Source organism: Nannobrachium achirus (genome assembly GCF_963921795.1).
Source record: "Nannobrachium achirus genome assembly, chromosome: 4".
NCBI lineage: Eukaryota > Metazoa > Chordata > Actinopteri > Myctophiformes > Myctophidae > Nannobrachium > Nannobrachium achirus.
The window spans coordinates 51,977,322-52,049,410 of NC_137813.1; the positions used below are offsets into that span (position 1 = coordinate 51,977,322).

The 72,089-nt window shown below is 42.3% G+C and overlaps 2 protein-coding genes across 3 annotated transcripts; both read left to right on the plus strand.

The window, feature by feature from the left end:
* Positions 1–10,909: 10,909 nt before the first annotated feature.
* Positions 10,910–39,773, plus strand: kpnb1 (karyopherin (importin) beta 1). 2 transcript variants are annotated; one of them, XM_080724314.1, is made up of 22 exons: positions 10,910–11,453; positions 13,275–13,333; positions 16,247–16,429; positions 16,713–16,913; positions 17,340–17,492; positions 17,667–17,726; positions 19,366–19,455; positions 19,611–19,727; positions 22,006–22,107; positions 23,077–23,301; positions 25,749–25,940; positions 27,863–27,993; positions 29,928–30,075; positions 31,117–31,188; positions 32,571–32,715; positions 33,099–33,181; positions 33,885–33,992; positions 34,437–34,580; positions 35,223–35,328; positions 37,315–37,429; positions 37,917–38,078; positions 39,310–39,773. In XM_080724314.1, coding segments are annotated over exons 1-22 (2,637 nt in total). In that variant the 5' UTR covers positions 10,910–11,413; the 3' UTR covers positions 39,311–39,773. The 2 variants fall into 2 exon arrangements, with proteins under 2 accessions (XP_080580440.1, XP_080580441.1); XM_080724315.1 differs by having other exon boundaries at positions 19,611–19,721.
* Positions 39,774–49,597: 9,824 nt separating this feature from the next.
* LOC308284436 (uncharacterized protein) lies at positions 49,598–69,300 on the plus strand. The gene is made up of 9 exons (XM_080725053.1): positions 49,598–52,023; positions 53,661–53,722; positions 57,909–58,046; positions 58,822–58,970; positions 62,995–63,163; positions 64,131–64,259; positions 64,937–65,072; positions 67,453–67,589; positions 68,063–69,300. Exons 1-8 carry the CDS (start codon positions 50,135–50,137, stop codon positions 67,565–67,567), a joined length of 2,787 nt encoding a protein of 928 aa, XP_080581179.1. The 5' UTR covers positions 49,598–50,134; the 3' UTR covers positions 67,568–67,589; positions 68,063–69,300.
* The last annotated feature ends 2,789 nt before the right edge of the window (positions 69,301–72,089 follow it).

The following is a 72,089-nucleotide window of genomic DNA, read 5'->3' on the forward strand; positions in this document are numbered from 1 at the left end:
AAACTGAGCCTCAATGTCTTCAACGTTCGCCTCAATCATGGATCCCTGCCTCCTTTTCGCTCTTGTTTTCTTTCATTTGAATGTGCCCCAGTCCCCACACACCATAAAATCCCTCCATCACATCATCTTCTGTGACCTCTGAAGCCTAATTTATGCGCCATGCGTATGTCGTGCAATGGCACGTGAATTAAACTTTACATATCGTTGTCCATTTGTCATTGTGTTTGCCCCCTCTTCACAGCCAACCCACATTGGCTCTGAAAGCAGCAATTACAATGTTTCATTTCCATCCACGTGTAGGGATATGATTTGTCATGTTTTCTCAGGTGTATACTTTTTTTTTCTTACCACAGCACTCTTGATTAATGTAATTTCTTTTTTGTTTTTGTAATCACAATTGTGCCATTTATTATGGCAATGACATTCATTTCTGATGGAAACATTCCTGTCTTTACTGTTTTCCACACTGCCTCATTATTAATGGTTTATTTACCTTTGTGTGTGAGGGGGGATACAACAACTCCCATTCTGTATTCTCATGTTTACTTCTCTCTCATTACCTCCTGTGTCTTTTTTTTTTCTTTTTAAGAAATGCTCTGATCATGTTCTTGAACATTGCAAAGTTCCATGAATCTGTTTTCTGTCTTACAGTTGGGCGGAAAGGTCAGGTTGACCTTATCCTGGGTTGTGTGGATTGATTACTGTAAAGAAACAATGATATGGAACAGTCTTAACTTGTCAAGTATATATTCAGAAAGTTGAGAATCAGTGCTGACAACTGATTTCGGCATCGTTGCAACTTGTATTTGTTTACAAAGCCTTGGATTGTGTCTGAATGAGAAATTTGAGCATTAATATCATGTAAACAAGGCCACAGATAAAGTGGCACATGGTGAGGCAAGAAATAAAATATTTCAGGGTAGAGCTGGCAATACAAACAAAGCAGGCCTATATAATGTCTTCAGTCACTACTCAATGCTGGTTCTGACTCTTGTGTTTCATTTCATTGTTTGAAGCCTAACTTATACTTCGTTCTATCACTGTGCCACTCGTCAAAAAGGTTTAGTTGAATATCAATTATCTGTGAGCAACAAGTTCAAGTATAAATTACTTTACACAGTATTTGTCAAAGTAGCAAAATATGTGAATTAATGGCCTATCATAGAAGGCAGTGGCACTGATTGGGGTATCAAAAGGGATTGTTCTTCTACTTTAAAATGTACATCACCAGGACAAATCGTGAAATGGCCAAATGAGGGATAGAGACATTTGTCTTCGTAGAACTATAGCTAGAAGGGCCTACCCGTGCCACATAGTGTGTGGCACGGTTCCATTGTACCCAACCTGTTCCATGTTAGCTAGTGGAGATTGGACACCCACTCAAGGCCATTTAGAAGAAAATAATTTGTTGTCAAATTGCCATGACGCTTTGCTGCTTGTCTTATCGGCCCTGCCATATCAAATGTACTGTGATGTTTTAGGGCTGGCAGACAGATAGGCCAGCCACGCTCATCATGCCCAATGTGGCAGAAATTTGCTTTGTGCCATAGACACCAGATCAATGTTTCAATGTGTGAAACTGTTCAAAGTCTGAATGGGTTATTCTTTTTTCTATTGTTTTTGTCTTTACATTTATTTTTCTTTCCTGTTAACTGTGATTGTAACGTGGGCTTTGATGCCCTGAGCCAAGCATATTGATGCAAATCAACAGTGATAACTGTCAACCGTGTTATCATAGAATCAAGTCACTGTTTGTCTGATGAGATCAAATATGATTGGAAGATTATCCTAGAATCCCAAAAGCTCATATCCAATCAGGAACCGGGACGTAACACATGTCACACCCCTCATCGCCCAGTCTCACATGTATCTTAGTAAAGTTGACCAAGAACTCAACAGCCACACTTGCATATCGTTATCAACATTACACCTTAAAGATGCACTGGATATTCATCATCATTGTCATCGCCATTACCTTTTGCCAAAATTCCTGTTTTCTTTGTGAAAAGGGGCATTTTATCACATTCTTTATTTTTTTGTTTTCTATGTTTGTTTTTACTTTTTTGGTCTGTTTTTTATACTTTGTTCATGGACTCCTCCATTGTGTTGATCAAAAATGAGGAAGAAGTTGGAACAATGAGAAGAGAAAAAAAAGAGACAGTGAAAGACCAACTCAAGGCAGCTACTTACGAGTGACTACTGTAAAATGACTAACTGAATAAAGACAATGGGGTTGTTTTTACAATCTTGTGTCTGCCTCTGCTACTTTTTCCAACTAAACTAAGAAACTTTTGGGAGACCGGTGTCCAAAAAATGACAACACATCAGTATTTCTCAACGAGTACAATAAGGGGGCTTGTAATGTTCCGACATGTTTGCAATCTGTAAACAGCTTTAATGGAGCAATACTAGGTTCTTGACTTCATCGTAAAATTTGGATCCCAGTGCAAGACCAGTTGAAACCCATTCACACAGATGACAGGGACAATAAAAGGGCACTGGGAAAATAAAATTATTGTTTTCTAGGTAATATATTGACCTTTGTGTCCCAAACAATTACAGTGCAACAGTAGAGAGAGCTTCAATTCATAGATTGTCATTAATGTATGGTGGAAAAGGTACTCACATTTGTTAATTAAAAGTATCAATAGGCTACTGCAATGCAGAAATACAAGTAAAAGAAATACAAGTAAAAGTCTGGAATTCAAAATGTACTTTAGTATAAGTACAAAAGCATTGGTATCAGAATGTATACTTAGAGTACCAAAAGTAGAAAGTAAGTGGCCGAAATGTATAGGGTTGAATGAGGAGGTTCCCAAATATTTATTATAGTCAGCGGAATAAAACACAACGTTTCGGCCTGTGTTGGCCTTCTTCAGGTGTACACCTGTTTTACACCTGAAGAAGGCCAACACAGGCCGAAACGTTGTGTTTTATTCCGCTGACTATAATAAATATTTGGGGAGCTTCGAGACGGTGTGCGGTCCTTCACTTCTTTTTTGCTGTACTTATTTTTTGGTCCAGCACCCGTCGTAGTCTCTTTGGATGTGCGTGTATCCACCGCCTCAGATTGAATGAGGAGGTTAACATATGTTTTGTAATAATAATCAAAATCTTCAAAGTAACTAGTAACTAAAGTTTTCTAATAATTGTCGTGGAGTAAAAAGTACAATATTTGCCTGAGATGTCGTGGAGTAGAATAGAAGTAAAATCCTCAGGTAAAGTAAAAGAAATATCTCAACATTGTACTTAAAGGGGCACTCCACCACTTTTCAACCTATGTTCATATAATTGGTCCTCACTCAAATTCTTTTTTTTTTTTTTTTCTCAAAGGAGGGCTGTGGGCAGGTCAGAAACCCATCGTCTTGTGACATCATCGATTGCCAATCCAGCTTATAGAAACTGCAGGCTTTCTATTCCTGAAAAGTTGCAATGTTAAAGTGGAAGCCATTGTTCTCGCGATAATAAAAATCTAAATATTTTTTTCAAAAATATTGATTACATTCTTTTTGGGAAAATGATGATGTCACAAGACGATGGATTCTGAACTTCCCACAGCACTCCTAGGAGACTTGGACTGAGTAGAAAAAAATTGTGATATTTTATCATGAACATTAGTGAGGACCTATTATATTTATATGAAGACAGGTTGAAAAGTGGTGAACTACTCCTTTAAGTATAGTACTTGAGTAAATGTACTTAATTACTTTACACCACTGGCAATGTGTTGGTGTGAGTTTGATTTCTGAAATCCAAATGTGTCATTGTTGTGGGCTGAAACAATATACTATCTTTTAGCTGCACTAGATGGAAATGGGGCGACATTCACACAAAGATCATGAAAGGCATCCATATCTGAATGGGTAGAGAGAGAGCTGAGAGGCTGCCTGACTGGTGTTGTTTTTGACAGCAAATTTTGATTTAGTTTTAGTCATAGTCTTTTGAATAAAATCTCATTTAGTTTTAGTCATAATTTAGTCTCCTGAAAAGTTTTTGCTTTAGTCTAATTTTAGTCGACTAAATATCATGAGATTTTATTTGACTAAATCTACAGTTGATTTAGTCAACTAAAATGTATTTTGGCAGGCCTTGATGGCATCATAATGACTGATTTTACACTTGGTTGCATGCTGAAAATAGCCGCTGCGACGCGTTGTGAGCTTGTAGATCGGCTATTTTTAGCAAGCAACAACACCTGAGAGCAACCAAACATAAAATTACTTTCTCCTCCACTAGTCCCTCCCTAACATTTTAGTCTAGTTTTTATTTTGTTGACGAAATTCTCAATATATTTAGTCTTAGTTTTAGTCATCACAGCTTAGTTTTTATTTTGTTTTTATTTAGTTTTCGTCAGTGAAAAAAACCCAGTCGACACACATTTTTCGTCATAGTTTTAGTCGACGAAATCAACACTGCGCCTGACAAACAGAAGGTCCCAGGTCAGCACCCTGGTCCAGGTGTCCCTGAGCAAAACAAACCCCTAGTGCTCCATGGGTGCTGCCCCATAGCTCAGTGGTTCCCAAACCTTTCAGCTCGAGACAAGATCCAAAAGAAAGTTTTGATGTCTACCGGGGACCCTAGTAAAAATAGCAGATCTACAAGCTCAAAGCGTGTCACGTTGAGTGATTTATTTTTATTTGATTCATGACATTTTTCTGATAGTCTCCTGACATTTCTTTTTCATTTCTGACCTTAAACATGGGTCCGTGAGGACCACGACCTAAACATGGGTTTTTGGGAAACAGTGCCGCAGCGGGTTAAATGGAGAGGTCACACTTCACTGTATGTCTGGGCTGTATGGGCCTGTGCGCTAGCAACTTCAAATCAATATTGTGATTAGTCCCTCAATTATGATTAATGAACGATTATTTAAAAATGTGCAGATCTACAAGCTCATCTGCTTATTTTTTTGTTGCTTTTTTCATCTGCTATTTAGTAGATTATAAATTACTATTCCTTGACGTATAAAAACATCTGCATCCCACTTATTCAATTGACCTACATGAGCTTTGAATGAAATTGCGTTGCTATAGAGAACAGCTTTTTGGGTCCAAGTTTATTGACCCAATAACACTATACACAAAATAAATTTGTTAGAAACAGCTTATAACAGAGGACACTTGTGGGTAATTTTCCTTCATTCATTGTTGATGGTAGTGTGAGTGATTTGTATTTTTTTAGGAGAGGCTGGAGCTCTGTATTGTGGCAGTGATCATTTCTGTGTGGAGCGTTTGTTCAGTGTCCGGGTTTAGTGGACAGAGAGTATAGGGACCAGGCCTGGAATTTCATCATTTTAGGGGCAAGGCCACTTGGCCTTTGGTGTTGCATTCTTTGAGGGCACAAAGGCCAAATGCCAGGGCAGGAAGGCCATCAAATAAAAGAAGATTTTAGGCCATTGAAATAATTTGTAGAATTCAAGTGTTAAGGATGATAACCTAATCTGCAGTGAAATAGATAAATGATGGTATTTACAATCTGATCCATGCTCAGCCCTGCACCAACCAAAATCACTGGATTGGTTTAAAGATGGGGAAAAAAACAGTGGTGACTACATGACAAGAAAGAGACACGGTGTCTACTGTCTACATATTGACAAGAAAGAGACAAAGGAGAAAGTGGTGCAGTCAGCTGAGGCATTAAGGCCACTGTGGCCTCAGGTCATGCCATTGTTTTTAGGGGCACAAGGCCAAACTGAGGGGCAACGGCGGCCATGGCCTTCATGGCCTCCATGAAATTCCCTCCCTGATAGGGACCCAAGTTTATTTCCTGTCAGCCAGGCTACTGATATCAAACTAGGGATGGGACGTTATGAAAATGTCATATCACGATGATTGTGATAAAATAAATCGTGATTTACTATATTATCGCGATAATCAAAAGCCATTATCCTGAACAAAAAATGGCAGATCGGCTATTTTCTTGCAAAGACATTTGATAGAGTGAAAAAAAGACTTTATCAAGTACGTATATTATAAGTACTTTTTTGAGCGGTGGTCACACCATCTCCTATACTTGGCCGTGTGTGTGTGTGTATGCGTGTCTGTATGTAGCCTGTCTGTATGTAGCCTGCCTACCTTTAATGTCCACACATGTTAAGGGAGGGGCGCTGTTGTTCAGGCCAGGCACACACACACACACACACACACACACACACACACACACACACACACACACACACACGCATCCTCCACCGCTCAGTTCACACGGGTGTGATTTTACCAATTATAAAGGGTTTAAGTGGTACCGGATATGCAGCTTGACGGAGGACAATATCACGATAAATTAAATATCCACGATACGATTATCGTGAGTGTTTTTTATCACGATAAACGGTAATATCGCTTATCGTCCCATCCCTAATTCAAACACGGCAACAGGAATAAACGTTTGAATGTTTATGTTATCAATTTAAAAGGTCTATAAAGTTGGTCTACATGAGCTGCTATCAGCCTGCATAGGCCTACATGTGACCATTGGAGAATACCTTATGATTGATGATAACATAAATTTCAGGTCACGTACAGGCAGAGTCAGTTTGGGTCAACAACCACTGGGGATCAAATCTTCCTGCAACTAAACTGAGATAAGATATTACAGCAATCCAAAAATGAGAGCAAAAAAAACCAACTAATCTGACTATCAGATTGCGGGGAATGAATGAATGAATAAATGTTTTATTTATGTGCATTCTTTATATTGTAAAACGCATGAGTAGGCCTAGGTCTATCAGGTGCCATCTAGGTTTTGAACTTAAAAATGATCTATTTAGATAGATACCTTTATTATCCCAAGGGGCAAAATCAGTTTTCCAGAGGCAGCAGCCGCAGCACAGCATAAGGTTATTTACAAAGTTACAGAGAAGTATGAAAAAGATAAAAAGAAAAAACAAGAACAGAGTACAGTAAAGAGCAAGGTATATCAAGAAAGGGAACACACACACACACACACACACACACACACACACACACACACACACACACACACACACACACACACACACACACATATATATATATATTAGGGCTGGGATGCGATTACAAATTTTAATCTAATTAATTACAGGCTCTGTGATTAATTAATCGCATTTTAATCGCACATTGATATTTGACCTGAGAAGCATTTTTTTCAAGTAAAACACATTTTGTTGTACGAGGGAATCAACGAGTGAGTTTTTTAAATCTAAATTTCGCATCCACTGGGCCAAGCAAAGCTCTCTGATTGGCTACTTCTCCCTTTGAGTTTGTTGTCTCTTCTTGGTTGGTGCATCGCTATGATCCGTATGCCCGAAACTGAAGGTTCTGTGGTGCAAAAACTAAGTGCGATTAAAATGCCTTAATTTTTTTAATCGTGTTAATTTTCTGTAATTAATTAATCGCAATTAATCAGTTAAAGTCCCAGCCCTAATATATATATATATATATATATGGGTCAGTGACGTGACGCCCCAAAAAATGTGTTTTTAAAAAAACTTTAAATTGCAGGCATAAAAGTTATTTACTTTTGTTCTACTCACTCTCAACCTTATGGAAATACATTTTGTTTTTAGATATTTTATTGGAATCAGACTTTATTCAGCAGTTTGTTGTACTTGTGCCTAAAATCGTCATATGGTGTGACATGAAAATAATTGTTCATAAAATGAAAATGGAGTACATCTTTCTTAAGTTACTCACTTTATCAAAGTCCTTTATCATAACTAACCAGTGATCCACTATAGTTTTTTGAAAATTAATTATATCTGTATATTTTGTTCATAATCGACACTCTGTGTGAGGCCCATGTTCATGATCTTACAACATATTTTAAATGTATTCTGTCAAAACTTTCTCTAAAATTACACAAATATTTGTGACTCTTCCTGATAATATTCTCTATGTAATCCATAAACATTTTTTTTGGTTTAATCATTAATAAAGGTATGATTTTTCACTATTTGGAATTAGTGTCACACCGTATGATCATATCTTCATGTGTCAAAGCAAACTGTGTTTTAACCTACCTATTAGTGAGTACTGAACTTTACTGATTGATTAAACAATTACCCAGGATAACATGGCCTTAATATTTCTGAACAGGATATTATTGTAGGGCTTTAACATGGGATAAGAAAGAATTGTAGTAGTAGATGGATGATGAGGATGTGCACAGGAATGCTACGCACACCTAAGTCTTCTGCCGGCCCACGGCAGAAGGATCCTAAAGAGACAATAAGGCGCATAGCCACACTTGGAGCCAAGGCAACATTTTATTAACACCAATTAGTGGAAACAGAAATCAGCATTCAGGTAAATTGCTTTTTTCCGAAGTCTCCTGAACTTGAACACAGCATTTTGTGTTGAACAAATGTAATTAGGAATCATGACATTACACCACATCTCCACTAGCTAAAGAGTGCTGGGTTGCGCAACTCCGAAAATAGCTGATCTACAAGCTCTCGCAGCACAACGTGTTGAGAGCTTGTAGATCAGCTATTTTCGCTAGTTTTGTCTCGGGTCCTACCTTAACACTGTCCACTGTCCAGTCCAGTGAGTGAAAGTACAAAAGTATTAGATCAGATTAGATTATACATTTAGACTGTATTGTACATCAGCCAGTCGTATTTGGTGAGGGTAGCAAACCGGCTGCCTTGTTGCGGTTCTGCTATGCCACAGACACCCTCCTGCTCTTCGTAGAAAATGCAGTCTCGCACCTTTGGCTCCTCTCTCCTTGCTGGGTCATTGTTTAGTTTCTCCCTGTACTTTCTCGTTCTCTCAGCACTTGTCATTTTCCAGCTGACAAAAGAAAATGGAATGTATAGTTTAAGACAAAGAGAAAATATTGTTTAGATTGAAACAATATGTTAAGGTTTCTGTGAAGGGGTTTCTGCTCTGTCTGATGAATTTGAAGTATCACTGAATGAAGCTAAATTACATTTTATGTAAAAATGTTTAAAACAAATGTTTAAATGTACAAAAGAAACATGGAACTTTGTTATTTATTGTTATATCTGTAGTTAAATACAGTATAAATCATATGGTGTGACAATCAAGTCATATGGCGTGACAAGCAGACATGTCACACCATTATGATTAAGTGTCACACCATATTACTGTTTTCTGCATTTAGGTTTACCTTGAGGCTACTATGTACACATTAGCATGCTAACAGCATGCTAGCTATAACAAAGCAACCTAGATCTACATGGAAATATGACCAAAACTTCAAATAACTTAAGCTTTTTTTAATGAAAAGGTGTCACACCAACAGACATCCAAAGTGGTGAGTTTGTCAAAGTTTCAACAAGATGGCATTTCATGAAAATGTTAAAATCATAACTCACCTCAGACACCTGTCTTGCAGTTGTGCAGGGAGTGCTGAATAGCCTTACAGAAGAAGGACCTCTCTAGCCAATAGGTGTCCAAATAATTGCCTGTTTAATTTGTCCAAACTAGTGTCACACCAAATGATTTTGGTTTGGGGGACAAAATGTTTTTGATCAGAAATGACTGAAAACATTATGCTTTGACTTTGAAAAGATATAGGCTCACAAATAGAATTTTTTTTTTAGCCTAAATTCATTTTCAAATGATTTTTAGCAATTCTTTTTCTTAGTTTTATTCAAGTTCCCACTTTGAGAAACAAGGTCAGGACAGTCACACCATATGAGTTTTGCCATGTTTGGTTGAAAATTCTGAAGAAATGAGGAATGAAATGTTTTAATCTTGAGTAAGTTCACATAAAGCTTAATGTCCTGCACAATATTCAGAAGGTTTTTGACAAATATATTTTTTATTTATACATGTTTGACACCGAGGACAGCGAAAACGTTACGTCACGTCACCCACCCATATATACACACACACACACACACACACACACACACACACACACACACACACACACACACACACACACACACACACACACACACACACATAAACGATAAAGTGTCCTTAAGCACAACTATCAATATAGAACAGTGCCCAAATCAAAGTGACCATATTTAAAACCTAAAGAGAGAGAGAGAGAGAATTAAGAAAGAAAGAAAGAAAGAAAGAAAGAAAGAAAGAAAGAAAGAAAGAAAGACTCTCACTTGACCTCGGTCCTCAGCTGACGCACGTGCGCGCGCAGGAGCAACCAAACCAACGCGGTTGCGCGTGAACAGCAAAGAATGGTCATGTGACTGTGAGAGCCCCAGAGAGGACGGAAGTCCCGCCCTCCCCAAATCCTTAACCTAAAACAAACTGCACCAAACTAACTCATGCCTCTATTTAACCATAACCGCACTAACAGTAGCAGTAGGCTACAGTATCTAAACTGGATTAGGTTAATAAATCAACCTAAATTCCTATGTATCTCAATGCATAAAGTAAATCCCTATGTTGTAGGTCTGCTTTGTCTATTTGAAAATAGCAGAACTGACTACAAGGCAGCCCACAAGCTTTGTGAGTTTGTAAATGTTTTTCAAGAAATTGAAGATTTTTGGAGAAACTTTTATTTTTTATTTTTTTAAAGAAAAGCATTGCAGAATTTAGAAATGTTTAGGGGGGAAATGAGAGGGGTTTTGGTTTTGGGATGCCATTAAAATGTCATTTTAGAAAGAAAATAAAAATATTAGGAAAAATATTTGAAAAATGTTTGAAATGTTTTAGATGGGGTAAAAAATAGATAAAGATAGATTTTTTTTGGCGTGCTCGTCAGGGCAAAACAAAAATTATTATGGGTCCCATCCCACAAATGGGTCCCGACCCAGCGTTTGGGCAGCAGCCAGGTTAAAGACATGGCTAAAACTTAAAGCGGGACTTCCGTCCTTTTGCTGGGGTGCCTCCTCCTGTCTGTCTCTAGTAAACCAACGACCGCAGAGGAGGGGAGGAGAGCCATATCCTTCCGCCGGGGAGACAAGTGCGGCCCTTTTCCCTCCCTAGTCTGCCGAGCGATCACACACACAGGATGCGAACAGGCAGCCCCGCTGCTAAGAAAACACGCTATTTGCTCCGGCTCACATCTATCCCACATTCACAGCAGCACTAGAGCAACACAAAAAAAGCCCGTCAACTGAAGTCGGACGTGCCGGGGCGGGGGGACAGTGAGTGAGTGGACAGTGGACACGCCGTTATCGCCGGGTGTTTTTTTGTTTTCTTATTTTTTTTGGCCGACTTCTCAGTTCTCATCATCATCCACGTTTCCCCCCGTTCGGTTAGCAAGCAAGCGCCGAGCAGCAGCAGCATCGGGGCTGAAGGAAATCTAATCCGGTTTGAGTTGTTGCGCGGCAATCGAAACCGTGAAGCGGTTAGGTTAGCACCGTTAGCATAGCGACGACTTGACTTCACCCCAGCAGCACCGCCCGGGAGGAGGAGGAGCAGCAGCGAGCGAAGCTAGAAGAAGCCGAAGCAGAGCAGAGCGGAGCGGCCGACCGACCGACCGGGGAACAAGGATGGAGCTCATCACGATCCTCGAGAAAACCGTCTCTCCAGGTGACAACCACCGCACAACGCTTGTTTTGTGTCAAGATAACGCCGTGTGTGTGTTTAGTTGGACTGGAGCCCGGCTCAATGTGGCCGCGTTCCGCTGTCGCTGGAGGAGTGGTGAAAGTTGGAACCGGTGCAAGGGAAGGAGTGCTAAAGTTGTTAGCTTGTTAGCATACTTTATTTGTTGGGCCGGTGAGTGCGCGAGCGAAAAATAGCCGACCTACAAGTTCACAGCGCGTGGCTTTCCCCACGCGCGGTGAGCTTGTAGATCGGCTATTATTTTCGCTCGCGCGACGCCGGCGCGCAACTATGTTGCTGGCTAGCTTGCTAAAGTAGCAGGCGGACACACACGGCCTGCGGCTCCATTCCATTCATGCTAACACGCTAACCGTGGCTATATTGAACATGCGTTATGTTGGCGGAAGGAAGAAGGCTTTTGGGGGTTTTGACAACAAGAGTTTAACGGGACAACCTGCCGGCTCGTCTAAATCTTCGTCTATATAATGTCAATAATAATATGAACGGGGTCGTTGCGGCTTGACGTGACTAAGCGTGATTTCTGACAGCTGCATTGCATCGGTAGCAGCAGCAGCGAGCAGCGACCCTGCCCATGCTGGGTTAGCTTGGGGACTCCCTCTTTCCAGGTGTTTCGCCTTCATTGCGTCTAAACACAAACATTTAATTAAAATACAACTATATCTCTAACCTCACAAATGGGGCTGTCACGATTATGACATTTTACATGACGATTGATTGTCACTCAAATAATTGCGATTAACGATTTAATTGTGGATTTGTCGTTGACAATTACATTTCTGTTTGGCTATTAGGCTTTGAAGTTGCACATCATGGCAATTATGACATAAATATACAAGAAATTTAGAAATTAAACTTAAATAAGAAATTACTGACATTGTTGACAACAACTGACAAATAGAACATTGATAGTGGAAATAGCTGATCTACAAGCTCACAACGCTTGTAGATCGGCTATTTCCACTGCTTTTTGAAAGTGTTTGAAACTATATTAACATTTCTCAACATGTAAACGATTATGACGATTATACAAAATAATTGCGATTACCTCAAATAATTGCGATTAGACGTGACAGCCCTACACAAACACTAATGTCTAGCCCTAACCTTAAACCTCACAGAAATGAACAACCTCAAAACCCTGCCCGCCTGGGCGAAACACCTGCGGAAAGAAGAGGTTCGCCCGTGTTAGCTTGGTATAGTTAGCAGGTTAGCAGCCCAGCAGCCCGCTTTTGCGGGGCTGTTCATGTGCAAATGAGTCGGCCCTCCCTTGCCTCGCTAACTTCGAGCACCTCCGAAGTGATCCGAGGAATGCAACCCGAGATATGCGACCCCACCGACGCTGTGTTGTCCCTGTTGAAACGTTGACATTTCTGAACCAGTTTAAATCATGTTGATCATTGCCAAGACTTTTAAATCGGGTCAATGGTTTAAGTTTGGGATCTGTGTGAAAAGTTTTGGCCAAGCTAGCTGACGAGCTTTAGGTTTTTTGGGGGAAGCATCAAGCATGTTGTTGGCACCAGAACCGCCGCATCCACCCTGTCGTCTAAACGTCATGTAATCAATGTTAATGAATCCAAGCCATAGTGAATGGAAGTGACCACTTAAACACTATGTCCCGTCATGTCTCCCACGACCACCCCACATCTGACGGCTCGGGGACGGCTGTTCACTTTATAGTTTCGGTACTAATGTCAAGCAAGCATGCTTAGCTAGCATTTCAGCTAGCTAAATTAGCTAGCATTACAGTGAGTAAACCCCCCTCCCTCTCTCCCTCTCTCTCTCCCTCAGATCGAAATGAATTGGAAGCGGCACAGAAGTTTCTGGAGCAGGCAGCCATTGAGAACCTGGTCAGTACTCAGTACTGTGTTTATTACGTTTAAACTGCTGTGTGAATGATGTGAAAGTAGGTTAGCGCCACGCAAGTATGGTGGCCAGATTGAGGAGGACGCTAGCTAGTAGCAAGTGACCCGCCCGGCTTTTCCCTGGGCTGGGCCCTCCCTCCACACACCCCACCTACACACACGACGGCTGACTAGTAGCGGCACACGCGCGTCATACACGCGCACACACTCACTCACACACACACACACAGAGTCGGACATCAGTTTGAGCAGTGAATGAAGGGAGACAGCCCCAAGCTTGCTAGCGTTAGCATTCCATGGCAGATGCACCCCAATCCCACCAGGGAAGGGCCGGGGGCATGGGGGCTGCACCACGCAAATACCTCTTGTGTTAAAATAAATGTACCCAAGGAATATCTGTAATTCTGTATCATTAGTCTGGTTAGCCCATATACAAGTTTAACCGTATATAAATGTATACTGTGACATTTTGGATAGTCAGTCCTCTGCAGGTAATTTAGCTGTTAATTTACCTGGCACAGTAACCTCTGACATGGTTATAGATGAATTGTAGGGAAAATGGGTGGATGAAGGCTGTATGTGTCCAGGAAACGCAACTTAACGTTAGACATTGAGGAGAAAATGTAGCATATTTGATAAATTGCGTTGGATTTTTCATTATCTAATCAAAGATAAGATAATCCCCCACCCCCCACCTGAAATGTGGACACAGATCAAAACATGCATTTGGACATGGGCACCGAACATAACTAGTAAAATATTGTTTGGCAGTTTGTCTGCTCATTTAGCTACTCTGACAGGTGAACCACCTCCACACAGAGGTCATATACCGGTATCTAGTGTTAGCCACTGTCAATCTAGCCTCCCTATTTTGTGCATGTCATGGGTGAAAATGTTTTTTCAAAGTTCGCTGCTCTACATCGAAGTATAAAACGGGGTATAAGTTGTCAATAATATGGCTTTCTAGTGCAATGCCAAAAATTACGTGTAAGGTTTTGGGGTAATGATCCACTCCGGCTCCAAACCAAAAGGCCAGATTCGTGCCCAGTGATGGAAGTTTTCCTTATGGATGACTTCACTTGGAAAAGTGCACCGACAATGCTCCAGTCAGCAACAGTCGGAACCATTAGACAGGAGATGGAGGGGCGGCCGACTTGTAAGACAGACCAACGCAGCGTTTTCTGTGGCTTCTAGAGGCCTGGTTGGTAACACAGCCAAGAGGGTGGGTGGCCGATGGGATACATGTCTTTTTTAAAGGAAGAGCATGCTGCAGTCTGGAGAAAGAAATGTGACACTCATTCAGAAGTAACATACTGGGGAAACATAAAGGGTTGTGTTTTTATTAGTTTGCACTTTCTTGCACATAATCTGAAAGTATTTGGATTCTTGAAATAAACTCAACCAGGTTGCAGATGAGGGAAGAAGTAAATTGCACGAAAAAAGAGCTACTTTATTTGCATAGTCATCTAGGCCAAGTTGTCATATTTATCATTTTGTAGTCTGGGAAAAGCACAACACATTGTTTGCGTATAGCAAAGATTAGATGGTAAAAAACTAAAAAAATATGAGCATGTATGTAAAGCTTGGCATGATTGGCTATTCATGCTTAAGTATTATACAGTAGTTTCTATTCTGCAGTTAGCAATAATGTATTATGATGTAAGATGATTTCCAGCTTAAGCACATGAACCTAGTATCCCTATTCTGGCCATGTCATGGGTGAACATTTGGTAGAAATGGATCTTAAAGCTCACAATGTCATGTGAGTTTGTGGGAGTGTTTTCTGCTGGTGTTTCAGTCCGAGTGTGTCAAAGGGTGCGTTCGGAAATGCGCACCGGGTGTGTGCTCACTGCTCAGTGTAGTGAGTGCCTAAACCCAACCCTAACCTCAGTAAAACTACACCTAAACTCAACCCTAACCCTAACCTTAACCTCAGTAAAACTATGCCTAAACCTAACCGTAACCCCTAACCCTAACCACACCCGGTGTGCATTTCCGAACGCACCCTTTGATACACTCGGACTGAAACACCAGCAGAAAACACTCTCCCGTGAGTTTGTAGATTGGATATTTTTGAGAGAGATTTTGTGCACGGGGGAAAGTAGTGGGCCAAGTACAGACACCAGGGAGAATATAGGGGTTAAGTAGTTAACACTCTGAAAAGCAACTATCAGCTAGTGTGCATCTGGACAAACATAAGGGGGTCAGTAGCTACTTTGACATACGGTCTAAGTTTAATAAGACATCTTATATAATCATCAAAGGATTTAGTATCTTTGCTATAGACACTGAGTCACTGACCTCTGCATGTCATTGAGCCTCAGTGCCTTCACCCTTTCTTTCACCATAGAAAGAACCAACGCAGAGCAGCATAATACAAAATCTTGTTGCAGTGGTGCTAGAAGAGATATGTTTATGGCCTTAGTTTGTGAGGAGCCTACGTGAAGCAAGCAGTCAATTGCTGTGGGGGATTCAAGATGGGTGTAATGTTTGTCTATATACAATATATATGCAGTATGTAACAAGCTGGTGTTAATGCAGCTCACTGTCTGTACAACCAGCTGTACAATATGTATACATGAATATGTGTCACCTCCGCTTATCTGTCCCCTACCCAACCCTGATCTCTGCTCTGTTCATGCGGAGTCCATCTTATATTTGTCTGTTTGACCTCCTTTCACATCCTCTCCTTGACTCTCATATCAGTGCCCCCCCTTCTGCCTCTCCCCATCTAATGCTATCGCCCCATGCTTTCTACTCTTCACCTCCTCTCTTTAATGCCTTCTCTACATTTCTTTCTATCTTCCACTTTCTCCCTTTGCCCTCTACCCTCTGAGAGAAAAGCACTCTTATCCTCTTGTCTCTCTAACAATGTTGCCCTTCACCTCTCCCATCCAGCCAACCTTTCTGGTGGAGCTGTCCAAGGTCCTAGCCAACCCAGGGAACACCCAGGTGGCTCGCGTGGCAGCCGGCCTGCAGGTTAAGAACTCCCTGACCTCCAAAGACCCAGACGTCAAGACTGGGTACCAGCAGAGATGGCTGGCCATCGATGCCAACGCGCGCCGGGAGATCAAGAACTTTGTAAGGAATCATGATGTGTTTATGCGGTTTTTGATTTAGTTAATCTGTGTGGTGGCATACTACTTAATACAAGCAAAGCTATTAATGATGGTGTCTGGTCTATGATGATAAACTATGCACCACGCTGAATTTGTGATGTATAACTTAACCATTGTATCTGAGACCTAGACAAATAGTTTTTTGAGATATTTACACCAACCCTTAATGCTTGTGTGGAGCTACCTTCCTGTGAGTTCCCCAGGTGATGGGTGTATCTGATCGCTTTCTCCATCTATCAACACAGGTTCTTCAGACACTAGGTACAGAGACATACAGGCCCAGCTCTGCGTCTCAGTGTGTGGCGGGGATCGCCTGCGCCGAGATCACAGTCAGCCAGTGGCCTGAGCTCATCCCCCAGCTGGTGGCCAATGTAACAGACCCCTCCAGCACTGAACACATGAAGGAGTCTACATTGGAGGCCATCGGATACATTTGCCAGGACATAGTGAGTACAGCCCCACACAAACATACACAGGTCAGACGGTTATATACGAACAGAACTGACGTCTGTTCCTCTACCTGTTGTGAGTTCTACTGTGTGGATTTTATGATGTCACAGAGTGAAATGGGGTCTACTTCACCTAGGAGACTGAAGATAGCAGGGCTTGTCTAATGTAGTCCTTTTGGTTTTGCTGGACCCCACAAAATGGCATTTATTCTGAATTCTTAGACATCTACAGTATCTGTTACTATCACGAATACTATATCTTAATACCTTGTTGACGGAGGATAAACATCCTAACCCTAAACCATATTGGTTGGACTAATATAGTGATTTGGGCCACGCCTTTTCTGCGAGACAGGACATTTCCTGTTGATTTAGATGTTGCTACTCCACACACACTCGTCTAACATGCTGCTGTGTGTTCAGGACCCAGAACAGCTGCAGGACAATGCCAACCAGATCCTGACAGCCATCATCCAGGGAATGAGGAAGGAAGAACCCAGCAACAATGTCAAACTGGCCGCAACCAACGCCCTGCTCAACTCATTGGAGTTCACCAAAGCCAACTTTGACAAGGAGGTAAGGAGCCAGAGTTGTGTCTCAATCTTCCTGCTATCGTTTGTCCTTTACTGCCCGGAATAGGATGGTTAGAACGGGTTAGAGCTCACACTATAAGGAGGGTTCTTTGGTTAAACCACTACTTATAATTAAACCACTACTTGTAATACGGTTCTCTGTGTTTGTGTGTTGCAGACAGAAAGACACTTCATCATGCAGGTGGTGTGTGAAGCAACACAGTGTCCTGACAACAGAGTGAGTACTTTAATTTACTTTATTTGTTTATTTAGACGGGATATTAATGGACATTAAATAAATGTGATGTAAATACACCGGATTTAACAAACATGCACATTTTCATCCGCAGTCCCCACACGAAAACATAAAACAAAACTGGCAAACAAGGGCGTACCTTGCATTAGGAAACAAAACATGCATAAAAAAACGTACAAAAGTCTAAAGTGCGTCTATATAATTTAGCAGCATTGTTTTTAAGGGCAATACAAATTTGTAACTAGTGCAGTGCTGTATTGCTTTCATATAATGGAGGATTCAAGTAATAAGAGGATACACTGTCAAAGTGCACTAGACTATTTAACTACATGTTCACAGGTTTGGTAGCCATCTTTTTTAGATTGTACTTAAAGGATGGAAATGATGGACAATCTCTTATTGTCAGTGGTAGGTCATTCCAGATTGAACAGCCCTGAACTGAGAGGTTGTTTTTTTTTACCAAAAGTGGTTTGCTGGTGTGACACTTCACAGTCCCCTCCAAACAAGCTCTGTCTGTAAAAATGGAGTAACCAAACAAATGGAGGAAAGAATATAGATACATCACTGGGAGAACTTTAAACTGATTCAGTTTTGTGATTGGTGTTCAGTTAGACCTCATCCATCCAGTCTAATCCTTTCACACATTCAATCAAGAACTTTGTAAGGAAGCATGATGTGTTGCATGATAATATTTTTGATTTAGTCCACCTGTGCAGTGGCATACTACCTCATATGATTTGTAATAAAAAAGCAAAGCTATATCAGTGATGTTACTAGGTTTTCAATGTAATGGATCCCGGGACCCACAGGTGGTCATTCAAATGGGTCCCAGAAAAGTTTTATGAGTACTCGATACAATGTTTTCGAGTGCTGTGAGCTTGTAGATCGGCTATTTTAAAAAGGTTTGCCTATTTCTTATATTTATTTTACAATTTGGCTAATGTTTGAACTTAGAACTACTAGAACTACTAAAACATGTGCCCCTAATGAATTTGGGCGCGCAAAATGGCGTTGGACGTCGGTGGAATCAAAACATTGACGTTTCTATCGCCTGTCTAAGACTTTCTACGTGGATTTTATTTGTGTTAACGTAGGGTAAAGTAGGATGCTTTCACCCATGAACAATGGTGGTGTCTGTGGAATTTTAAAATGTTTTTCTTTTACCGCGACCCGGTAAATTATTTTAATATGGACTCCAATGGAGGCGCATCCCCGGGACCCCAGGACCATGACATGAATGAGTCCCTGGGCGACTTGAATGAGTTTTTGATGCGGGATGCGCACGTAATGACATCACTGCTATATGATGATGAGTTGTGTCTGGTCTATGATGATAAACCATGCACCACGCTGAAATTGTGATGTATAACTTAACCATTGTATCTGAGACCTACACACATACAGTAGCTTTTGAGATATTTACACCAACGCCTCAATGCTTGTGTGGAGGCCTTAGTGTCATCACTGGGAGAGCTTTAAACTGGTTCCATTTTGTGTTTGGTGTAAGGGTGTTGTCATCAGTTAGACCTCATCCATCCATCCAGTCAAATCGTTTCACACATTCAGTTAAGTTTTCTTTCTTGATGTTGTTCTTCGTTAACGGTCCTGTTTTGTCGTACAGGTGCGAGTGGCGGCCTTACAGAACTTGGTGAAGATCATGTCTCTGTATTACCAATACATGGAGACCTACATGGGCCCTGCTCTCTTTGCGGTGAGACACTCTGCATACATTAACCACTACAGTGCATGCTGCATAGAAAAAAATGCAAAAATGGTCTTAGGCAGTATCATGCTGTCGGGCTGCTATCGCCTGATGTCTTCCTCTACATCCATCTGTACTTAACCGTCTTCTCTCCTCCTTCCCAGATAACCATAGAAGCCATGAAGAGTGACATAGACGAGGTGGCCTTGCAGGGCATTGAGTTCTGGTCCAACGTCTGTGACGAGGAGATGGACCTGGCCATCGAAGCCTCTGAGGTGTGTGTGAGTTATGTTTTTATTTTTTAAAGATCTCTCTCAAGCTCATTTCCCCCCCCTCTTCTCTTCCTCCTACTGACGTCAGTTCCTCTGCCTGTTGTGAGTTCTACAGTGTGGATTTTATGATGTCACAGAGTAAAACGGGGTCTACTTCACCCAGGAGACGTAGACCGCAGGGTCTGTCTAAAGTAGTCTATCTGGTTTTGCTGGACCCCACAAATGGCAATTGTTCTGACATTGTGTCAACCTAGGGATGGGACAATATGAAAATGGCATGTCACGATTATTGTGGCAAAAATAATTGCGATAATAAAAATATGATCAACTTAAATTGCCATTTTAATTAAACACTTGACAACACGTGAGCTAGTAGATGTGCCATTTCTGGCGAGCATACCAAATGCACTCTATACAGGTCTGTTTTATCGTGCATAGGGGGTTTAAGTGGTGCTGAATTTGCAGCTCAACAAAAACAAATTCCTCCTAGTGTATGAGGACAATTTCACAATAAATTAAAATCTTTGTTATACGATTATTGTGAGCAGTTTCTTATAACGATTAGCATCCCATCCCTATGACATCCATCCGTTACTATCACTTTCTTATTATCATTTTGACAGGATGATAAATCATGCACCATGCCTTAAATGTGATGTGTAACTCTTACCAATGTATTTAGGGACTTGCATACACTTTCTTGCTTGTTGGAAATGTTTATTATGATTAACTTTGCAAGCGGTGTGTATTATTTACTTTTGAGGCTATTGAAAGCTGTAGCAAATGTATTTGGTGCTTTTCAGAAGTGGGTAACATAAAAGTATTTTGTCCATTTATTTACTTGTGCTATAGAAGTTACTTGGATCCTGTCCTATTGACTTAAGTATTTGAATTGAAAACTGACCTAGATGAGTTGTTCCCAACCTTGCTCTTCTGGGACCCCTAGTACTGCTGGATTTCTAAATGGGAGAATCTGCAGTAAGGGGTTTCTGTGGATCAGCAGTGGGTGACAGCTAGGGCTGACCCAAAAAAATCGAATATTCGAAGCTTCGTTCGAAGGCAAGGTATTCGATTTTGAAAAAGATATTCGAATAATCGGCCGCGACCGTTTTGTCCTTTGGGGGGGGGGGGGGGGGGCGCGTGCCTTAGCTTGCGCCTCGCTTCACTCCAGCTTGATAGCGTCACCTCCTCCTCGCACACGTGTTAACATTAATAACAAGCCGACAACAACAACAAAAGCAAGCATGAAGCCATCAGAATGGTCGCCGATGAAAAGTAAGATAAAGCCCCAGACACCAATGTCTGAGTAACATCACCCAATGCAACTATTGCGACGCAGTCACACATTTCTGTGTCAAACCAATGTCATGCATGCGGTCGGTTGCTGTCTTCCACACGGCACATTCTGACGGAGACACAAGCGTGTTCTTCATCAGGAAACAAACAGCGAATATTGGATTTTACAAAACAGACCCCGTCACCATCAATCCCGTTTTAAAGAGGAAAAAAGAGCTTAAAACCAACTTGCTAGGCTTACGTTGTGGTGTTGATGATGACAGGTTTATATCGGATCTGCAAGCTCAAAACTGTCGTGCCCGCATAGTTGTCTGAGCCTGACTTTCGGTTGATGAGTGGAACGTTAAATCAGGCACACTGCAGTGCATTTATTTACTATAATATACTATTACATTTGCGTGTACATACAGTACACATTGGGACTTGGGAGTTAATCTGTTATATAGGGCTCTTGAATCGCACTGCTGCTGTTGGCTGTTGCAGCCGCGATGTTACATTATTTACAGTCATGATCATGATGTGATGTGATTATGTCAATCCTACTGTACTGCAAAAAACACTTTCTTTAATATAGAAAACATTTGTATCATAGCCAATTCTTCTTCCTCATTGTATTGTTGTTTTTAATGTAATGAAACAAAATAGGGAGCTTTATTATGAGGAAAAACAGGTGGGTTTTCCCTTTTAAAATTGGGTAAAATCGCGCATTTTTAAACACATTTCCTTAACGGTTATCGCTTATGTAGCCGATAAACTTTTGCTCCCGACATACACCGTCGCCGTCACCGAAGCTTTGAAGTTCGCTGGATTTTGGCAAACTAGCTTCGATTTTAATAATTGCAATCGAAGGTCAGCCCTAGTGACAGCATCTGTCTTGGTCAACTTGCTCACTCAAAAGCTGACTACCTCTCCAGCAGTGTTTACAGTGCTATTGGTTAAAACCACCCCTTTCATTTTAACTTTGGTCTGTTCCTTTCCTTCCTTACCCCAGGCTTCGGAGCAGGGCCGCCCCCCGGAGCATACCAGTAAATTCTATGCCAAAGGGGCCTTGCAGTACCTGGTCCCCATCCTCACACAGACACTCACCAAACAGGTAGGAACCATATGTTTGTTAATGCTTTGTCTCTGTCTGTTTGTCCAGGATTCTGTCTTTGCCAAATATTTTGCAGAAACGGACCAGTTAATATCTTCAGAAGATGTGATCTGTTCTTTTGCAACCTTTTCAATCAAACTCTTTTTTTTTTTTTTGTTCATTCATCCTGTTACTCAAGTAATCTCTCACTCCCCTGCAGTATTTCTGATTTATCCCACCCTACTCTCCTCTTACTGTCAATACCTCACCCCTCTCTCTCTTCCACTCTTATCACATGTCCCCTTTCTCTTGTTTCATTCAAAGTGTATTTTACTGACATGGTGCAGTGATCGCATACACACACAAAGAAAGTGAACTACCTGTAATGACAGTCAAGAGCACTTGTGTGTAAAATAAGTTAAGTAATCAAAGCAAAGCTAGTAAAGATGGTGAGTTGTCTGGTCTATGATGATAAATCATGCACCAAATGCTGAAAGTGTTGATGCATAACTTAACAATTGTATCTGAGACCAACGTACAGCATTTGACATACACACAGTTTTTGAGATCACACAAACGCTTCAATTAAATTGTGTGATTTGTCTTAAGGTTACATCAGTGTATTAAAATACCTTTAAAGTTCTACTTCTATGTAGTGGAAGTTTGGAGTCATACATCATATATGACTTAACGGCTGGCCATACTGAGATCCTCATTGGAGCAATATCGTTCCCATATGCATTGTGAGATCCATATGATAAAATGTAACGTTTTGATCTTTACAGTGCATGCAGTATTTCTGCCTCGTCCCACCTTACTCTTCTCTTACTGGCTCAACCTGCTGTGCATATAGCCTCTTTGTCTTCTGTTTCATTCAAATTCAAATTGTACTTTGCTGACATCGTCCCATCCACATCCAAAGAAAGTGCATGACCTGTAATGACACTCAAAAGCACTTATGTGTAAAATGACTCCTCCCACCCTCCGCAGGACGAGAATGACGACGACGACGATTGGAACCCGTGCAAAGCGGCCGGCGTGTGTCTGATGCTGCTGGCCACCTGCTGTGAGGACGATGTGGTTCCCCACGTCCTGCCCTTCATCAAAGAGCACATCAAGCACCCCGATTGGCGTTACCGCGACGCCTCGGTCATGGCCTTCGGTTCCATCCTGGAAGGACCTGAACTCAACCAGCTGAAACCCCTCGTCATACAGGTGACCCTGATTCACTGGGAACTTGGAACTTTATTCTATTTTTAAATGGACAACAAAGTTGGGGCAGGGGCAAGCACTGCATTACTGTGGTTATAAAACGCATACTGCAGAGTTGAGCTCACTATCACATTTGTTATTTAGTTTTTATAAATCTTTTGCTGGTGAAAAGTTACAGAAGTGCATATGTTTAAGCTTAGAAATTCCACGAAGACACTGATCAGTTTAGTTGTCGTCATGTTAAATTCTTCAGCTTCACAAATAGGGAGGAGCTATGATAATTTATTGAAGCAGACTGAAGCATAAAACAGTTGGAGTCGGTGCAAGTCCTACTTCTCTGTGTGGTAAAGCTAGCCTAGCTGACCTATTTTCTAACCCAAATGTTAAAGCTATACTGTGTAAGTTGCTCAACTAGTGGTCAGTAGCGTCCGCGTCTTTCGGCCGTTTTTCGCCGCGGACCGGGCCTCACACCCCCGCGTCACCCCCGCATCTGCCTCCATCTCGCCTCCATCTATCTTTGGAGGGGTCCCTGGTTCCTGTGCGTTCAGGCATTCCGTAGAAACGGAGTGTTTCACCCGAGTATAGATAGAGACACACGGGCGCCCACAAATATGGCCGCCCTATTGTGATGGCTAGCGACCCCACTTCAAGATGCGCTGTGATTGGCCGGCAGTGTATAACCCTCGCTGTGATTGGCCGGTAGTGTATGATGACGTCATTTTGCCGGGAAATCCCACCCCTGTCACTGCTAGAAGAAAATATATAAAGAGAAGGCTTCAGAAGCTGAAAATAACGGAGTGGGTGTTCTAAAACTTTAGCGATTTAAGAGTTAGGACAATTTTAAGATTTGTTTTATAAAAAAAGTTACATGGTATAACTTTAAGTCTCATAACTTGGCACATTCTGGATTTGAGTCGGGTGTTGTGGTGCATCAGGCTCATTTGGAACGAGGCATTGTGAAAATGGAAATTCTATACAGTCAAAGCCCTTATTTGCAACATGCATTTATGCACAAAGACCAGATGGGCTAGAGGCTCCTTTTAAGATAGGAATAATACATGCTCAAACATAAATCTAGATATTAAATGAACATAAAATATTAGGTAAGGGAACAATGTTTATTCGCTTATGGTTTGATGCCTTTTTAAGAAATATAACAATTTTGTTGCATTCTCAATTCAGATTGTAGATGGTTTAACCGAACTGATTGTCCAAATGAGGTTTTGCATAATGCAGTGCGATTGTTATAATTTATTGAGGGCCAATGTTTTGCCGGTGTCTTGAATTGGAATATCTTATGAAGCTGAATCATTGGTTGGTTTGTTCAATTTCTATTTTCTGCATAGTGGTATGATGGGGATGGCTAATTGGTACGACCAAATGTGAGGTTATTGATGCATCTGAAGCAGTAGAGATTTTATTTAATGGCTTTGCAGATTCACTTTATCAAAATGTATTTAAGAAGATTCCGTACTTGACCTTCTTTTGTTGGCTGTGTTCAGTTCACAGCAGGAGATATATGGTATCTGTCTGTAAACACTTTAACGTCATTGCTCACTGTCTCTCTCGTTCTCTTGTAATCTATCAATTCCACAAATCTCTGCGTGCGAGTGTCTGTCCTCCGTGTATCTTGAGAACCGCTGAACGAATCGCTTTCACTTTCTGTGTCTACTGCTGACACCCTAAGGGAGATGGGTGTTGAGTGTGAAGTCAGTTGGCTCAGCGGTTCTCCATATTTGGTATGCGCCACGATTCAATGCGACGACCTGGGTTTGAGCCTGCACTAGTATTACTATTTAATTTCCCCTAAATTAAGTAGCAGGACTGTCTAGCAGTCTGTGTATCCATCTGACCGATCAGCCAACTTAGTTTCTACTTTTTTCACGTGATGTATATTTTTAGAATATCCAACTATTAACTTTATAATCCTCCCAAATTTGGAGTCAAAATGTTGCACAGGGACATTTTACTTTTCTGCCCTTAATAACAAACCTTCCATACGTCACAGCCCTATTATAAACAACAAGGTGCTCAGTTCCTCATAAGTTGAGTAATAAAAGAAAAGCTAGTAATGATGGTGAGTTATGTCTGGTCTGTGATGATAAATCATGCACCAAATGCTGAAAGTGTTGATGCATATCTTAATCATTGTATCTGAGACCAACACACAGTTTTTGACTAACACACATAGCTCTTTGAGATTTTTACACAAGCGCTTCAATTCTTGATTTGTCTTTAGGTTACATCAGTGTATTAAAATATCTTTAAAGTCCTATGTAATAAACGTTTGGAGTCATACTGTACATCCGACTAACGGCTGGTCATATATTCTGAGATCCTCATTCAAGCAATGAATGCATCCCGAGATCCCCATGATACATTTTAATTTTTTGATCTTTACGTTGCTCTAACTCAACTCTTGTCCGTGTTGGTCTCTCCTTGATCCCCAGGCGATGCCCACCCTGATAGAGCTAATGAAAGACCCCAGTGTGGTGGTGAGGGACACCACGGCCTGGACGGTAGGCAGGATCTGTGAGCTGCTGCCCGAGGCGGCCATCAACGAGGTCTACCTGGCCCCCTTGCTGCAGTGTCTGATAGAAGGGCTTGGAGCCGAACCCCGAGTTGCCTCAAATGTCTGCTGGGTAAGCAACGCACAATTGTACACTGAACAGGGCTGTCACGATGACACGTTTTAATTTGATGATTAATTGTCACACACATAATTTTGACCAATGTTACCGAAAGCCTTTCCTGTTCAACAGAAAAGCTAAAGCTAGGTAGGTAATAGTGCTGGGCGATCGAAAATGGATCTCGATTCAGACTCCTATGCAATCTCATTTCTAATATGATCGTATTACGGCGATTCTATGACATCATGACACTGTGGCAGGTAAATAAACGTAACCCTAACCTCAGTAAAACTATGCCTAAACCTAACCCTAACCTTAACCTCAGTAAAACTATGCCTAAACCTAACCCTAACCGAACGGGAGTTCGACCTATGGGGCAGTCCCCCTTCACTCTATATATTAAAAATAAAAACACCCGCAGAACTAGACTTTTGTTACATGTGCTGCAGTTCCTGCGACTGTCTGCCAGTCCGTCCGGCAGACGTTAACCTGGCGTTAACATGTGAAGGAAAAATGTAGTAGCAAGCAGCTACTAGCTAGCACTGTAGCCATCTAGATTCTTGTGGAGGAAAATCGAGATTCTCATTTTAGCAAGAATGGCCCGGCACTAGTAGGTAATCTGAATAAAAACTGCCGAGCACTTTACCTTTTTGCTGAGATAACAAACATTCCTACATCACAGAAAAGGTGGTCAGTACCTTGTAAGTTTTGTTATAAATGAAAAGCTAGTAATGATGGTGAGCTGTCTGGTCTATGATGATAAAAATCATGCACCAAATGCTGAAATTGTGATGTATAACTTAACGATTGTATCTGAGACCAAGACAGTTTTTAGATGTTTACACCAACGCTTCAATGCTTGTGTCAAATGCATTGTCTTAATACCTTGTTTAAGTGTGCAGGTTACCATCAGAGTATAAAAATATCTTTAAAGTTCTATGAAATGCACTATTCTGAGGTATTTTAACTTGGGAACACATGGAAGAAGGAAATCCCTCAATACAGCGCAGAAAGACTGAAGAAAAACTAAATGTCATTCCTTCTTAATCTCATGTCACAGGTACATGTTACTTGAGTGTGTTTAGTTGTAGACCCACATTCATGGCAAATGTGAAACTAGTGAATGTTCAATTGAATGCCAGCTAATTATAGAAGCGCATTGAAGACCAAAGTAGTAATCGCTAACTGGAAAATTACCTAGCAATCACAAGACTTGAATGACTTGAAGTGAGTTTGCAGATGCAAGGAATTTGAATCGGTTAGTTATGCAACCATAATACATTATTTAATGCATCGTGCATTACAGAATTGTTAAAGATTTACAGCAAAACAAACAACCGGTTTGAAATTTAAATGGGGGAAATGCAGGAGTAGGTCCCTTCTTGTACAGGGAGCACATGGTTCTGGTGAGAACAGAAGTGATTGCTCTGCACTGATAGGAGTATGCATGCTGAATTGTATTAGCTATACATCAGTGGTCTTCAATATTTTCAGTCCAAGGACCCCTTAGTTGAGAGAGAGATGAAGCAGGGACCCCCACAACCTTTTCATAGATTCCATATAGTTTCATTGTTTGACAGCATGATCATCAGTGTATTTTGGATATATGTTAATGTGTGTTTTCAGATATTTAACCACTTGAACCGTCAATACTTGTGACCTTTCACAAGTATTGTATTGCTCTTTTTCCCCTCCAAAGCTCTTTGCCGAAAATAGCCGATCTACAAGCTCACAACGCCTCATAGCGCGAACGCTAGGGTTCAAGTGGTTCAAGTGGTTAATATAAAAAAGGGGAAAAAAATAGTTTCTATCACACAAAGATTTGGAGGACCCCCTGTAGTAACTCTGAGGACCCCCTAGGAGTCCCGTACCCCCTGTTGAAGACCCTTGCTCTATACATAATATAAATGGAATGAATTGTTTTCCTCCTCCAGGCGTTCTCCAGTCTGGCGGAGGCAGCCTACGAGGCCACGGACGCAGCCGAGGACCAGGAGGAGCCCGCCACGTACTGCCTGTCTTCCTCCTTCGAAATCATCGTACAGAAACTGCTAGAGACCACAGACAGGTCAGACAGACGGGTCAGACAAACTCCCATACAAAAACAAACTTTTCTTTCCAGTTTTCTCATAGCCTGACACTCAGCCTGAATTGACATTTCGTTTCACTCCATTATTCAGTCTGAACTTGCTCTCGTCTAAGGCAATTTCAAGGATGGGCGTTGCCAAAGAGGCAACCTTCTGCGATTGGTTCATAGTGTTATGTGTGGCTGGCTAGTGGCTAGCCTGTTGCTTGCTAGTGCTACTTGCTAACCAAAGAAACAGGCAGAATAGGAGCACTACGAACTAGTAATCAAACACAACATAACATGCCTGCTACTGGTGTTTCATAGCGAGATCGATACGATCGCATTTTACCGCAATTTACTGCGACGCGATGCACGGTACGGCGGTGGCGCTGGTTTACTTGGAAACGCACATGAGTTCTGGGAAACCCCCACCCACGCTGATCACAAGACGCTGATTCACGACGCTGATTCGCCGTACGCATTTTCGAACGAGGAAGGCCTCTTCAATGAGAGCAATTCTAGACCCCTGAATCGCCAAAACAAAAATTTAAAGGGGTGTGGCTAGCGATTCAGGGTCTGGAACTAGGCTAGTTTTCTCAACCTTTTCCTGTTAACGTCATGCTTTAAAGGGGCAGGTCACCCAAAATACAAAAAATATTGGGGAAAAAACAAAACAACAAAACAAAAGTTCTCTGTCCTGGGGACGGATTTCTATCTTGAGTCCCTAGGGGCTATTTATGAGATAAGTGCAGATTCGCAAAAAAAGAAAAAAGTCGAGCCGTCGGCGCTAATACTTTATTTTTTATTTTTTGCAAAATAAATTTCTGTCTTGGGATTATTTTTTGCTGATTTACCTTGTAAAAGTGTCATACAGTGTCTGCAAATATACCCCCTCCAACCAATCCGTGCTTTGAGATGAATAGTTTTGTCGCAAAATTGATTTCACTCAAGGTGGTATTAAAAAGGTCTTAAATTAAAAGTACTGACGCCTGCAGATACCGAAACGAGAGCTTCTCTCTGTATTTCAATACCCTGTTGTCTCCTTCTCTCCATCCAACAATCATTATCTATAATAAATGTTCTTGTTTATTTCATTACAAACCAGACGGAGTAATACAGAGGAGACACTCTGTTTGGCAATAGTGTCTGCAAACAAACGTGTTTATTCAATTCATATCTACAGTTCTTTTCCAGAACGATTCAGCAAAAATAATAGATTGAATATGAAATGTAGATGTGTGTGTCTTAAATGGAGCATTCATAAAAATAAAATAAAAATGTTACATAAAATGATCACGCTGTAGTAATGCTAACAAACCGTGTAAGTGTCTGGTCTGTGATGATAAACCATGCACCACGCTGAAGGCTGATGTATAACTCTTACCATTGTATCTGAGACCTACACACTACGTTGTACAGCAAGCTTAGGGCATAAAATATGAAATTCGGCACACTTGATGAATGTAATTGACAGTGCGTTTGGTCGGCAAAGCACACGAGAAGTTGGCCTTCAAATTATTTGTGCTTGTTGAACCTGGCTTCTGTTGCAGGTGACGCGTCAACTATGAAGTTAACCAAACAAATTACGTTAGTGGTTTTTACTTTTCTTTTTTTGGTGGTGTTCTCAGTTGGCATTGTGACACAATATCTCTTTATTAAATCCATACAAAGAATGGAGGGGAAGAGCTCTCGTCTGTCTGAACCTCAAGAATCACAATGTTTGATTGTTGGGTTGTTAAGCATGCACCGATTTGCTCCTAAAAGTTCATATTACGATATTGGAGGTGCTCTAGCATGTCCTGCCCGTTGACAATGACTCGAGATGTACTTGATGACCCTAACCTACAAAGTTAAATTCTAATGCATGAAAATCCACGTCCTGGGGTTCTTGAACTGTAGTCAGTTGGCTTGACACTGATGTTTGTGTGTTGCAGGCCTGACGGCCACCAGAACAACCTGCGCTCGGCAGCCTATGAGGCTCTGATGGAGATTGTCAAGAACAGCGCCAAGGACTGTTACCCTGCCGTCCAGAAGACCACCCTGGTCATCATGGAGAGACTGCAGCAGGTCCTACAGATGGAGGTAAGAGAGGAGGGAAAGGTCTGGACAGATGGAAGTGGGAAGAGAGGTGGGGCTGGCAATATGGAAGAAACTGTAAAAAAAAAAAAAAAAGTTAGTATAATGATACAAACAAACCGCTCAAGTGTGTCTGGTCTGTGATGATAAACCATGTCTGATCCATTATGAGAGACCATAAAAATCATCCTCTATTAATCACTGTCTGAGACCTACGCACTTGAAACCTTTGTGATTGATGGATTTTAAATGTCATCTTTAATATGGAGAAATGTTTGTTTACCACTTTATCTGAGACCTATATTCACTTTTTCCCACGGCACTAGCCAGCAAGCTGTGCGGACTGTAATGCAAATTACAAAAAATTAATGATACTAGAGGTTCGCGGCGCTACACGCCGCTCACATCTACGCCCCCTCGCCTCGTTAACGTGATTTTGAAAAAAAATTTAAAAATTTAAAAAAAAAATTTAAAAAAAAAAATGTTTTGGGGGGGAACTATTGTGGCGGAACTATTGTGCCGCAGCACACGTTTCCGGTCGGACATATTTGACGGCCGGACGCATTTCCGGTGAAGAACTCACGTTACGTTGCTGTAATGGGATGTACATACATGAAGATTATGTTAATGTGATCGGGACTCGTGCCTAAGTGATGGAATGTACTGGAATGTGGACAGTAGTGCTATTGACTATGCAAACGTGAGTACATCATTTGTTTAGCTAACTGTTAGCCTGGTGTTGACTCTACGTCAGCACGTATGGCGCTGGTGTGACGTGAGGACGTCGGCACGTGTTCCACGTGATCAGTCCTAGCCAATTGGAGTGCTGCATTTGGTCGTGTGGTGACAAATAAAAACCGCTGGCTGCAGTTTACAAATGTAATATAAGATATGCATGTCAAAGTCGGTGAACTGTGCCTTGAGTCGAATACACACATTTAAAAAAGTTGAATGGTAATGTTCCTGTAAGAAAGGCACAACTCTGTAAGAACATTTCTGTAAGAAAGGTATAACTCTGTGTCTCTCTCTCTGTCTCTGTCTCTCCAGTCCCACATTCAGAGCACCTCAGACAGAATCCAGTTCAACGATCTGCAGTCGTTACTGTGCGCTACTCTACAGGTCAGAATACACACACTACTGTCCTCTCCCCTTCTCTAGTGTTGCAACGTGCAAATATTACACTTATGTTGGATCCAGTTGACTTGAAATTTGAATGGCCATTAATTGAGGTGCACAACTTCTTAGTTGGTTGGTTTGTGCCTTTTTTCTGTGAATGTTGATTTTCAACTCTACTAGAACCATGAAACACAAACTAGAATACCTGGGGCCACATGTATGAAAGTTTGCGCAGAATCCTGGGTTCCTTTCTGGGTTCCCGTGCCAACAGCTGTCATTGGCATCGTTACCAACGTCCAGGGATTTTCTTTGACGGACATATTGTCCCTTTCATTCGTAATTATCTGCACCAGCAAGGAAAGTGCATTGAACCTTGGAGAAATGTCTAATTCATGCAACTATAATTGGTGATAAAGTAATGAATTCATATTTGACCTTGAGTAGAAGACTCCAATTTAAAACGGATGAATGTTGCTATGCAGGCCAATTTTATTGGACCAAAACACACTGCCTAAAAGTCTGCATACACTACCTGCGGAGTATGTGGACAGACATCAGTAAATCAGACTACTATTTAATATTGTATATTTCGGTTTTACACAGTGAATGGTGCCTGTTTTTTAAGTATTAGTAAGAAGCAACACAATTCACCAGTTCTGAAATGTAACTATGCATGTCATGTGAAATAGACACTCATCAAAATATGACATAAAATGCTCATTTGAACACCAGTAAAATGATAGAAACCGTGTAAGTGTGTGTGGTCTATGATGATAAACCATGCACCACGCTGAAGCCTGATGTATAACCCCATAGTATACCACTATCTGAGACCTATACTCACTTTTTCCCACGGGCTCTGCAATCAAGCTGTGCAGAATGCAATGCATTCCCAAGTCAGCGAAATATGCCTCGAGTCGAATACACCAATATAAAAAGTGTGAACGTTAATGTTGCTATTACATTTTTATTGAACTCTGAACAAAGACTATTTACTTGTTCATGCGCCATCTGATGTAAAGTTTCCCTTTCTTACAAGGGTGATTTTTGTGTAGATAGTACCTCATAATCCTTATGCGTTTACCATTGACACATATGGCCCCTGGTGGAGTAATTCTTTTATCTGCCACATTGAAAAGGCAAATGGTGCCATCTGCTGTATTCAACTAATCAATTTAAATATGAAAGACTGCGTCAAATGTTGTCATGCGCCAGCTGTTTTGATTTATACATTGCATTGTGTTCATGGAAGTTTTAACGAGTTTTGAAAAGTGCGTTCTAAGCAGCTATTGTTCTTGGTTGGTATTACAAAACCAAAATCTTGCAATGTAATCTATCGGTGGTTTTGGACTGGTACATGAGCCCGCTGTGACGTTGCTTTGCAGAATGTGCTTCGTAAGGTACAGCACCAGGATGCCCTGCAGATCTCGGATGTGGTGATGGCCTCCCTGCTGAGAATGTTCCAGAGCACTGCAGGCTCTGGAGGGGTGCAGGAGGACGCTCTCATGGCCGTATCCACCCTGGTGGAAGGTACACTGGCCCACAAATATCATACATACATATTATTTACATTTGTCACACGGTAAATGATTGTCATTGGTTTCTGTTGAACTCGAGTGAAAAGGTTCAACATATGAACAATGGATTTTCTAAAAATGGTGCCAAACATTGTCACTTGATAAACCCTGTGAAAGTTGTGTATGGTCTGTGATGATAAACCATGTCTGATCCATTATGAGAGCTAAAAATAATTCTTTATACGTCACTGTCTGAGACCTACACACTTGAAACCTTTGCGATTGATGGATTTTAAATGAACATCTGGAGAAATGTTCGTTTGATCTAAAAAATGTTTGATTCTAGTACGGCTACTATTTATGCTCTAATAACTGGTGGTGTTTCTCATTTTTCAGTGCTCGGTAGTGACTTCCAGAAATATATGGATGCCTTTAAGCCTTTCTTGGGTATTGGACTCAAGAACTATGCTGAATATCAGGTGGAGAAACTTCTGAAACTCACTTTCTTTCTCTCACATCTTATATTATGTCTGTCAGTTCCTCTGCCTGTTGTGAGTTCTACAGTGTGGATTTTATGATGTCAGAGTGAACCAGGGTCTTTTCACCCAAGAGGCAGGCCCTGTCTACTGTAGTCTTTTTCGTTTTGCGGGATCCCGCAAATACTGTATGTACTTAAAAGTATGAGGTTTGGACTACTTATCGGTTTACTATGGTTCATGGCTCTTAGTCTTAATCTGGCCTTGGAATATTTCAGCATAAATACTCTATACATTGTGTGTCTGGTCTGTGATGATAAACAATGTCTGATCCATTATGAGAGATGAATAAAAATCATCCTCTGTAAGTCACTGTCTGAGACCTACACACTTGATGTATTATAGATTAGTGTTTTTGAGTGTCTTAAATTCAATCTCTGTTTGTTGGTGTATTGAAATGAGATTAGTTTTTCTCTAAATCTGAAATTGGTCATATTTCTTAAATGTGCAATCCGTAAGATGTATTTCCTACCCCCGAATGCAACCTGGTTCCCCCTGTGTTAAAACTGCTACTGCTGAGCTAAGATGGAAAACCTGTTCATGTGTTAGTTTGTTTAAAATGTTTTATTCCCCCACAAAGTTGTGGATTACAGTTTAATTGTTGCTGTCTAGGACCCCCTCCCTCTAACCTGCTGTTTTGCTGTAGGTGTGTCTTGCTGCGGTGGGTCTGGTGTGTGACCTTTGCAGAGCTCTGATGACCAACATCTTGCCTTTCTGTGATGAGATCATGCAGCTACTGCTGGAAAACCTGGGGGTGAGGTGTCCCCCTTTCTCTTCTCTCTCATCCTCTTCATCCTTAGCATTTTCCCTTTTCTGTTCTCACTTGGAACCGTTCAAGTGGTCTATGATGATAAACCATGTCTGATCCATTATGAGAGATGACAAAAAATCATCCTCTGTAAGTCACTGTCTGAGACCTACACACTTGAAACCTTTGTGATTGATGGATTTTAAATGAATATCTTTAATATGGAGAAATGTTTGTTTACCACTCTGAGACCTATATTCACTTTTTCCCACGACGGCAGCCAGCAAGCTGAGGGGAATATGATGGAGAATATGACAATGTAAAAAACACAAGCTCGGAAATGGAAATTTGGAATGTAGTGAAACATTTAGCTTCCAACTTGATGCATTCTTTTAAAACATATTCTACAGCTTCTTGTTATTGAAGTAGTGCATTTTATTCTGTGCACAGAATGAGAATGTCCACCGGTCAGTAAAGCCCCAGATTCTGTCGGCGTTTGGTGACATCGCTCTGGCCATCGGAGGAGAGTTCAAGAAATACTTGGACATTGTCCTGGACACACTGCAGCAAGCCTCACAGGCCCAGGTGGACAAGGTAGGACACGTGCACACAAACGCACGCACGCACACACACCCACACATAGATGCTGTACCATGTCACACAGGTGCACAAGGCACGACTCGAGCCCTACAAGGTTCACAGGTGCGCAAAGTGAGAATAAACAAGTATGTCTGGTCTGTGATGATAACTCATGCACCACGCTGAAAAGCCTGATGTATAAATCTTACCACTGTATCTGAGGCCTACACACACACACACGCTCTCTATACCCGCTGCATCGTTCCACCCAGGTCTGGTTGGACAAGTTAATGAAACACTTCACTGGTCTATTTAACCTCGCATATTCTCAGGCACTCACGCCCAACATAAAAACGCAGGCTCTGAATTCAAACAACCAGGCCTCAGGTTGAAGTCTGAGAAAAATAAATTGAGTTGTTTGTTACCAGAATGCTTATTATTCTGTTACCGCTCTGTTACCGCCTTCCCACCCATGTGAGCAAACGCACGCATGTAATTGTTTTACTTGTGTTTATTGTAATTATTATTACATGTAATTCATTTGTGTGTGTGTGTGTGTGTGTGTGTGTGTGTGTGTGTGTGTGTGTGTGTGTGTGTGTGTGTGTGTGTGTGTGTGTGTGTGTGTGTGTGTGTGTGTGTGTGTGTGTGTGTCTTTAGACGGATTACGACATGGTTGACTACCTGAATGAATTGAGGGAGGGTTGTCTGGAGGCCTACACAGGAATCATCCAGGGCTTGAAGGGAGACCAGGAGAATGTGCACCGTAAGAGAGATGACTAAAATCTATATCATTACTGGTCTAAATTACTTCCTGTAATTTGTTCAAATTAAGCAATATTGGCAGAAGTACTGTATAGATTGTCTGGTTTGTGATGATAAAATAATAACACTGAAGGACGGCCTGATTGACAACTACATTATGTGCGTGCTGTAGAATCTGAGACCAACTCACTTGAAACCTTTGTGATTGATAGATTTTACATTTACTCCCTTATGTAAAACCGACTCTTAAAAATGTATATTATAGATTATTTATTGACACACAATATACAGTTCTCTGCCACAAGGAGGAAACCCTTGTGGCATTTTTCAATAGTTAAAGCACTACCGGAAATCCTCTAATAATGTCCTCCAGTCAATTAAAAACTGGCCTTTAATTTCCGGTGATCTTTGAAAAAAGCTGATAAAAGCCATCCTTCAAATACAAGCCTCTAGAGGGCGATGTTTACTATGATACTACAATCCCTATGATACTGTGTTATGTGCCCCATACCCCACACTTTCCGGTGAGCAGCAACACAACAGAATGTAAACAACATTTAGCATGGCCAGACAGATGCAGGCAAGCATGATGTAATGTTCAAAGAGGAAGTTTTGAGGTATGCCGCGGGGCATACTGGAGGTATGGAGGTTGGAATAAAGTTGGCAAGGAGGTGTGGACAAACATTAAGAGTGGATTAATTCAATGCTTGACAAACAACCCAGTGTGAAGGAAATTTAAACAGTGAGTGATGAAGGCATTTTCTGTCACCTTCCTCCTCCCTCTCTCCTGTCTGTCTTGTTGTGAGATTATAATTTGCACTGAATTGATTTTTTTTTATTTGTGTAAGCTCAAGCTGCATTAATGTTATTGTAGGAAATACCATCTTTTTGTTATTTGCAGCTGAACTTTGTTGTTGTTGTTGTTAAATCAAAATGACCAGTGTCCACCTGTAACTGCACTGTACATTTCATACAGTACTGGGCTTCAATACATTAACCCAGTACATTTTACTGGGTTCAAACTGACACAAAATGGAAATTAAATAATTCTGTTCCGTTTGAAAAATAGAAATATAAGCCTTATATATGCCTCCTTCCAATAAAAACCTGATACCCGCTACTGTTGAAACATTTAAAAGCCCTGGTTACTATAAGTAACCTGCCTGCTGTGGGCTCTACAGTGTTTATGACGTCACAGAGTGAACCAGGGACACTAGGGCATGTCTCCTGTAGTCTTATGGCTTTGCGGGACCCCACACATTATACTTAAAAGTAGTTCACAAAGGAGATTATGTTCACATCTTGTACCTGTATTTAGGCCAGGTGCTGGACATCAAGGAGAAGAAGGTAGAAACATCCCAAACCTGGTTTAAAGCTCCAAAGCGTATTGTCTTTAATGGTGCAACGTTTCGACCTGATAGGTCTTCATCAGGCAAATGTCATACATATATTTGACAAATAAAAGGTCAAATTTACGCCATTAAAGATCATTAAACCAATGTGTGGATGTTTTTACCGTCTACTTAAAAGTAGTCCCATGATTGCAAAAAGCCTGCATTGTAGTGCTACTCGTGCTTGTAGCTGTGGTCAGACTTCAGAGCTGCATAATAAAAACATATCAAGATAGAGTTTTTTCCTTCAAGAGACGGCCATTTCAGATTGCTTCCTAAATGAGACATTCTGCTGCTATGCACAATCTAGCAATAAGACAAATCTAATATACCCTCTCTGCACACATCTTGACTCGGCAACTATTTAATGTTTAATCATATTGTACAGTTCTAAATCTAATTGGATACGTTGGTATTGGCAAATATAGACTTAATTTTGCTCTAAAGTGCATAAATAAAATGCACCTTTTTGACATTGTCATCATGCGTCAGGCTCAAGTTCTAATTTTGTAGTAGGTGTGCCGTTGCTACGGTTAGACTTGCACAACAACATTTTTTGGTGGATCTTCATACGTGGTTTCTTCTTGTCCCTACAGCTGATGTTATGCTGGTGCAGCCGCGGGTGGAGTTCATCCTGTCTTTTATCCACCACATAGCTGAGGACGAGGACCACTCGGACGGCGTGGTGGCCAACGCTGCTGGCCTCATAGGGTAAGGGCTGGAGGAATGCTGGGTCCCTCGTAGGTCAGAACAGGTGTAAAATATGTTTAGCAATGAGATGGGAGGAACAAACAATGGCCCAATGTAGAATGCAACTGTTTTCCAGAAGTCGTTACCCATGTTGTATTGGTTGTTAGATGTGGTGAAGAGCCCAGGAGTCTACTTCCTGTAATTTTAGGAATATTTCAGGAGAAATACTTAATACATTCATTGTGTGTCTGGTCTCTGATGATAAACCATGTCTGATCCATTATGAGAGATCATCCTCTGAAAGTGACTGTCTGAGACCTACACACTTGAAACCTTGTGATTAATGGATTTTAATGAACATCTTTAATATGGAGACATGTTTAAAAATGCTCACAAGCAGTGATTTAACTTGTGTAGCACCATCACTAGTTCAATAGAGCAAATGCTGCTTCTAATTTCCACATGTTAATCTTTCCTCTCGCTACCGGTCTCCCCCATGCCTCCACAGGGACCTGTGCACTGCGTTTGGTAAGGACGTGATGAAGCTGGTAGAGGTCCGTCCTCTCATCAACGACTTACTGACGGAGGGGCGGCGCTCCAAGACCAATAAAACAAAGACCCTAGCAACCTGGGCCACCAAGGAGCTCCGCAAGCTGAAGAGCCAGGCCTGGTCAGTGGAGATGCACACATGAAGGCACTCGCTAGATGTACACAAATATAGTAGCATTTACTAAAATAAGATAAAGGCACGCGCTAATATACTTTAATGGACAGTCTTGAGGCACTTGAACAGATTTTGTAGTTTACCCCACATTTACCCGCAACACATGCGTTTAATTTGCATGCGTTAAATAGCAGGCACGTCATGTCTAAAGCCACACAAGCCTATTCATTCACCGGTGAATTAATTAATGCCCAGTCGCTGTTACATCACAGTCACTGACTAAAGACTTGCTCACATGGTATGGAGGATGGCAATGCCGGAATGTGTAGAGCAACATGGCTGCCGATGGCATGACTTTGCCCATTTGACGATTGGTTCTCTGCCATGTGGTCTTTTTGTTTTGATTCAGAAGACGACTTCTCACAGCTCATTCAGAGCAGGCAGATCGGAACACGGCTGTCTGCCGGGCCTGTGTTAAATGGAGTGCATACTCTGCCCAAGCTGGCATGGCAGTGCACGCCAGGGAGCCCTTAAACAAGTGTATTCTCTGCAAGTGGGATGTTCCTAAACACAGTAGCAAACATGATGTCCTAAACTGGACAATTCCGTTTAAAAACCTCTGGCGCTTATTGGATCTTACCCATTGAACGTAGATCCTGTCTCGGGACAAGCCAAGACTTAGAAAGACATGTAGGTCTTAGGATTTAACCCTCGACTGCAGTTTGTCTGTCACGCAAACGTGACAGGAGGCTCAAATCAGAATTGGAACACAATCATTACCACATGCAAAAGTCACTGGCACTAAACCATGTCTGTCGTAAAGCCTTGATTTCTTTGTGCTTTAATGCTAATTCATAACTATTACTAAAATCTATAACATGGCTGTTAGAAAAAAAATAACTGGTAATTTATTAAAGTTTAGGAATATTTCAGCAGAAATACTGTTAACATTGTGTGTCTGGTCTGTGATGATAAACAATGTCTGATCCATTATGAGAGATGAATAAAAATCATCCTCTGTAAGTCACTGTCTGAGACCTACACACTTGAAACCTTGTGATTAATGGATTTCAAACAAACTGATCTTTAATATGGAGATAAATATGTTTAAAAATGCTCACACAAGCAGTGCTGGCAATTATACCATCACTAACTCAGTATAGAAAATTTTACTTTGCGTTGCCCTTATCTAGTTACTGTTTTCACTCCAACCCCTCCTGTCTTTCTCTCCATCTAGATGTGGCACTATCGGGGAAGAGAGAGATTGACATCAGTGAACAATGAGGAAGAAAAAAAATTGCCCCACTGGAATTAAATCTTCTGTCTTTCGCGCATGTGGCCGGGTCAAAGCAGAAGCGAAGTGTGCGCTGGGATGAGTGTCTGTGTGTGAGAGCGAGCGAGCGTACGTACGAGAGAGCACGAGCGAGAAACGTGTGAGCGAGCGAGCGAGAGATGAATGACATCACACCACCTTCTGAGTACAATTCCAGCAGTCGCCGGCAGACTAGCAGCGACTCCCCATCCCACCCACCCCGACCCCTTCAAACGCCCCTTTGACCTCCCGTGAAAACCCCCTTTGTTGACGGCCTGTGGACTGAACTGTATCTTGACTAGGACAACAACCCCAATCAAACACTTCTCCTCTGCGTTGACGTTTTCCGAACTCGGTCTACACACACACCCTATCCCTAAAAAAGAGAAGACCCACTGAAGAGCTGGACTTGCCCCCTCCTGTCCAATTAGTCTATCCCAACCTTCCTCCTCCCTTGACCCCACCACCTCCTCCTCCTCGCTGTTGTTAGGCTAGCTGTATAGCGCTGTCCTGACAAGCCAACTAACATATAGCAGTCTGCTACGATACGACACGTCACTAACCAATCCTCACCTCCTCTTTGAAGGAGCTTCTACCGCCAGAGACCAACTGCCAGCAACCTATGCTATGATGATGACAGGGCTGGTGGCAGAAGGAGGGGAGGGGGCAGTTGTTTTTGGAGTCGAAAAACAAATACACAAAAACGACAGGAGTAAAAAAAAAAAAAAAAAAGACTATCACAATACGGGAAAAAAGCAAGACTTTTGGAATCGACACTTGATGAGGAAGCAAGTGGAACAGGACTCTCTGGACTTTGTTGCTCTATGACTGATCTGTGGATTACTCTACTACTTCATTTTTGTTGCTATTATTTTTTTTATTTTTTTTTCTCTTCCAAGCACTCTATGGTTATGGACTTTGAATAATAATAATAAAGAAAACCACACAAATCCCAACATTGCAGAGATGGTCTGAATTGGACAGAGTTTGAATCGAAGGAGGACTCTTGTAGATACTGAAAAAAAAAGGAACAGAACTTTAATCAAACTGTCTGGGTTCGTCTTCTCTCGGGAGGACAGACAGACAGACGGATGCCGGAGGGAGAGGCGAGGCCACCCTCTCTCTAAATGGTCTTCTACCCATCTAGAACCCACAGCTGGCCACCCCTGCACGCCGCAGAAGCCGTCTGTCTGGTGTGATGGGGTGGAAGGAGGGTGAGCTCCTGTCTGCCCTGTCCTCCACTTGTTGAAAACTAATACATAAAGAGAATACGTTTATAGAATGGTCAGTTAAAATCAGCTATTAAAACCTGGAGACCGGGGCACTGGTTCTACCGATTTTTGCTAGTTGAGGGAGACGGGCAAGCCTATGTAGGAACAGCGTGTTGGCAGTAGTATATGAACCCTGTTTACCACCATGGAAATCAGTAACCCATTTCTTCTTTCTGTTTTTATCATCTTTTATTTTTTTGGTTAATTTTCTTTCTTTTCTTTTTTTTCTTTTTCTTTTCTTTTTAATTTCTAAGTTCTAATTTCAACTGCATCCTAAGTTGCTTCTCGTTGTCGGTGTGTGGGCTTCGTAGATTGACCTGACCCGGTTGTTGGGACTCGCTAGGCCTCAGACGCATTGTCCGGGGGAGTTGAGCACCAATATATATATATATTTTTTAAAACATTTCAAAACCAACAGGAATGCTCTTAGAAAAGAAACGGAGCACTAAATTCTGAAAAGAAGGAAATAATGTTTAACACTTAAATCTCCTTATGTTCTTGGGCTGAAATGGGCCTTGAGAAGAGTGCCAAATTACTAGCGAGTCTAGCTTGGTTAATCGGCTGAATAGGCAGGCGTCCATGGCGGGGACCCCTTGCCTGCCATGGGAGAGATATCCACTTAGCCGTTGGTCCATGTCGTCGTTGAGCCATACACAATTAACCTGTCCAGTTGGACACCTTGTGCTTGAGTTGAGTTGTTTCAGTTCCCTGCTGGTTGTAGTCCTTTCACTGCACTTGGTTTTGGGGAAAAGGGTCACTCACCATTTTTGCTTGTTTGAAAAAAGAAAGAGAAGAAATTGAACTGAAGTTTGTATAAGGTTATATTTTTCCATTGCTATGAAAAATAAAGAAAAAATAAAATAAAAGGATATGAAACATTCCCCAAGCAGTTCTGGTGCGTTGGTCTGATTCCCTGTTTGTACTGTTGAGATGGTTCCTTAGAAAATGAACTCCTGTTAGACTGTTAACGATTCTGCACTTGATGGCCGCAAAGAGGTAGGCAGGTATCAATTTGATTTGACGCTGGACATGTCTGCTTTGTTTGTCTCTGATTTTGGTGGCCATCTCCCACTTTTTTTTCTTTTCTTTTTTTTCTCAAATGTGAGTGCCAGACAAAGAACCGTGTGTCTCAAATGTATTCGATTAAATAAAAGGCCTATCCATTCGGAGGTGAGGTACAGCTCAGGACTTGGATAGGACATGCTGATTATTTATGATATGTAAATCAAAGCTTTGTATGATCTCTACTGTACAACAAGGGGCCTTCAAGCAGCACGATACCCCAGTACATGCACACACGGTTGTCTGTCTGTGTCACTGTCAGGGTTTGGAGGGGTTATTTCACTTTCCGCTGCCAGCAAATGGGTTGGAGCTATACTCGAATATTGGAGGGAAATAGTTTTTTGTAATTGAAAGATTATCGTACCCAAATCTGATGAACACAAGGGTAAATGCGCTTGGTTATTAAATCAGAATTTACATTTTGAGTGAAAAGTGATCTTGGCCTTGGTGGCTTTTTCTGCTTTTGTTGACCTACCGGGTCAGAGCTTGGAGTTGTCACACCATGGAAAAAAACATTCTTAACTGTGTTGACAATTGACATGATGAACCTGGCAACTCGATCATTTCTGAATTGTGAATCATTTAAAAGCCAATCTGCTTTTTATTTCGTATTCGATCTTAGTGAACTAATAAAATCTATATTGTACTGAACACTGCTGCTCCCTCCTCCTTCTGATGGTTCACAACCACCAGAGTCTTGACTAGCTTATAGATGTAGAATTAGCTTACATCACCTAAGCTTGTAGATGTGCTATTTATGGTGCACGAAATATAAATCAGGCTTAAACAGGTTTAACATTTCTATACTGTTGTCGGTGGGTACAATCGTGTAGGTAGGCAATTTTATTAAAGCGTTTTGTTGGGTGCCATATTTTTTAGAACGGCTCACAAATTCAGAAGAAATATTCATGTTAATGTTTGGAAATGGAATACATGTATATGCTGTACACTATGACTGTGGTCATATTCCAATTACTGTTGAATTAGCTAAGTTCAGCCCATGATTCTAAACTGGTAAAGTAGTTTCAAGTAGTTATTTGTGTGTGCCCACCAGTCAGTGCCAAGCAAAACAGTGACCGCACTTAGTTTTGATCCAAAAAAGAAATTAGTCAGGAGTGCTGTGTATGATGAAGTTATTTAAAGGTTTGGAGAACCACTGCTATAGTGGGCGACATGGTCTTGTCTTTGTCTATTCCTGGTAGAGGAACGAGGTGTGAGACTAAACACAGCTAACCTATTGAAAGAGATTTTGGTAATCCTAACTGTTGAATGTATTGTACTTGGAGGTCAATTTAGCTCTCTTATGGTGTATTACATAGTATGTGGGCACATACAATATTATGAAGAGGAATCCATTGGAATATTCAGTTAACCTATTGGGAAAGGTTTGTTGTTAAAGAGCAAGCCTAGAAATAACACCAGGAAACTTAAATCACCTTCAGGATATCAGCACATCAAGAATTTACACATTACATTATAATAGCTTTATAATGTAGTAACAAGCAACCCCTCCACTTTAATTGGGATTAATCATTTGGCACACCTGGGTAAGTGGGTAAAGGCAGATTTTGTTGAATTTGGACAGGAGTTTTTCTCAACAGAAAATGAGAACACCAAGTCGCCAACTTTGGAACCACTAGGTATAAGTCGGGATTGCATACACCATCTGGGGACCGACATACATGTTGTGCAGTGCTCTTTGAAATAAGTTTGGTTTAGTCCTCCTCTGTGCTGACATGACTTGATTTAATACCTGAGTTTTGTCCACATGAGAAAGCTACCGGAACACTGTGGATGGAATTCATTTTAGGTTTATATTTTTTCATCTTTAAATTGACAAACACGTATAATCTTTTCTTACAGCTAAACATGTTTGTTTAGGTCAGTAAAGACTTGATGCACATATATTCTATACTTTTGTGCAAGTATAACTAGAACATTCTTAATTCTGTGTAACGCCTGGCATCTAAAGGTGAAAAAATGGTACTGCATAAACACTAGGTGATGTCACTATTTGTACTCAAATGGGTGGGTTTAGTCCTTTCTGCTGCTGCTCTCATGTGATGTCTTGATCCACAGGTCTGAGCTCTGTCCAAATTCCAGATGCTTGCTGAAATGACAATCTGTCATCACTTTATATAGTCAATCAAACATCAATGTCATTTTAATTCTTGCATAGTAGGCTATTTCTTAGACCATAGCTGCTGTTCTCATTGGAGGGGTTCCGGTCAGTATTAAATCCTTTTCTGTATATATGTTTTCTTTTTCTTTTTTCTTTTTATTTGAATCTTTTATCTCTTCAACACTAAATTCATAAGATTGTTTTGTACCGTTGTCTTCACTAAGATTGGTTCACAGGATTATTTTCACTTGAATACAAGAGACATGTTTGGCTGTATCATGTATCATGTGCTCATGTAGCCCAGTGCTGGAGTTGTGACAATCTCAAACTGTGGGTCGGGACCCCTAGGGGTCCCCAGATGACAGACAATTTAAGGACTTAAAGGGGAACACCACTAATTTTCAACATTGAACTATGTGTGGAAATAAGAATTGAGAATGTGATCAGTGACACCATGAATGTGTACTCATGCAAGCCAGTACAGTGCAAGTACATCTTCATGATGTCACTGAACACACAATCTGGCTAGCCATCGTCTGAGCACATGACCAAGTGGGAAGTTGGTGGGATCAGTCAGCAATACAACTGTGAATTTCTACTATATTGTATCAGGGGTCTTCAACGTTTTCAGGCCAAGGACCCCTTAGCTGAGAGAGATGAAGCAGAGACCCCCACTATACATATTTGTATACATTTGTGTTGCCATATTAATTGATTGCATTTTATAGCACTTTTCCAAGTGCTTAACAATGGTTCATTCGTATTGGGAGGTGACGCGGCGAACAGTAGACGCCAGCGTCCTCACTTCCCACATTCACACACCAATGGTGGCAAGCTGGCACTGAGGACTCATTGGAGGCAATTTGGGGTTCAGTGTCTTGCCCAAGGACACTTCGACATGTGGACAGGAGGAGCCGGGATTCGAACCGCCGACCCACAGATTATTGGACGACCATCTAAGCCACAGCTCCGCTCCCTGTGAAAAATGTTCATAGATTTCCTAGACAAACAAAACTTGTTTGACAGCAATATTATCAGTGTATGTTGGATAAATGTGAATCAGAAATGTAATCACTTGAACTATCAATACTATCAATACTTTCTGCTTTCTGCTTTTCTTTTCCCTCTACACCAAACCTCTTTGCCAAAAATAACCGATCTACAAGCTCACATTAGCCAAAAATAGATCTACAAGCTTGCTATTTTTGGCTAATGTTCCACTCAGAATAGGGATGCTAGTGGTTAATGTAAAAAACATGATCCTATCCCACAAAGATTTGGCGGCCCCCCTGTATTAACTCAGGACCCCCTGTTGAAGACCCCTGTATTATACCATTATTTTGCACTATTATACCTGCTGTTATATAATGGTGTTACTGCTGCAATTATTGTTATTGCTGCCATAGTTTGTACTACTGCTGTTGCTATTGCTTGTATTTTACGACAACTCGATAACGATTTGGCACTATAATAAAACTGAATTAAATTGAATCAATATGCAGTTGTTATAGATATGTAACCCCAGTGAGTTAACTCTGATAACCAAGACTTGAGTCCGGAGACGAGATGGAAAGTGATAGAAAAGATTTATCATCATCGGTGCTGATGTCTACCTTAGGCTACAAGGTTGATGAGAGTTGAAGTAAAGATTATAGTACAAGTCAGAGTTTGTGTGCTAGATCTCTGCCCACACAGCATGTGTGCATCACAGACTACATCCTGCTCCTCGCCAACTACTCCAACTGCAAGTGCATCAGAGCAGGAAACCTGTTGCTGGGGCCTCGGATGTGAAAGTATATTTGTGGTTAAGAGAAGGAGAAAAATACAATTGAACTAAACACTAGAAGAGCGTATATGTTGCCGGAAAGGTTGTAATAAAGGGCTGTCAAAGAAAGGGGTCAACTAAAGGGCCAAAAACAACTCGGTCAGTCTAGGCCCTGAGTTCACTGCATACGTGACAAAAACATACATTCACATCATGCACACACGCTGTTGTTGGGTTCAAAGTTCATCAGACAAACATACAGTCAACATAAGGCCAACAGACAGAGTACCTAATCTCTTCCTATCTCAACGTCACAGTACTGACATCATAGACTGGGCTTCAAATGCTATGATAATGGATACTGGTAGTAAACTAATGAAACTATCTTTAATTACCTTTCAAACCAAATCAACAATGCTAGTGACACTAATGAGGTAAAGAATCCCTTTCAAATCTTTCTCTGTGCGAGCATGGTTAAATCAGACTCAAACATCAATGTAAAATAACCTTTGTCCTGCATCTCAAAGTTTGGATGTGGCCTCAATGAAAGAACTCTTATTAAAAAATAAAATAGAAATAAACAATTACATAAAGAAAAAAGGGGGGTGGATGCTCTTTCAAGTGTTGAGGCCTCTCACTTTCCACTTAAAGAGGCACCTCCTGTATGTTGTGTTGGTTGGTTGAAATACATCAATGATGTCCTCATCTTCCATCTCCAGCTGTGCAGGTGTGTCTGTTTCGTTGATAGGCTGCATGGCCATCAAACCTAAACCTTATCTGACGAATTGACAAACCCTGTCTTTCGCAGTATGCTTTGATTAGTTTGCTGATAATGGGTAAAACAGGTAGGCCTAATTGCATAACAGAAGGGGTAAGCATTCTAAACACATGATGTCATAGACTGGCCTCTAACTGCGATGATAATGGTGCTGCACTGAGAACTCTGACACCTAGTACAATGGGCATTGCATAAGCGAGAGGCAGGGGTTCCCAACAGGTATTATGCCTGTCTTTTGCATATCTCAGGAACCGTACAACCAATGAACTTCTAACTTTTCGTGTGTATTCCTGAGGACAGGACAGGATTGCAGTGTCAAGTTGCTTGCCAACTAAGTATGTAAGAGTTCCCCATTATAGGCAGACTGAATGATGTTGCGGTTCTTTTTCAAAAACCCTGATATTATAAAGAGGAATCCATTGGAATATTACGTTAACCTATTGGGAAAGGTTTGTTGTGAAAGGGCAAGCCTAAAAATAACACCAGGAAACTTATATCATCTCAGGATTGTCACATCAATAATTTATTATTGGCAAAGACTGCAAAACCCGGATATTATGGGTTGTATGATGTTGTAAGTAAGTAGTCATAGTTGTAGCCCCCAAATAATCTCCTCAATAAATGTTCTGAAACTTAACTGCGCAAGATTATGTCTCCCCTTAAGTAATACCAATTGGTATTGTATTTTATAATGTTATCGTTGATCAATCACTTTTACAACAAGGTAGGCCCTTTAACTTGTAAGGATTGTGCAATCGTGGAATGAGTAACAGAGCTAAATGTGTGGGTGCACAGCTGAGGATGCTTTTTTCATTCTCTTTGCTCTTTTGCCTTTTGCACTCTCTTTCTTCCTAAGTCATTATTACTTATTATTTTATCTTAGATGTGTTGTTTTCTGTTGTTCTGCTTTATTTTATATACCACTGCATTGTCTGTAAGGAAGCCGAAAAAGAATACGCTTTACTCTTATGTACCTGTACAAAAGACGTAACAATAAAGTACAACCTTGAACCTTGGGTAGTCTCCCCCAGAAATGTGCCAAAATCCCCCAATATGCTTGTGTTGGTATTTGCTCTTCTTTTGAGCGACCTGGCTAGTAACAGGTACCTGAGCAGGGGTCCTGCAACTTTGACAGAGATCTAGCAGCCTGTGGTACCGTTCTGCAAATCTTTCCTGCATGTAAACTTCTGGAAGAGTTACATACTGAGGGTGTGTACAACAATTTGTCTGACATAGACAGATAGATTGAGTGAGTGGCCTTACCTTTCCTCTGGATCAGTTACAGAGAAATCTTGGGCTTGGACCATCTGCGGGTATTATTGACAAACTGCTGCATGAAGTGTGTAGCAGAACTCTACTGGGTAAGTAATGCAGATCATCTGCAGCAGATGATATCTTGAAGATATCATAGATGATATTATCTTCTATCAGCACAGTCAAGCGGGTGGCACAGTTGTCTCGCTGTAGCCTACTGTAGTATATGGAGGGTAACCTAAAGGGGATGTTCTACACCCAGTCCAAAGACAGACACCCTGTTCATAAATGTTAGATGCCTGACAATATACTGTAAGCCTCAAGCCATTTGTGAATCAATCTAACTATTAATTTACCAAATGTCGGCCCGGCCTGTCTGCATGCTGACATCACTGATACTACACAGTGTCGCCACCATGGCCGAAACAATGCCCACATTTGGAGATGAGCATGGTGACATCCACCATGGTAACAGCAGCTTGCTGAAACAATGCCCGCAAGCTGAAATGATATGCCCAAATTTGGAGATGATGTCCGCCATATGTCTGCATGCTGATATCACTGATAATAAACAGTGTCACCACCATGGTAACAGCCGCATGCTGAAACAATGCTGAAACTTCTTCCCAACGGGCACCAGTCAGGGTTCTCCAACATTACTTGTTCTGAGACTCCTACATCATCAATCCCTCATATACTGTGCATACCCCTCTGGGCACAGGACTAGTAAGTGTTCATATTAAGTCTTGTTTGTTTCATATGACCACAGAATGTATCAATAAATTGCTTTAAATGATACACACAGGAGAGAGGGGGGGGGCTGACTTGTGTACAGTAGGGGGTGTACAGGGGAGTCTGGTGGTAACTGCATACACAGTAAAATCCTGAGTCCATTTGGTTCCATTCGTAGACTCTTGGAGTGAAATTGACACCGAGGGTCTTTACAGTGTAGTACGGAAGTGCAGCGGGTGGGGTTCAGTGTTGCCAGATTTTGCGAGAGAAATAAGCAACCACGCGAGGTATCTATGAAAACAAGCCCAAAAAGAAAATAGCAGATCTACAAGCTCACAACGTTTCCAAAAAGGGAAGAAACTACATTTTTTTCTTTCTTTTTGGTCCTATATCTTTGAAATATTTTAAGAACACAAATATATGGGGGCCTTGGGGGGTCTAACTTACACAACCCATAGTAGGCTATTAAATTGGTGTAGGCCTATTTCCAATTTACAATTATTTTACTTCTACTCCACTACATCTCAGGGGTTAATATTGTACTCCACTATAATTATTTGAAAACTTTACTTAGTAATTACGTTGTAGTTTTTGAAAACTTTGAAACACCACTCCAGCTCTATATATACTTCAGCTATTTAAAAACGATTTGTATACATTGTATACATTTGAAAACCTGTGAATAGGGGCATTCTGCGTAATTACTGAGTACTTTTACACTTTGATGTGAATACCATAATTTTGCTTATTTTTACCATGCAGTAGGGCAATGATATTTTTACGTATTAAGTAAAACAATTGAGTAGTCTACTTTTTCCATTTCAATTCAACAGGCATGAAATATCACAAATGTTGCCAAAGCACAATTCAAATTATGACATAAATCAGTGGTTCTCAAAGTGGATTCCATGGACTCTGTGGGTTCCTTGGGGGGGTCAGAGGTCTACCACATTGATCCAAACAAGTAGTAGGTCTAACTGTAACTGTAACTCTGACTGTAACCGTTAACTCTGACAGTGTACAAATTTGGTTCCATTTGTACACTGTCAGCGTTAAGGGGAGACCTTGACATTTTGAGAAACACTGACATAGGCCTAAATAACAAAACAACATGACAATAACCACCGCTTGTAATAAGCTGACATGGCAACGTCACTGGTGGGGTTTGCTCGCCGCGGGGGGCTCAGGGTGCAGCAGCATCAAGCAGCATCAAACAGCAGCAGCAGCAGAGCGTCGGTACAGCAGAGCAGAACATACAGCACAGCACAGCAGCCTCCCCTCCGGCATCAATCAGAAGGGAAAACCGATTATTGATGTCGCCGTTGCTGCGCGCAGCCGCCCATTACATCCATGTTGTCTACGGGGGAGGAGGAGGACTGCTGCTATCTGTCGTTAGTTAGGCTAGCGGGGCTGCTGCTGCCTGCCAGAGCCTGTTAGCTGGAGCACCGTTTATTCATTTCACATGCATTGTCGTGCCGTCACATCGCCGTTTAGCTCCCCGCGCGGCGGCGACGCCGAGTGGATCTGTTCACGCCAACGCGAGCGGGTCGGAACTTTAAATGGCTGTTCGTGCGGTCCTTCTCCGCTGGGCTGCCGCCGCCAGGCTAGGTGGGCTATCTAGAGAGGCTAGCGTCTAGCTAGGAGGATGTGCTTGCAGCTGCTAGCTAGCTACCGAGCTGTTTATTTATATCAATGTTATGTAAGAACGGAGCCCCGCTGTAGCCTAGCTAGCTATACGGAAACTAATCGCGATATAATAAATAATAATGAATAACGCGCAACAAGATATGTCTCCAGATTTCGTCTTGATGCGCCTGGTGTCCGCGGCCGAGTACGACCGGCTGGACGAGCCTGAGGAGCTGATGTCAGGGGGCGGCGGGTTCGGCGGCGTCAAAGCCGCGCTGGGTCATCACGAGAACAACATCAACAACGGCTTCGACTTGGACCGGAGCATCAACCCGTCGACGGGCCTCGGCTCGGCCTCGCCGCACTACAGCTCGCCGCTGCCCCGGAAAGGAGAGGTGGACGGCGGGGTGGTGCTGAGCCAGGCCTCGCCGGGCTCCGAGGCTCCGCTGTCCCCTCCGCCGGCCGGAGCCGGGGACTTCTTCCCGGGCGGCACGGGGGGGCACGGCTCGCGGGCGCAGCTGATGGTTTTCCAGAACCTGCTCCGGTCCAGCGATGGGATCCTGGAGTGCGGGCTGGAGCAGCCGCCTCCCGGCTACCTCCATCTGCAGGTGGGAACCGGCGGAGGGGAGGCTGACAGACCGCAGCCTCAGCATCACCTGGACTCGGGCAGCATCACCTCACCTGGCGACGTTGCGTCTCCTACCAGGTTCGGCGGCGGTAAGGACAACACACACTGCATCTCCTCCGCAGAAGACAACATGCAGCAGCAACAACAGCAACCGCAGCACCTCCAGTGGCACCCGGTACTTAAACTGTCCAAGGTTGTGTCGGAGTCCCAGACTCAGCCGGTTCTCCCGCTCCTGGACTCCGAGACCGGTCCAGTTCTGTGCCACCGGCACCGCTTGCTGCTGACAGACCGACTGGCCAAGTGGCCCCCCGGACTCTTAGAACAGACGCTACGTTTGGGTCTACTTGACCCCAGGAAGCCCTGTGCTCCTGGGGGGGAGGACCCTGTCCTCGCCCTGGCCCGGAGGCTGGGCCAGCTGGGACACGGCGTCGAGATGAAGGAGGGGAGAGAGGGAGTCGAAGGAGGAGAGGGAGAGATGGTCCTACCTCTGCCCAGGTGCTCCTGTCACAGTGTTCTGACATCGGGCACGGGCAGCATGGGCCCGGGCGAGGACCCGAGCGAGACCAGCGACGCCCTCTTGGTCCTCGAGGGTCTGGGGTCTGAAGACGTGGGCAGGCTTGGCGAGGGCGGAGGAGGAGAGGTGGAGGACGGCGACGCGGGGGACACGGACCAGGGCGAGAGGGCAGGAGGAGGAGGAGGCATGCTCGGAGGCGCAGGGTCTGTGTTCTCCAGCGGGACGTTAAGTGTTTTGATGCGTCAGGTCCACCGGCTGGCAGAGGAGGCGGGGGTGTGCACTGACCAGAGCTGCCGCCAGTCCCTGGCTGTCATGGGTGCCGCCGTGTCATTAGGTCCCTCTGCCGGTCGCCTCACAGACCCACACCTATCCACCACCACAGGCACCACCTCTCCCCCTGGCGCCAACACCGTTCATATCTCCCCATCTGACCCCTATCACCCTGTGCAGCCTCAAGCCCCCCAGGCCGCCGCTGCCCTGGCCGGGCTGCAGGTCTTGCCGGACTCCCTCCCGTCGTCCAGCTCCGGTCCCGCCGGCCACCACCAGACCCAGCACCAGTCTCGCTCGCAGCCCCAGAGCCGGGCCACCACGCCCAAGCTGGGCATCAGTTCCGGGGGAGCCGGGCGGTCGGCTTCCCCTCTGGTCGTCCTGGAAGGGGACATCGGCGGACGAGGAGCGGAGGGAGACAAGACCCCCCGGAGGAAGTCGAGGAAGGGGGGATCTCTGAAGGTGCGTCTCAGTAAGCTGTTCCGAACCAAGAGCTCCAGCGGTGGGTCGGGAGGCCTTCTGGACAAGAGACCATCCCTGGCCTCGTCCACCTCTTCTGGGGGCAGTCTGCTCGATGTGTGGGGGTCCACCTCCAGCAACCAGGAACAGGACAGTGCAAGGTAAGAGGGAGGGAGCAATAGCAGGTGAAACATAATAGATCGGGGAGGTGGGGGGGTGCATTGGAAATATGAATACATAAAGTTACACATGAAGTTACTGAACTACAGTAATTGCAAGCTACAATGGAGAAATTCAACCAGTGCTACTGCTGCGATTATTATTACTATGGTCCATTTATCTACTAAACTAGTTATTACACACACACAGCTACTGTACTATGACTTGTAATACTACGGCTCTTGCTGCTACTATTACCATTACTACTATTTCTACTAATAACAATCTCTGTTGTTATTCATTTAGCATCTAAGGGATTGAGTTGGCAACATGTGTGTTGCAAGGTGTAAGAACAAGAACAAGCAGACTACAAATAAAACATAGAAATAACATGCACAATTCATAAACAAGAGCTTTTTAAGAGTACGGCGGTGACACTGTCACATGCACTGTAATTCACTCTGGATAAAGGCATCAGCTAAGTGCCAAGAATTGTAAAACGCATTCTTTAGTGGTCACTTGGATACAATTCCTTGAGGGCGGCGGGCGTGGATCCTCATATAAATGTTGTCATGGAAATAAGCATGGGCGCAGTTCGTGATCCGCAGATATAGCGATGCGTTACCATGGCGAAGGAAGCCCGCGCTTGGTCCGTACATTCCAGTGGCAGTTGTTGCTGAAAACTGTCCAAGCCCTGACGCTCGCAGCAGCAGCATTTGCCGTTCTCATGTCATGCCAGTGGTACTGATGTCATCACAATACAGTGCAGAGTGCATCATTGGATCCTTTTTAGGACAGAGGTTTTCAACTGATTTTGACCCACTGACCACCACTGTATTGTCGGGTGGGTCCATCATAGACCCAGCTGACATAATTGTGTCAGTTTTCAAACCATTTTATTACCAGTAAAGAGCAGGGAATGGGATATCGTTTGGCAAGAAGCACAACATTTTTGTTGGATACAGCCACATTTGAATGCATCAACTATTTACATTTATTTTCTCCCTGGACCAAGCAGGACAGCCAAGTCCACTCTTAAAATATTATTGACAAACAAGAAGGAAAAGTATTTTTTTTCTTTTTACAAAAAGAAAAAAAGTCTGGATGCAGCCCAGGGACCACCTGCAATGCTGCCACGGACCACCCGTTGAAAACCCATGCTTTAGGACAGCTGTTCCCAAACCTTTTTGTCTGTGCCACCCCCATACCTCCCGACCTAGCTGACAACCAGCTCTGACGAAGTGATAAAAAAAAAAAACGGTTTCTGGAAACGGTTCCAAATGTGATGGAACCGCTTCCGGGTTCGTCAATGTTGGATCCCGTTCCTCCGGTTTAGGATCACAATTCACAACCCTATGCATCATCCTTGCACTCAAGTAGTTGTCTTGTTGTTTTTCTTTCAGTTTTCTCTCTCATTCAATGCCTCTCTCTGTCTCCACTCACTTTTTCTATGATCTTAGTTTTTTTTTTCTTTTCTTCCCGAGGACACACAACTATTATGTTAAAGCAGCCCAGCAACATGACCTTAATGATTGTGCTGTTCTTCTGCACATTCCAACTGTGTTGACTCTTTCTAGGTTTGTCAGCTAAATATGTAGTACGTGCGGCGTGTTTACCATGTGTGTTGTTTGTCTTCTAGGCTGCAGGTCTCCAGGCCCCAGAGTGCCTTTGCACCTGTGTCCTTCACTCCCCCATTCACTGGTAGGTTGTGTGTGTGTGTGTGTGTGTGTGTGTGTGTGTGTGTGTGTGTGTGTGTGTGTGTGTGTGTGTGTGTGTGTGTGTGTGTGTGTGTGTGTGTGTGTGTGTGTGTGTGTGTGTGTGTGTGTGTGTGTGTGTGTGTGTGTGTGTGTGTGTGTGTGTGTGTGGTGCACACGTGTATTTCTGCATCCATGCAATGGGGTACTCTATATCAATATTAGCATTAGATGAGTGTGTTTGTGTGTCTGTGTACATGTGCACATTATCTGTAGTTGAGGATGGAACAATAATCGTTTTTATTGTTAGGAAAAAAATACTGCTCACAATAATGCAGAGATATTAATTTTGATCGATTTTATACAAGCTCACAATGCGTCGCTTCACGCCGTGTTGTGAGTCTGTAGATCGGCTATTTTCACTACTTTTTAGACTTCTTTTTTTAAATGTATTCATGGAAATCTTTAGATTAAAAAAAAAATGTTTTATCAAATGTTGGAATTGTTTCGAATTGATAAAGTTGAGATTTTTTGTTTGTTTAAAGTTTAAACAAACAAAAAATCTCAACTTTATCAAACAAAAATATATTTTTTCACCACTCATACTAAATGTATTGTAGCCTATAACTGCAGGCCTACTTCCAATAATTAAAGTCAATAATTAAAGTACTTATTCATCTTAATAATAAACAAAAAACTAAAGTCATGTATTGTAGTTATACTGTAGCAGTTACAGCTCTGTGCGTAAACAAACATGCATGTGCGTCCGCAATTGGATGCGGCCCGCACCAAGTCACCTTTCGTCCAATGTGGGCCCGCACTACGAAATGAGTTTGACTACCCTGGTTAAAACCTTTAAAAAAATCTGGATATTAACTCACAAGTCGCAACCCATATAAATTGTTCTGCGACCCAAAGATGGGTCCCAACCCACTGTCTGTGAAGCAGTGCTGTATAGCTTTGTGTTGTTGGGTGCAGGGCAGTGTACGGTAGGGAGGTATTTTTACCTGACATTGTGTGACTCGTCTCTCCTCTGTGCCGCTGCCGCTTCCAGAGGAACGGTAATGTCATCCCGAGGTACCAGAGAGCGTTGTTTACCCACCTCTCTAAAGCCCCGTCCTTTACCCTTTGATGGATACACTACAACACTGCTTCCACTGGGTTGCGAGGAAATGTCCCTTAATTCTGTGTTTGCTTCGATTTTGGTATATATTCCATTCTTTTACTGACAAAGCTAGGCTAATCGTCTTTTCTGTTCCCTACCAGCAAATCACCTACTTTGAGATTTTATATCCGCAGTGTTGTTTAAAAGATGCCCGCAGGTCTTCTAGTTTTGGCAGGAAAAAATCAGACAGACACGGTAATAGACAACCCCCATCAGAAACTTAAATGTGTATAATCACGTCAGAATGATGTGCATATTCTGCATGTAGGATATTTATTACGGGCTCTATATGATTGTGAAGACTGTGATTATTATTTTGAGTTAAATTGCACACATTTCCTAAAGTTAACTGCGAAGCTCAGACAGGATTTTATATACAGTACAGTAGTACAGTATTACCTGGACGAGCCGCTGCTTTATCTCTTGACTTCCTCCTAGCTGTCCAGGTGCACTAGGAGAGGATGTATGAGTCATAGTCCGCCTCTCGTGGTGCTTTCCTTTTTTTGATGGGGGTGGTGTTCATGGATTCCAAAATTCCAAGTATGTCCGGGAGAGTTACAGGACATGACACGATGTCTGAAATGTTGTGTACTGTAAATCAGGGGTTCCCAAACCTTTTTGTCTCAGGGTACCCCATGAATATTTCTTTTTAAATCCGAGGCACCCCTACATAATTTTCACTCCCAGCACCTTATATTTATGATATATCGTCGTCGTCGGGTGGAAACATGGTATGTTCAAAACCATTCGTTTTGTATTTATCATCTATAAAATGTACTAAACTATTGAAAACAGCTGATCTACAAGCACACAACGCCTCGCATCGTGAGGCGTTGTGTGCTTGTTGATCGGCTGTTTTCACTAGTTTTGTGTGACAGTCTTGTATGATGAAGCAGGGCTTTACTTAACCAAAAGACGTATACATTTGAAACTTGGAGATACAAGGTTTCTGCCAGACAGTGACGATATTTTAGTGATTATGTTGCGAGGAAAACGTTGAGATAATAGGCATTTTGGTTAGAACTGACTGAAAATAACTTTTTACTTCAAGTTTAAAATGATACTAAATATTGTCCAAATAAATTCCAAATATTATCAGATCATCTCGTGGCACCCCTGGACTGCCGTCACGGAACTCCAGGGTGCCCCGTCACCCACCCAAATGTCATGGAGAGTTATTCACAATCAGTTGTGCATTAAATGTCGAGTTGGGATCCGGATAAACCTGAGGTGTATTAACGACAGCAGTGCTAGTGGTAGCAAGAAAAGAAATAAACAACTCCTGTCACGTTCAGATGAGCTGGTCATTAACCACAGTCAAAGCCTGAGAAGAAAGTGCATGCCACATCCAGTCTCCAATGCAGGTGCTGGACAAAATGAAAATAAAGTCCCAATAGAAAAGTGGAGCTGAGAACCAGTGTGCAGACTTGGTTTTACCACTGGAATCCCTATTTTGGGCATAATATCCACTCCAGAAATGTCCGGAAATGCAGAAAATAGCCGATATCTGAGCTCACAACAAATAAAGATGCGTTGTTGTGAGCTTGGAGATCGGCTACTTCAGATTATTTTATATATATATTTCTTATTATAAAACAGGGCTTAATTGGTTAAAACTAACTACCCAGGTGAAACGCCATATCTGATCTTAGATATTAGCAATTGCTGGTCAAATATTATGTTGAAATGGAATATTGTCAGCTCCCATATTGCCGCTCTTCTCTCTCTCAGTCAACTAACTTTCTGTTTCAAAACTGTTAACATCTAACACCTAACACATCTCTTCTCTCTGGTACTCCCTTCTACCTGTGTACACTGTGGTTGCTTGTGTGTGTGTGTGTGTGTGTGTGTGTGTGTGCGTGCGCAGGTGAAACCGTGTCTCTAGTTGATGTGGATATTTCTCGGAGGGGGGTCAGCTCTCAGCACCCTCCGACCCCCCCTCCGCCCCCCAGACGAAGCCTCAGTCTTCTCGGTACACTTCTCTTCTCCTCTTTTTCTCCCGCTTGATTTTTCTTTTCTTTTCTTTGTTTTTCCTTTTTGTCCAATCTTTCTCTTGTAACTTCTTTATTGTTTATATAACACGTAATCATAAGGGTAAAGGGGTTCTGCTGTGATGGAATGTGTATACGGTATTTTATTTTTTCCAGTTTGGAGTAAAAACGCGAAAGAAATGTTTTTTAAAGTGACAAGCGTCTTTAGAGTGAGTGGTACACCTGAGAAAATGTCATCACGGGTAAACGGACTCGCTCGCTCTAGTCACAACAGGAGGAGTCTGCGATTTCAAACCTCAGTCTGAACGTATTTGAAGTGTTGAGTAACGTGCTCGACGTAGATTAACTAAGACTTGTTCTCCTTCCACGATTTGGTATTTCCACGGTTTACTCTAAAGATCTGATTCTGATGTCTAAAAGATCATCAAAATTCCCTTTTAATATAATAGTGCTTTCAACTCCAACTCTTCATTCACTTCCATCAATTAGCAAATAGGGAGAGTTTTTTAAATGAGTCGACACTTTATAAGGTGTAATTTACTTGTGCCTGCAGTTCATATTAACTCAGAAATGCTGATCTGTATTTGTTTTTATTATTCTATATTCTGTAAATTAATTCAAAGGAATGACCTATTTGAAAATAGCCGGTCTTCAAGCTCACAGATTGTTATGAGCTTGTAGATCATCTATTTTCAAAAGATCTTTGAAAACTAGAATATTTTTAAAACCTTTTTATCAACACAAATCTTGTATGGCATAACATATCTTTGACGGGGGTCCACAGCCAAATACATGTTAATTTGGGGGCCCTTGACATGAAACCCACTGCATTATATATAGCTTAACACACATAGAATTGACCCGGGGCCGGTTTCCCACCGAGAAAATACTTTTCGGAGCCAGGCTTCTGCTATAATTGATGATCCTTGCAAAACGCTGAGTGAATGCTGAGTCAAATCAGCGCTGGGATTAGCTGATTGGTGTGGGCAGGACAAAAAGAATGGCTAAAATATTGACGACGATGCTTATTGCTCCAGATGACTTTGGCGGGCCCCCCCAGCAACAGGGGCCTTTCCTGGACCGCAGTGCGGGGGCCTCGATGCAGTCTCTGCCCCCACGACCTCTGGCCCTCCCCCCCACCCTCAGCACCATCCAGCACAGCCTCAGCCTCAACGGTATGCATGCACACACACACACACACACACACACACACACACACACACACACACACACACACACACACAGACACGGTAACCCATACTTTCAAATCAGGTCAAACTGAATTTAAATTGTTGTCCTATGAACGTTTATTTTCTTCATAATGAGACATGACATATACATACCTTATGCCATACAGACGTGCATCTCCATGACAACAACTACCATACAGATAAACACAATCACCATGACGGCTGTCCAGATAAACACCAGCGAACGAGAGCCGCATTACCTTCATACAAGCAAATCTGGTCACTGCTGTTATGATCAGAAGTTCCGGTGTATATTAAATTAATGAGAATTATTATGACAGAAAAATAAGCTCTGTAAATGGGCATTTCATTTTTACATTTTAGGCATCATGTTCTGTATATATGTGGTGCAGTTTTATATTGCATTAGTATGTTGTCAATTCTATGTCATCCCTGTTGGGTGGAAACTGTCCAAAACTGTTACTTTTCAGGATAAAAAAAAAGAAAAAAAGGCTGCAGGTCTAGAAGCTCAAAACGCGTTGCTTTGCACCACTTTTTGAGCTTACGAATCTTCTACTTTTCTGCTTTTGTGTGATGCTGTACTATGATCAAGTGGGGCGTTAATTTACAAAAAAAACCAAAAAAACAGAAATTTAAAATATGGAGATATTGTAAGAGCTTTCTGTCTGCCTGACAGAAATGTCATGCCTTCGTATTTTGATATATTTGTGTGTGTGTGTGGTGTATGTTTTGATTCCAGACACCTTTCTGCGTGGCCTCCCTCGGCCGGTGCCCCTGCGTCCAGACGGCCAGCCCCCTCCTCCCAGGCTGACCCCCCGGCCCCTCCTCTGCCCCCTCAGCAGGCCTGATGCCAGCAGCTTCGCCACCAGCCTCAGAGAGCTGGAGAAGGTACAGTGTCACCACAATGACATTTTACATGACGATTGTCATAACTACTAATTGCGATTAACGATTTAATTGATTTTTGGCATTGAACATTGCGTTTTAGACTTCGTAATCAAACATTTCACAGGGCAGATAAGGACAAATAACTTAAATATACAAACGACATATTTATTATTAATTTTATACTTTAGAAACAAATGTAAAAATTGCGTAAATGGCTCATCTACTGTACAAGATTACAAGCTTGTAGATCTGCTATTACTATTAGCTATTAGCTAGTCTCGCGTAGCCAGACAACTATTCCACAATCTCCGAATGCTATATAGAGTCTGGAACGACAGCTCCCGAACGGCGAGTATCGGAAGTAGCCAGTGCTGCACTGAACTGTAGTCCCATTGGAAACATAACAGAAACACAATAGCTCAGACAAAGTCATTCGAGCGGCCTATTCTTGTTATGGGTGTATAGTTTAAGAAAACGTTTGAAAACATCATGGAGGTAACACCAATAACACCAGAGAAAGACGAAATAACGCCCCCAGAAATATTGAAAGGAGACTTAACGCTTCCAGTAGGACATGTTATTGCTACTGCACCAAGGGAGCGGTTGCGTCACATCCGCTTTATCTTGCACTCATCGTTTCTATTTCCGTGCCCCAGACTGTTGACGGGAGCATTTCCCAAATTGTGGAGTCAAAGCTATTAGCAGTTATTACTCCTATTTTTGAAAATGTGTGACATTTTTCAACACAGAAAAGATTATGACGATTATGCAAATCTTTGGCTAGAGTATGATTATTCTAACCTAGGTACAGTAGGTCATGCAGTGGTTCTCCTATCATGTTGTGCCACAGAGGACTGAGAGGTGCAGCTCAAATTGCCCTTCACCTTTAAATGCAATGTGCGCTGCGCTCCCAAGGTGCGTGGAATAATAATGTGTGACTTTACAAAGGCAGCAGATAATTACACAATCTGCACTTGGAACTGCCTTCTGGCTGTGTTTGAACTGAAGCAGAGCTTAAAGTTGGGTTGAAATGGCATTTTGCCAGTTTCTAACTTCACTGTGTAGTGATTTCTTTTTCCTAAGCCATAGCTGAATGGGTAAAGAAGGCTATCTGGAAAACAAGGTCTCCGGTTCACTCCCAACCCCCGGTTCTATGTGTTGAAGTGTATTTGAGCAAGACTACTCGGCCCCTTCATGCTTCCTGAGCGCTGTACTAATAGTTAGGGTGGGTAAATGCAGAGGACAAATAATGTGGAAATATACAGTGACAACAAATACTCCTAAGGAGTTCAATGCAATGCTATTCAATTCATTTCAAGTGTCGAATCATTACAAGCTATCTCAAGACACTTTACATAAAGAGCAGAGACCCCACCCTGAGCAAGCAATTTTGCAACAGTGGTAACGAAAACTCCCCCTTAACTGGAAGAAACTTCAGGCAGACCCAGGCTCTAGGTCGGGGGGACAAAAGGAGGAAAGCAAAGGAGAGACAGAGAGAGAGAGAGATGCCAAATTGTTATTATTGTTATGACTGCTCATCTCGGGCATGGAATCTACTTACCAAAACTATCAAGGCTGTGCTGATCAAATATGAATCAAGATTCTATGTTTTGTAGATGAAATTGTTTATAAAGCAGCTGCCATGTTGGATACTGGATACAGCACCGCCCTCTAGTGGCGGTAGGGTGTTCATTTGAGCTTTGTGTGGAAACATTGATTGAGGATGTGTTATTGGTTGAAAAGGGCTGCGTCATATTTAGCTGGAATAAATCATGATTGGATATTAATGTTTAACTTTTTGGCACATATTGTTAGGAGCACACATTACAAGTTACATTGGACTGGCTCAAACGGCACAAGAATAAACAGAGAAGCTAAATTCAGTGATGCTGAAATGTAGTAAGAGAACGCCATGGGCATTTTGAGGAGGACACAATGCAGCTCCAGCTGAGAGAAATTGAATTTGGGCGACTCGCTCATAAAATAAATGCAATTGGACTGGAGTTACATAACAAAACAACTCTCAGGGAAAAAAGGGGGGACAGGAAAATGATTTGGTGACTTGTATTTTCTGTTACTGGGAGTGTGTGTGTCTGTGTGTTAAATAACTAGTGCATTGAATGTTGGCCTTGAATGTACTCTTATCTGTTTTGCATTTTAAACAAATTAAGCACTACAACGTGGGTTGTGATATTCCAGGTGCGGTGCTATTGTAGATTCCATCTCTATTTCAGGCTCTAGATGCACGGTTGCCGTCATTGTGTGGGAGCTTTAAGGTCGTCATCGCCCCATCACACGGTTCTTTTAATATAGCCTGCTGTGCTGATGTGCACCTGCTTTTTAGACGCAAAGAAATTCAGCGCAAAACTGGCCCTCACAAATGTATTGGGTATTATTAACGAATCCAGTGAAATGTGCGTAAAGGAGAGGGGCACACAGGGCCCTGTTCCGACATTATGCACAAAGCAACGTCACAACGTGACGCGTTGTGAGTTTGTAGATCTGCTGTTTTTGGTGAAGAGACTTGGTGTATTATAAGCTGAAAAATGTAACCATCCATACAGTGCAACTCAGTTTTACTAAGTATAAGTGGTTAAACTGAAGTGACATTGATACATTCCAAATATTATCAAAGTATTCTGAGGCACCCATGGACTTGCATCACGGCACCCACTTTGAGAAACCCTGCACTAGACTAAGTTGAGGAACTGAACACTCTTTTTATTTGTACTGTATGTTTCTTGCTAGTATGGTTTGTGTGTGTGTGTTGACTCGAGCATGTGTACTTGAATTGTGTGCCCACCCATGTGGGTGCGCATCACTTTATATAAGATGTTGTGCCCTTAAAATAGCAATAGGATGTCTTACATAAGGCTTATGATGTAGTTTAGATTTGTCTTATGCACGGTCACTATGCTCAAACGGAAGATACTCCCGCGCCTTGATTGTACCTTGCCAACTCCCCCCCCCCCCCCCCCCACGCCCAGGTGGGCACAATGTATTCTACTATTTAGAGGGCGTAGCAGAGGGCGTAGACACATTGCGTTAGAACAAACATGGCACACTGGTGAAAGATTGCATAAGGCTTTACCTGCATTGCACCGAGTGCAAGATGAGACAAAAGTGGGCTTAAAATTAACATGATGTGTTCTAGGTCGGTGAACCTAAATAAAACATTTGTGGGTGTAGACTGCATCTAAAACGAAGTACATTAAATAAAGTAAATTTGACCCTAGAGTGTATTCACTCCAGCCAAGCAAAACACCAGCTGATGTCACTAATTAAAACACTGCACCTGCTTTAGTGTTCAGTTTGGATGCACTTTGGAAGTGAGTATTCTTCTGACTAGTGATTTTTTTTTCTTTATTCTTCCCCATTAGCTTCCACAACGTGGTCACTAGTCTTCCTGGGGTCCACACAAAAATGTATACAGTAAAAACAGACAATATTTAAAATTTGCTATCTAAAACAGACAGAATATAGTTATCAGCAAAAAACTGTAAAATCGCTCTGCATATTATAAAAACGGAAACAACAATAACCAATGTTCACAAATAATGTTTTCACAAAATACATAAAAAATTCATGAAAATTAGGTACAAAAATAGAAAAATACAATTACATCTACCTGTATTATAAAGGACTAATCTATTTATGCTTGAGTACCTTTTTAAAAGAAAATCAAACAATAAAAGCAGAATGACCAGGTGCTCACAGAGAAAGAAAGTTATATGAAAGTGTCGGTGGTGCTCCTGGATCCAGCAGGATAGGAAACATGAAAAAACAGAAGATCCGGGCACTCCGAAATTTTAAAGTGGAGAACGGGCTTGAGTGATGTGCCAACAAGTTTCGACCATCAGCCCTTCATCTGACACGTTGGCTCGAAACATGTTGGTTAAATGAACCTGTGTTGTTTGACCCGGCGAAGGACTGGCGGATTCGGGCCACACACACCGAAATACCTGCACGTGTGTCTCAAAAGAATATGAGTGTAATAATTGTTGAGGTGATGTGTTTTTTACAGTGTGGCTGGTACTGGGGTCCCATGAACTGGGAGGATGCTGAGATGAAGCTGAAGGGTAAACCCGATGGTTCCTTCCTGGTTCGGGACAGTTCAGATCCTCGATACATCCTCAGCCTCAGCTTCAGGTCCCAGGGAGTCACACACCACACGCGCATGGAGCACTACAGGGGTAAGACGCACAGACGCACAGACACACGCGCTCACACACACACGCATGCACGCACAGAGGAGATGCACACTCTCTGCAGAAAAGTAAAATTTTCAGGCATAGCATTGGTTCAAAAAATACATTTCTTGGTGACTTTTGTCTTAAGTGTCCCCCCCCCCTCCCCTCTTAATGCGGAATATAGCATATATGTGGAATGAATTGTATAATTTTATTATAATCAAATGTGCTGACATGGCCATACATAGAGCATTGTGTCAGACAGCATGAGTACGCCAGCCTAGGTCTGCCAGCCAGCCCCCAGCACCATCAAATTATAATAATAATAATAATAATAATAACTTGGATTTATATAGCGCCTTTCAAAAAACCCAAGGCGCTTAACAAAACATATACAATCATGTTATTGTCCAAAAGCCAGAATAAATAAGTGTCGCTTCAGTGCGGACTTGAAAGAGTCCAATGTTGGCAGCTGGCGAATCGCCATGGGGAGGGAGTTCCAGAGGGTTGGGGCCGCCACACTGAAGGCTCTATCCCCAAGGGTCCGCTTTTATTTATTATTAATTATAATTTACTTATATCTAGCACAGTGCTTAGTTAGTTCAGGTGTATCATTTAGATACATGTATACTGTATAGTTATGTTTGCATTCATCGTTGTATTTGAAATTGCTAAAATCACATTATTTACACAACATTGTTAAAAGGTTAATTCAAGAAACGGCATAGTCTACGGTGCTTTGCAGCTAAAACCGTATGTAAAGAAAAGTCTGGGTTACTATTGTTTGTAGAGGGTAATATTTGGATATGCCAGAGAGCAGGTGTGAATGGCAAGAGATTGTTTCTGTATATTGTGAGGAAATCTTTCCCCCCATATAAAGCAAAGCTTCAATTTCAGAATCTGTTCATGTTATTTTGGTGTATTAAGCTGTCATTTTTTCTGTCTCTCTCTCTCTGTCTCTGTCCTCCAGGTACATTCAGTCTGTGGTGTCATCCTAAGTTTGAGGACCGCTGTCACTCGGTGGTAGAGTTCATAGAGAGAGCCATCATGCACTCCAAGAATGGAAAGTTCCTCTACTTCCTGCGCTCCCGTGTCCCTGGTAACCATCCACCAATCAGAGCTCTCTGTTTCCATCCATCCATCTGTTCACCTGTCTCTATATATCTGTCCTTCCATGTGTCTGTCTGTCATATACTCTGTTTGCTAGACAGAAAATCTTTCTCCTTTAGAGCTGTCTGCTCAAATCTTTAAGATTAAAATCTGATTCTAGTCTTTTAAAGATTTTAAATGACGGGTAAGATTCATTGTAATAGAGCACTGGCTTGCGCTAGCAATTGACCAGTGAATGAAGCTCCACTCACAATGCCATAGTGGTGGCTGTGCTGCTATTGTTGCAGTTGATCCGTCTGGGGCAGCTTTGGCAGATACACTGTCAGATGCTGCTGCTGTTAAGATAGAGATGGTGTGACCACCATAACCTAGACCAAACCTCTTTAACCGAAAATCGTCGAATCAACAAGCTGTCAGCGCCTCGTGCTGCAGAAGTGTTGACTTGTGAGCTTGTCGATCGGTTATTTTCGACTAAGAGTTCTTAAGTGGTTCATTAAAAAATATATAATAATAAAATCCTATCGCACAAAGAATCAGGCTGTAGTAACTCTGAGGACCCCCTTGGGGTCCCGGACATCCTGTTGAAGACCCTGCGTTTTTGACTAAAAGAATGTCTATGTGTTTGTTTGTTTGTGTGTGTGTGTGTGTGTGTGTGTGTATTCCCAGGCCTGCCCCCTACCCCAGTCCAGCTGCTGTATCCAGTGTCCAGGTTCAGCAGTGTGAAGTCCCTGCAACACCTCTGTCGCTTCTGTATCAGACAGCTGGTCCGTATAGACCACATCCAGGAGCTGCCCCTACCAACGTATGTACACACACACACACACACACACACACACACACACACACACACACACACACACACACACACACACACACACACACACACACCGCACGCACGCACACACACACACACACACACACACACACACACACACACCACGCACACACACACACACACCACGCACACACACGTGCACACGTTTATAGCTCACAACGTGTCCCCTATGGAAACTGAATTTCAGTCTTTGGGAGTTGTGTTACTAGACTTACCTTTATAAACACATTGGTGAAGACATTTCTTGGTAAGGAATTTACATTATTACATTATTAGGATTGGACATTATTTCTGAAGATATTCCCAGACTAAATGGTATCAGTAAGAGAGAGACGGGAAAGACGGGAGATAGAGGGGGGTGACAATGCAGCAAAGCACCTCGGGTCAGAGTCGAAATCCTGGGCCACCTGCGTGAAGGACTATGGCCTTATTATTTATGTGGTGTGCTCTCTTACCAGGTGAGCCACCTTGCAGGAGAGTTTTACGGTCAGCTAAAACACCAAGTGATGTAATGTATTGCCTCCTCTCTAGACCCAGTCTCTAGACATGACCCATAAAGCTCAAATGGGAATATTTATTTGCGCGCTGATGCCGATCTTTGACCGTCACAGAGGGGTTTGTGGAATTGGTGCTGTTATTTAGAAAAGGCCTGGAATTGACGATGCCAGTGTGGTAATCAAAAGCCAGTGGACTCAACCATCTGCAATGTTATGCTCTTTTGTTTGAAAATAATATTAACTAGAAAGGTGCAAGTGTGGTTGCAGACCTTTGCACTGACATGAGTCGCGAGGAATCCACTGGGAAATGAATTCCGTCTTCCCATTTATATTATATATATTGTGATGTCAAGTGAAGCATTACCAAAAGCTTCACTTTTCTGTTTCTTTTCTGCAAAGAATAACAAAACGCAGGTTCACTTTGCTGGCAAAACATTCTCGGACCGAGAACGATACAGTGTGTTGCCTATAGCAGGGGTTCCCAAACTTTTTTGTCTCAGGGCATCCCATGAATATTTGTTTTAATCCGAGGCACCCCTACATTATAATTTTCACTCCCAGCACCTTATATTTATAGCATGTCATCGTTGTTGGAAACCTTGTATGTCCAAAACCGTTTGTTTTGCATTTATCATCTATAAAATTAACTAAACAAGTGAAAACAGCAGATCTACAAGCACACAACGCCTCGCATCGCGAGGCGTTGTGTGCTTGTAGATCGGCTGTTTTCACTAGTTTTGTGCGACAGTCTTGTATGATGAAGCAGGGCTTTGCTTTACCAAAAGATGTACACATTTGAAACATGGTGATGCAAGGTTTCTGCCCGACAGTGACGATATTTTAGTGATTATGTTGAGGAAAACATGGAGATAATAGCCATTTTGGTTAGAACTGACAAGTTTAAAATGATACTAAATATTTTTTCAAGTGTCCAAATAAATTCCAAATATTATCAAATGATCTCGCGGCACCCCTGGACTGCCGTCGCGGCACCCCAGGGTGCCCTGTCACCCACTTTGAAAACCCCTGGCCTATTATAGCAACCACACTAACAAAGCCTACCCTGTGGTTACAGACGGTGCTGCATTTGGGCCAGCACTCACTGGTACAGAGGACCCTTTATGCTGAATGTTGTCCACCTGAACACCCGTATTACTTATAATTACATACCAGCACTTACTGCTGAATCTAGATAGGCATGTGCACATTGTTCCCCCAGCACTTACGAGGCTGACTGCGGCCAACCCATTTGAAGGTCTACGGTTGTAGATTGACCTTCAAATGGGTTCTTGTGGAAATCCTGCCATGTTGGTTTGTAGAATGTGTAAACCTTTCGTGATGCTGCAGTTACGTTATGCCACCTATAGATGGAGATATTTATTTGACATTGAGAAGAGGGCCATAATGAAAAATGCTGCTGTAAAATTGCTTATAATTCAGTATTTGTTCAGTATCTTACCACAGTGATTAATATACAGAACATTTTCAGAATGTTTATAGACTATCAGGCATCTGATTGTAACCATGTTATTAGCACATGGATTAAAGTCCTCAGTTGCGAACCGAAAATAGCCGATCTAGAAGCAACGCAACACATTTGTGATCTTGTAGATCAGCTATTTTCAGTGCAATGCATAGCACGCAAACAAGTACAGTATAACTCAGGCATAACCCTAGAACATGTGGCTGATAAAGTCAAGTCCTACTGTACTACTAGATATTAATTACATTTAATTTACCAGTAAGATGCCTACGGGCCCAAAAGGGCGAAATGTTAATTTATCCATTTGTAACCCAACAGTTTAATTTTCTATTCTACTGTCTCCCTCTGTCTGTCTTCCTCTTTCTAGACCACTGATTGTCTATCTGAGGAAGTTCTACTATTATGATCCTGAGGAGGAGATGTACTTGTCAATCAAGGAGAGGGATCAGAATGGCCAGCCGGGGGTGGAGTCTCAAACGTAGCGCTGGAGCCTGATAGGTTGATGTGAGTGATTGACACCTCGGGGGGTTAGGGGTAGAGTTGGGTTGTCTAAAAGATAACATGTACACATAGCGACAATGCGGCTCAAAGGAACTGTAGTGCCTTGGACTGCAGCAGGCCAATCACACGCTGCCAGGGTGGGGCTTGACAGAAAGCTGTGCCAAAAAAAAAAAATCATGCCATCCAACCCCATCTTTCAAACATGGCAGCCATGTTTGTTTACATTTGAAGAAAACATTATGGCTGCTGATCAGATTTTTTGGTTTGAAAGCTATGAACGGCGTGCATGATCCGTGCACTATGAATTACATGGAAGTCTATGGAGACTGGGGGCATCCTGGCACTTCAAAAAGATTTTTAAAATGCAGCGAATGAGTTAATTCATGTAGATGTTTTTTTTTTTATCACATTCTAGTGCTCATTAATATAAATAAATATTAAAGATTAAAGTAATCTCCCCCCTTTTTTTTCCCCAGTTCTTTTTTATACCTGACCAGCTGACCCGAGGACTGACGCGTGTGATTGGATACAGTCTCATTCCGGAGACAAGACTGCAGCCAATCAGCTCCCTCAGCTCGGCTCTGTATCCGGGCGGAGTTTCAGATGATCCGCCCTCCTCCAACTCTCTGCTTGGCTCTCAGGGAGAAGGGGAGGGGCCTGGGGATGTGGAGACTCCGCCTCTCTGGTGATGTCATTGCCGAGCAGCTGAACTTGAGAAAAAAACAGACTGTTGGCAAAGTTGCTAACTTGCAAAAAACAACAAAAAACTACAACGACATGAACAACAAACCCCAGCCTGAGTAGTGAAATATTTTGTCGCCTCCGGGATCCTTTTCTTTCTGTGGTTTAAACAGGAATTGATGTGGCTTTGTTCTCCAAGCTCATTGGCATAAAGCAGGGGTCTTCAACAGGGGATCCAGGACCCTAGGGAGTCCTCAGAGTTACTACAGGGGGGCCTCCAAATCTTTGTGCGATAGAAACTTTTTATATTAACCACTTGAACCTTAGTGTCCATATTCTGAGAACTTTAGCCAGAAATAGCAGATCTACAAGCTCAAAACTTGCCTCGCGCTGCAAGGCGTTGTGAGCTTGTAGATCGACTATTTTCGGCAAAGAGCTTTGGTGTATTGGGGAAAAAGAGCAGACTAAGTACAGAGTGGAAGGTCAAGTTTATTAAGTATTGACTGTTCAAGTGGTTAAATGTCTGAAAACACAAACTGAGTTGACATGAATCCAAAAAAACACTGATGATTGTGCTGTCAAACGAAACTATATGAAATCTATGATAAGGTTGTGGTGGTCCCTGCTTCATCTCTCTCTCAACTAAGGGGTCCTTGGCCTGAAAACGTTGAAGACCCCTGGCCTAAAGACAATCTCCTCTCACATGTGGTAGTGCAATCTTGGCTTTTTTGTTTCTTTTTCTTTTTACCTCTGGGCCCTAGAACAAAGAAATCCAAGTGAAAAAAGTACGTAATGATATTGATGAACTTTATTTGTATAACACTAACACAAAGAATATCGTACAATTAATGGAATGAACAATACAATTGACACAAAAGCCTGTCTCATAAACGGTGCCTCAAGAAGAGGTTAAAAACGTTGCAGTTTGTTTCTGTTATGGAGAATACAGTAGATCTATAGAAAATCAATTATTAATTTCATATTGATCCCGCCATTTCCGCATTCAGTAGTAAGACTTCTTGTTAGCCAATGAAGTGTGTACTAGGGCATTCAACAACTATTCGAAGATTCGAATATCAAAGTCACTATTCGACGTTGTTCACCGAAGTCGAATATTCGCTTTTTTTTTTTTATTGTTTTCTCTTTAAAAAATATATAGTTTATAAAGCTTGGCGAGATAGGAAGTCATAAGAATGTGCTGTCAATGCCCCTGGTGGATGAATTTGTTAATGCTCTATACCAGGGGTTCTCAAACCTTTTTAGGCTGTGACCCCCAAAATAAACATATTTGAACTGGGGACCCCCACCCTGACAAGCACTTGGAATTGTAGGTATTACATTTAATGTGACTCGGTTCCGCAGATAAATATTATGAAAATAGCAGATCTACATGCTCACAACGCCGAGCATGTAGAGCTGCTATTTTCACAATGTTCGCCTCTTGCTTACTTAATATTCGACAGTCCTGTCGAATATTCGACTATTCGAATACTTTGAGGTAGAATAATTCGAATACTAAAAATCACTATTCGTGAATGCCCTAGCGTGTACACCACATTAATGAGATGTACTGTATAAGGAGCTCCATGGGAATACGCACATTTCTGCTCCCTTGGAAGGACCGGGATTCTAGAGGCGACAAAAATGGCGTTCCGCACTTGAACCGACCGTTACGGCAATATTACCAAAAAAGAAAAGAAAAAAAGATAAAAGAACCCAACAAGGTTATCGTGACTACCCTGCTGTGACGTTCACCGTGGATGGTGACGTCACAAAACTCGTTGATTCACTGGAACTGGAGGGGGAGGGGTGGGCGGGGGCGGGGGGTCTTTTCAGAACACTGTCCGAGTGAGACTTTTTGCTGTGGGAGAGGTTAAGGTCCTGACAGAGACAGAGACTCTGTCAGCTTTTACAACACTTCACCCCACAACGGTGGGGTCGCGGCCCTCGTATGGGGGGCTTTCAAGATGTCAGAGATGGTCACAAACAAACAAACAAACAAAACAATGAGAAATGAGGGAGAGATTTAGAGAGAGACTAAGAGGAAAGTAATCTACGACACGCTGAGACTCGAAAGACAACCCAGACGTTCCCGTTGTTGCTCCAAAGAAACGGAAGACGGTTGGACGGCTAAACTACAACCTTCCCTCCCGCCCTCCATCCCTCTCTGTTCCCGCGCTGGTTCCCTGCCCGTCGCCCTCTTAAGTAACGGAACGAGTCTGAAGCCTTGTGCTGTCGAATGCCTTGTCCTGCTTGTGTGGATAATTATTCCTATCTTCACCCAGCGGCTGGGGGAGAGCGCAGCTGTGGGACGGACGGAGGCGTCTCAGCAGCACGAAGAATGGGAACCACTGCTCCTACAGGACAACTTGTGGACATTTCTCTGGTTGACTCAATGCTCACTTGACCTGCACCTTCCTGACTGGCTGTACTGTATGTACTGAGAATGAGGCGTGTCTGTGTGTGTGAGAGAGAGTGTGTGTGTGTGCGCGTGAAATTGTCCTTGAGCGCACGTTTTTCTGTATATATTTGAATGTGTGTGTGTAAATACTGTATGATGGTTATATTTGTAGCAGGCCAGAGAAAGTAGGTGGGTGAGGCGACATTGTTTGTGTGTGTGTTTATGCGTGCGTGTGTGAGAGGGAGAACGAGAGCATGCGTGTGCATGTGCCAGTGTGAGTGTGTCTGTGTGTGTGTGTGTGTGTGTGTGTGTGCGCGTGTGGATCACTGAGGTATGGTCTGCTTGGAGTTGAACAGGAATCCTCTTGCTAGACATCTTTTACTGGACAAAACCGCGTTACCAGAACAAGTAATAATAAACACTGTTGGTGAAAGTAAAGAGAGAAGACTTCCCTATTTTTCTGCATTACAACTCCCACACGTGCGCACGGCACGCACACAGGTACCAGAACTGAGTCTTACTGTATATCAGTCATATAGTTCAGGGGTCTTCAAGAAATATGTTATTTCAATACTCATACAGATGTTTAATACTCTACAGATTTCAGATTGCAATTCACCTCTTGCACAACATGCCACACACTGCAAACAAGTGCAGGGGTTTTAATGTCTTTAAAACATCTATAAAGAAAAACACTGATTTGTGTCTTTGACGCATTGTTGAGCTCCGAAGTACAAAGAACAACACTATTGGTGTCCCCCACTGTGTCGGGGACAGTTTGTATGTTAGTAGCAGCAAGCATGCGGTTGGTACAGGTATAGTTCGGAGGATCATTGAGTTATGGGTCTGGAAGCATACACTTTGTGAGGCAAAAGGGAGGAGCCATGCTAGCCTCAGTGAGCTAGCGGTGGCTCCTTATTGGTTAATCAAGTTGTCTCCCATACCCCTGATGTGTCCTTTGCTCCATGTGTGTTGAAATCCCAAGTCCCAATTGAAACCGCAAAACGGACAAAAACTGTCGAGCTAACCCAGATCATGATCTCCTAAAAACAGAATTATGGGCAAATTCGAATAACATTTGAATTCTAATCTTTTGTCACCACATTTGGAGTGCTGCCCCTCTACAAACTGATTGATTCCGACAGTACAGGTTGTCTAATTAAAGGAGTAGTTCACCCCCAAAATGCCTTTTTTTTCTTCTATTGATTACTCATTCCATGGAGACTTAAAGATTTGTTTTTTGGGGCTTTTAGGCCTTTATTGATAGGACAGTAGACTGACAGGAAATGGGGGGAGAGATGGGGAGTGACACGCGGCAAAGGTCGCCCGGGAACCGATCCGGTGACGCCGCCAGGCATCCATGCCTATGTGGCAATGCCTAAGTGGTACGCGCCTGGACCAGTAGGCCAGCGGGCACCCTT

Excerpts from the sequence above, each read along its gene's own strand:
- kpnb1 (XM_080724314.1), top strand. The coding sequence starts at position 11,414 with ATGGAGCTCATCACGATCCTCGAGAAAACCGTCTCTCCAG. Across the intron at positions 17,727-19,365 it reads CACAGTGTCCTGACAACAGA|GTGCGAGTGGCGGCCTTACA; the intron begins GTGAGTACTTTA and ends TTTGTCGTACAG. Across the intron at positions 19,456-19,610 it reads TGGGCCCTGCTCTCTTTGCG|ATAACCATAGAAGCCATGAA; the intron begins GTGAGACACTCT and ends CCTCCTTCCCAG.
- LOC308284436 (XM_080725053.1), top strand. The coding sequence starts at position 50,135 with ATGAATAACGCGCAACAAGATATGTCTCCAGATTTCGTCTTGATGCGC. Across the intron at positions 58,971-62,994 it reads GCCTCAGAGAGCTGGAGAAG|TGTGGCTGGTACTGGGGTCC; the intron begins GTACAGTGTCAC and ends TGTTTTTTACAG. Across the intron at positions 64,260-64,936 it reads CCTGCGCTCCCGTGTCCCTG|GCCTGCCCCCTACCCCAGTC; the intron begins GTAACCATCCAC and ends GTGTATTCCCAG.